Source organism: Sorghum bicolor, chromosome 1 (genome assembly GCF_000003195.3).
Source record: "Sorghum bicolor cultivar BTx623 chromosome 1, Sorghum_bicolor_NCBIv3, whole genome shotgun sequence".
In the NCBI taxonomy this organism is placed as follows: Eukaryota; Viridiplantae; Streptophyta; class Magnoliopsida; order Poales; family Poaceae; genus Sorghum; species Sorghum bicolor.
This window is the reverse complement of record NC_012870.2, coordinates 501,459-561,066: the sequence shown is the minus strand read 5'-3', so window position 1 is coordinate 561,066 and position 59,608 is coordinate 501,459. Positions and strand designations below refer to the sequence as shown.

Genomic DNA, 59,608 nt, shown 5'->3' with positions numbered 1-59,608 from the left:
TTTGCACTAAGCAATCCTCACCATGCATGCATTTTGGCCACTCTTCTTTTCGATCATCATATCCTCTTAGTGGTGCGTCTTTGGTGAAATAATGTTTGCTCTCTAAGGGGAACCTATCATAAAGTGTCTCCTCAAAGTCTTCAGGACCAAGAGAACCCTCCCACAAAAAGGGCGTTCCCTCCGTCCCTGCTTTCCCCTTCCCCTTCCCTCTAGACGACCCTCCCGACATTTCTTCTTGAACCTAACAACTTCTTGTGTGAGCTGAGTAGCAATACTTCCACCTCTGCGTATATATAGGCAGCCCAAGATTTAGTAGGCATTGTATGGTGGCATAAAAGTTGATGACAATGCCTATGTCATAGGACACTGGACACCCTAGATTCGAGTATTGAAAACCCTACTCGCCCAAGACATGATCGGTCACTGAAAAGGCTACATGAAAACCCCACTCGCCGATGACATGATACGTCACTGAAAAGGCTAAATGCTATGGGTGCACTGTACATATGACATGATAGGTCACTGAAAAGGCTACATGCTATGGCTACTCTAAATGTCTGAAAAGGCTAGATTCTTTTACTAGCACGTCAGATGGTACAGTTCGTGTAGAAAGAAGGTTTCACAGAAAAATTTTGCAAGAGTTTCCCTTGTTTCAGGACCATCCACAATTACAAACATAAATTTAGTCATCCACAAATATAATACATACAATTAGTCATTCAAAAAATCCAAGGCAACCACATTTTTGGTCATCAAAGGTCATCGACATAGTCCAGAATGTCTCTAAAGTCCATAATAGTTACATCAAAGTGTCCAACTCTCCAAGCTAACACAATAATCAGCTCTAGTGTAAATGTGCAGACATCCAAAATAACAAGTCCTTGCAGCCCAAAAACTATTAACATTTAATGCGCCTCACTCCTTCCTACTCTTACCCTTACCCTTGTAGCCAAGAGCACCGGTGCCTGGAGTGTATTTGCAAGGCGGTCGGCGTCGCCTCCTACCTGCAACCTGTGTAGCCTGAGTCGAAGGAGCGCCCTCAAGTTCGGAGTCTTCAAGCTCATCATAGGCATGGTTGCTAGACTCGTCGTCTTCATCCTCGTCTCCATTGCCTTGAAACGTGTCCACAGTTGCCCGGGACGAGCTTTGTCCCCTAGATCCTGTTGGCATATAAGTAATTTTATCATGAGGTGATTGAAATATTATAGTGTTCTAGTAAACAAAACATGTAACAACAAATACCTCCATGAGAAGAAGTACCCATAGGCCATGGCTCCCATTGTGTTGCCTCAGGCACGTGTACGTCCATCGCCGCACCGGTACCACAACCACAACGAGTTGCAGCACGCCGCAGCCTAGTTGCTAGCCTCTGTCATGAAATAATCCAATTAGAAATTAAGTATGTACTTGTATATATGCAGCCTTGCAGCACATGTATATATGCAGCCATGCAGCCATATACAAAGAGCTACAAAGTAATAGCGCTATGGCAATGTTTGTATTATTTTGCAAACTGTGGGCTGCAGCTTACATTTTAAAAAACAGGTTGCAGAATGTAATTTTAAAAAACAGGTTGATAGAAACCTACCTACAGTATATGCTTAAATAATACTATTCAAGGTTGGAAAGAAAAGCTGCTGTCAAAAGCCAGCAAAGAAGTGTTGATCTACATGAATTGACTCCAGGACCATAGATGGCTTTGGAAATTTGAGTTTCCACCCAGCCGGCCTGCTGTGGTGATAGATGTGGAACCAGCCATACCATTGCAGTAGCAAGTAAACCCAGGCAAAATGCATGTGTGGATGTTACTGGCGAAATGAGATTCTGGAGATTTCTTTTGCTGTCTTTGATTGACAACGGCGAGGTGACACATGCATCTGGTGTTGTTTGTAAGAAAACAATAACAAACTGTAGAAATATTCCCTGATAGTTGCCCATAAGGGAAAAAAACCATCACATAGCTCCTCCACTACGTTTGCGTGGAAGAAATCTGCTGAAAAGATCACTAATACATGCATTCCAGTTTCCCTATCTGTGTGCGTGGCGTGACAACAACATATAACAGACCTTATAGAAAGTAAAAATCCCATCTTTTCCTCATCTGGAACGTGGTTTCCACTGCTCTCTGGATTGCAAGGTCAATAGCTAAGTCCCAGGGTGTAATTTTGTATCTAAACATGGAATGAGTTTATAATTTTTTCCCTTTTCCAGTCACAATCTGAATTTTCTGGACTAAATATAGGGGTTCTTTGATGGGTCTAACATTTCAGTGGCATGTAAAAACATATAATGGTTAATATTTTTCCATGTATAATTAAAAATAAAATTCAACAAAATGGGACTTATAGTCATTAGTATGTTGCTGCTGAGCTTCTATAAACAAAAATTACTATGCTGCTGCTGACCTTCTATAAATATATATACCGGTATTTTTTAAATGTTAAAATTCTATGTTTGTGCACTTACTCGAAGAAAGTTGTCTGTGCGTTCGTCCAAGCCTGTCCTTGGAAACCTTTTAATCTCAAGTACAGATTTCTTCAGCGAGTTGCCCTACAAGTTTAGATAAAGGTCAATCAAAAATAGCAACTTCTAATTGTTATCTATGATTTACAACTAACATAAGCAAGACAAATCCACTAAGTTTATAAATATCAGTTATGATTTAGAGCTTTTTTAAATATACCAGAAATAGTTATAGTTTTATTTACCACTTGGTCAAGGATTGGTGCACACTCCACTTGTGTTCCTGCCCTCGTCGCAAGGTCGTAAGACGTTTGTTCATCATCGGAGGACGCAATGTCGGCGTAGTCTACTTGGGTCCATTGCACCTTCAGCTTGGTCCGTGTTGCCAGCCTATACCAATTAAGGTACGCTCTGAAGTTCTCATTTGTATGGGGCTGCTCGTTGTCATACAAGTTATCATGAAAGTTTTCCCATTGATCTATGTATTGACGGTGCAAGGTCTCAAAGTCCGTCTCCTTCTTTTGCTTCTGACGATCGATCCTACAAGGTAACAAAATTAATATGCAAACTGTTAGTGCAGCAACAAGATATCAAATTGGCGTATGATCATACAAGGTAAGCAAATTAATAAACTTACTTGTGCAATTCTATTGACGTCGAGAACGGCTCCACGGGCCACTGTTGCTGCAAACCAAATTGGCGTGCAACCCGGTGTGGTAGGTGCCACTCAACAGCATAAAAACAGATCAACGGACAACGCATCAGGTACAGGTCTTCGTCCATCTTGCACATGACGCTTAACCCAATGTATGCGTATTCTTCGTCATCATACGGCTCCCAAGTTACCTACCATAATTTTTTTAGTCAAATATTACTTACATCGTGAAAGAAAACAAATATGTTCAATGCAGGATACTAACCAGCCCCGGTGTCAGTGCATCGAGCTCATTCGCAAACTCAATGTAGGCGCGTTTATTCCGTGCAAAGGGACCCTGGACCTGGTCCCAAAGATAGGCATACGTCGGGCGACGACGAAGGCCATGTACTTCGAACCACTAACGAGGTTCCAAGACCGTGGGCCGACCAACCGGTAGACGAGACCACATCCAAAGCTGTAGCAAGTACACACATCCTCCTATGGAAGCGTTCTGGGAAGTACGGCGACACGCCTCACACAGCTGGCGGTATAAGAACCCCAGCACTGCAGAACCCCAGCTATAGCCCCCCGCCGTGTGCCAGTCGGTAAGACAGGGCAGGTACATCCATGATGCGGTGTCTCCGGTAGCATCGGGGAAGAGAACACATCCAAAAAGGTGCATCACCCATGCCCTGCAGTAGTTGGTTATAGTTTGGTCATCTGCATTCACTGGACACTGACCAAATTGATTCCTCAACCAACTGATGAGTACTCCAGAGGTCCGACTTTTTGGTGTCTCTGGAGGAAGCTCTCTTCCAAGGAACACCTCCACTCTAGCTCTCCAACCAGCAGCATTGCAGACGCCAACAACTGGGCGGCCACTTATACGAACACCAAGGAACTTCTGAGCATCTTGAAGAGTAATGGTCATTTCACCGCAAGGTAGGTGGAAGCTGTGAGTCTCTGGCCGCCATCTAGAAAAGAAGAAAGTAGGTTCTTAAATGGTAAACTTAAACATGGCTGGTTTGTATCAGAGAAGAGTGCAGGAATTTTGGTTAACTGGTTAACTCCTATAGTAAGAAATTCAAATTCCTTAGCTAATCTGAAATAAGACATGTGTGATACTATAGCAAACTATGACAATGTTTTTTTAATGCTCATAAAATGGATAAACATAGGAAAATGAGGGAACACTAACCAGCAAGCTATGCTAAATTGTCTCCCAAAAGGAATTCGATCAAGCATATTTATACAGTTCTGTTCAGCAAGCTAATTACACTTTTCTTGTTCCCTGTACTGTAGAATATGATAACAAGAATAAATTGTAATTTTGTTACCTGTCAACTAGAGCTGAGATCGCCGCTGGGTTGAAGGGTGGCAACCCACGGCGAACCTGGAACGATACAACGTCAAGTCCAGCCCTCTCAAGGAGAGGAGTGTACCTGTCGTCGTACCGCATGTCCTCAAACTTATCGTGGGTTCGAGGACGAAGAGGGTACAGTTCCTGCAAAGAATGGAACATATTAGGTTAATTCTGTAAGTGATGTATTTAGATTTATCCTCCAAAGAATGAAAAATGGGTATTCAAATATCAGTGGGCGATTATCTGTTATACAGTAGCATGCAGTAAGTAGCAAAACAAAACTATATGAAAGTTGTTACCTCCCCATCCGCGGTTAATCGCCCTCGGTGGCTTGCCTCGTACTGTGGCTCCAGTAGGTGGAACGGCTCCATCCTACAAAACCACATTGTACATAGTACAAGTTACTTCTCTATTAACAAATAAATATGTACTCCGTTGTAATATATATGCATGACAAACATTTTTATCACCTGGCTAAGGGGCCAATGGCATGTACGTGAATTATGCCCAAGTCTACCACATTTGCCACATTGGTTCTGTTCGGGGTCACTAAGAAAAGGAGTTGCTCTCCCTCGCCTGGTTTTACCGGAAACCTGATCCATGACCGTCTTGTGCCTTGTTCTCTTCCTACTGCCACGTTTGTCCCAACGAGTACTTGGATCCGCGATGTATTTTGGTCCAGTATAAGGTGGCCACTGACCCTCATCTAGGAAAGGCTCAAAACGGGGAGACCATGTATGAACAAGGCTTTCAACACTAAACTCATATGGTATCTGGCTCTCAAAGGCAAAGTTTCGATGCTGGGATGCTGCAATATAATGAGAGCAAGGAAAGTGGAATTGTCTGGTTCTCCCACATTTGCATGAAAAGTCAGTAAGAACCACAATATAACTCCTAGATGGCCTGATCTCACCATCCGACGTGGTACTACCCCTTTCTGTAATCTGGTACTTGCCGGTGTTGTGGTCAAAGGAGCAATCAACATCATGTGTGGCAGCCCTTTCCTTTGCCTTGTCAAGATGTTTCTTTGGTTTAGGTGCCCATTTCTGATTATTACTCTGTAGTGCCAATGCTTGAGCATGTCTATCGTTAAACCATGCAACTAGCCTATAAAATGTGAATGATACAATGGCATTGACAGGCATGGCACGTATACCCTTCAACACACTATTAAATGACTCGGCCATGTTGCTAGTTTGAAACTCATACCTCCATCCACCATCGTCGTAGGCTCTTGTCCATTTCTCTGGTTCTCTCATCAATCCACTAAGCCAATGCCTACCTTCTGTGTTAGTTGCTGTTTTTAGTTGCTCCAACTTCTCCTCGAAGAATGAAACCTCAAGCATGCGGGCAACCTCCTCGAATAAAGGAAAGTTGTCCTTCGTACCATCCTTCCGAAGCAAATTCTCGGCAAGGTGTCGAGTGCACCAACGGTGGTGCAAAGGTGCATACCCTGGAATCTGCTCCTGTACGACACTAAGTATGCCCTGGTGTCTATCAGATATGACACCAACCTCCCTATGAGGGCCAATCACATGTATCCGAACAAGCCGCATAAACCATCCCCAACTGTCTTTGTTCTCCCTCTCCACTAGTGCGAAAGCCAAAGGAACCAATGCATTGTCTGCGTCACAAGAAATGGCTACCAACAGTGTGCCCATGTACTTGCCAAGCAGAAAAGTACCATCAATGGATAAGACTGGACGACAATGCTTGAAGGCCTCGACGCACTGGGGAAAGCACCAGAATGCTCGGAAGAATATCTGCCTCCCGTTCTTCCATTCATTAGGCTTTGGGACATACTCGTAATGCATGCCTGGATTCGCTACTTTTATTGCATTGAACAATGCCGGTAACTGCTCGTACCCATCCTCCCAGTCCCCATATATCATCTTCCACGCCCGTTGTTTTGCCCTCAATGCCTTACCATACTTTATGTCATATTTAAATATTTTCTTAGCCATGTCCATAATTGTCCTCACCTTCAAATTGGGCTGACCTTTCAAAGTTGTGTACAACGTGCTCGCAATGAGGGTAGAGGTCAACTGTCGGTGCTTATGTTGTAGATCCATCTGGGCACAAGTGTGTGGACCAACAATTCTAGTGATCTTGAACTTCCCTGTGGCCTTCTGTTTGCAAGCACAGACCTTCCAATTACAATCTGACATCTCACACACCACCGTGTAACGACGCTCCACATATGAGTGCCTCACCTTGAAAGGTCTTTTCCGTCTCACAGAGTACTCCTGTAACCACCTCTTTAAGGAGGGCAAGTCTGTAAAGACCATGCCCTTCTGATTTCAACACTATCACCTGCCTCAAGAGTCTCTAGCAGCTCATCATCTCTTCCTTCTGCATAAGCATGCTGTGAATGGTTGAGGGAGCTGAATTCATGAACCAGTGGATCACGATCTGGACAAAAATGTCTTATGAGCTCCATTTCTTGTTCGCTCAAACCAAGAACAGGTCGGTCATCATCAGAATGAACGGCCCTGGCTGTGCCATAAGGCTCCTCATCATCCACAATTTGAACATCCACACTGTTAGAGGCTATAAACCCTGGGTTAATGTACGTTGATGGATGACCTAGACCACAACCTTCATTATCAGGATTGTCTCCTGCATTTACAACAAAAATATGCATAGCCTTGAGACAAAGGAAAGTAATGAAGAAAGAATAAGGACAGCCAAAGTGTCACTAAAGCACTTACTAGGATGATTCTGGGTCAAAGGGATCTCTTGAGGGGGAGGAGAACCATCATCAGTCCCACATGACACACGGACATGAGGACCTACACCAACCTCATTAGGTGCCGATTGAGCATCGGGCACCACAACCACATCTTCCACGTCCAACTCGCGATTTAGTAACGGAGCCTCAATGACTGGTGGATTCAACGGTTCTTGTGACAACCCATGTGGGGCTAAATGTGGCTTAGGGGGTGGATGCACATGAGGGGCCGGATTATTGGACAAGTTCCGAACAACCAAATCCAAACATTGAAACTCATTCTTCATTACAGTTCTAACATATTTTTCCCAATCAGCCTCTGATGAAATTTGTACCAACCGTCTAAAAATACGGCCCGATTTACCATAGTGCAGTACCCCATCCACTGAGATGTCATCCTGATTGCACTGAAGCTTGTTACGAGCACTTCCAACCAACTCAGAAAACAACGGCCGATCTTCAAACATGAGAGCCACTCTTTGCATTCCAACAAAACTAACGTTCCAAAACTCATCTTCCTCCACACTACCGCCGTAAAAAATATTGACTACGTTGTCCATCTAGGTGGTATGCAAAACACCAAAGTTATTACGGGTATAATACACTAAGATATAATTTACTAAAGCATAACTATCTAATTAAACAACTATGATGTCTAATATAGCAACATTTTTAAGTTGACGGGCCGAATAATTGGACTTGTCTACCTAGCTAAATAACCTACAAACATAACTAAAAAATAACATAACTAAATAACCATCTAAATTTGCTAACTACCTATATAAACTAGAACTACAATAAGTAAACTTTTAAAGAAAAATAATCCAAAATAATCTAGATTGCCTATCTAGAACTAAAATAAGTAAACTACAACTAAATTATCTAGATTGCCTATCTAAAATAATCTAGATACACTATCTAGATTGCCTATCTAAATTAAACTATATAAACTATATAAACTAGAACTACAATATGTAAACTAGAACTACATTGCCTATCTAGGTAGACTACTAATCCAAAATAATGGTAGAATTAAATAACTAGAACTAAATCAGCTATACAACTAAATTAGCAAAACACATTACATATATAATCTAGATCTACAATAAGTAAACTATTAAAGAAAAATTACCTGAGCACGTGGCCGACCACGCAGCCGAGCAGAGGTAGCCGACCGCGGAGAGGTGGCCGAGCCGGTCGCGGAGCGGCGCCGGGGTGCCCGCCAACCCACAGCCGGCTCCGAGCAGAGGCACGGCGCCTGCGGGCACGCGGGCACGTGCTCGGCCGCGTCGTGGAGCAGGCCCGCGCGTGGGCAAGGGCACCCACCGGCCGGTGGACGAAGTCGCGGCCGCCGGTGGAGAAGCTCGCGGCCGCCGGTGGAGCAAGCCGCGGCCGCCGGTGGAGGAAGGCGCGCTTCGTCGCGCCCGCCGGTGGAGGAAGCCGCGCTTCGTCGCGGCCGCCGGTGGAGAAGCTCACGGCAGCCGGTGGAGCAAGCAGCGGCTGCCGGTGGAGGAAGCCTCGTCCGCGCGGTCTCGGAGGCGCCTGGAGACAGAGAGGGAGGAGGAAGCCACGCCCGCGGTTTTAGGTGAAGCTCGGCGCCGAGATATGCCGAGGTCAGCGCCCGTGACTCTGGCGCCGAGGTCCGCGCCTAGATCTGTGGCGCTGAGACGTCTGCCCTCGAAGCCAGGGCCCTTGGCGCCGACCCCCTGGGTCCATAAATCAATTTAAATTTTCTAGGGGGCCAAATGTATAATTTTATCAAAAAAGGCGAAATTATAAAAAATTAGGCGACGGCGACGAGTTTGGGCTTCCCTGCTGGGCTTTTAACGAATCGTTTTGGGCCGAAACGGCTCGGCCCACTCTCTTTCTTTCCTTTTCATTTTCACATTTTTCTTTTTTTTATTAATCTCTTCCTTCCTCGGCACTCCTCGGCGCCGGCCGCGAAAAAGCGTCTCCTCTTCCTCTTGTTCCCCTCGCCGCCGCCGTCCTCGTCTCGCACCCGGCTGCTCCTCCCCGGCTGGCCGGCTCCCCCCACCGGGCCCGCCCTTGGCTTGAGTTGAGGTACTCGACCGTCAGTCAACTTCTGCAGCTTACCCCAGGCTTCGAGCGGGTTTTCATGGAGGCAGCAGCATAAACCCTCGTCGGCTCTTCCTCTCTCTCTGCCGCGCGGCAAGTCCCCCTCCGCTGCCTTCGCCATGGCTCGCAACAGGGTGCGTCCTCGTCTTACCTCCATTGCTTCAGCATACAATGTATTTCCTTGTTTCGACCAATCGCGCCTTCTAATAAATAAATAATAAATAACCACACATTTGGTTTCAAAAAAAAAAGCGCGATTTGTCCCTCGCCTATGCTAGGGTTTGATCAAGCGGGAAAAACATACTTATGTTTCTGAAGCCTTTAGAATCTGGTCCTGGAAGTCAAGTTCCCTGGTCGGTGATGTTTGTTTGCTTGGACTGTACGTTTCAGTTGCTCCGAGTTACTAGCTTGTCTGAATTTGTGTCATGAAAATATGTTCTGTTCGCACTGCGTACATGATTGATTCCCCACTGCTGTTGTGAGTTCAACTAGTGATTTCTAATTTAATGTGCAAATATTGACCGCCTCATGCTCTACAGGTCTGGATAACATACATGTTATATGATGTAAAGAGATGTGAAATTGTTCCTTCGTATCTATCCTAGCTTTATCAGTTTCTATGCACATTCTGCACAGGGGGAAATTGGATGAACAAATGAGCCCTTGTTCTCTTTTCGGGACATTTGTATAGCTTCTTTTTCAACTATGCATGAAATGGCCTTATCATTTCTTTTCTTAGGGATGCCTGTGCTTTTGCTAATTACCTAATTGTTTCTTAGGAAGTAGTGATTTTGCTGTTGGATGTTGGGCCTTCGATGCATGGGGTGCTGCAAGAGGTCAAGAACATATGCTCGACTCTTGTGCATAAGAAGGCAAGCACGTGTTCTTTCATGCATCATCGAGCTTCCTCAATTAATGTTATTTATCTATAGTTTTGCGAGTAAACCATCTCAGATTGATAGCTACTTCTGCAGCTAGTTTATAACAGGAGCGATGAAGTCGGTATTGTCCTCTTTGGAACTAAAGGTTAGTTATTTATAGTTGCATCGATTGTTTCTATTTGTACCTCAAATCATATTGATTTGTTCATTTTCTATCATTTTTTTGTAAGCTATTGGCTGAGCCTTTTTTTCTTGTTTGTTTGAAGAGGTTCGAATTGGTTGTCATCTTGTAAGCACTTTGTAACCATTCAGAACAAATTTAGATACGGTTTTTTTACATTCTCTGATTGGGAATATGGGAACCCTCCCTTTTCATTACAAAGAGAAGGCATGAAAGCAGTGTGTTTTGAGATAAATTTGATCAAACAGAACAAAACTGTGTTCAATGAAAAGCAGTAAAACTTGTTTGGGCACTTTAATCATGTGTTGAGACAATTACTTCAGTTTCATAGGAATCAACATGATATAGGGCGTGTTTGGGACCGCGGCATAGCCACCTCGCAGTGCGGTATCGGTACCGTGGCCTCCACCCCGCGGTACAGAAAACGCGAGCGATAGTTCAATCTTGCGGTGGCTGTGTCTGCGGCAGTGGAAACAATCATCGATTCTGGTGTGGTGTTTAGCGGGATTTTCTCGATTCTCGCGGTGGGATGACCGCAGATCCGATTTTAAGCGGTCCCAAACACGCCCATAGGAATTTCAAGGCGAACTCAACGCTCCAGAGATAACTACCATTAAATTAGTCAACTTCTTTGTGGTACCATATGCACTTTAATGCAAGGATTGTTTACGATAAATCTATCTTTCCTACTATATTTCATGATGTCAACGAATGCTTATATTATGAAACTGCTCGAAATTACATTGACTAAACGTTTGCTTAACAATGACAAAGGTTTGCACTTTTATTCTTTTGGCTATACATCTAGAATCAGTGGAGATTTTGGAACACTCTTCTTCTAGTTAGGCAACGATATTAAAAAATATATTGCTTGTACATCAGTCACGAACACTGTCAGCATTTTATCTCTATTGTTTCTGAAAGTTAAGACTTTATGGAGTACATTTCCCTGATCTTTTCAGGAACATGCAATGAGCTTGCAAAGGAGCTTGGGGGCTATAAGCATGTGACAGTCACACGTGATATTAAAGTTGTAGATGAAGGGGCGGCACAGGCTCTGCAAAACCTTCCATTAGGATCTGCCCCTGGTGATTGTATCCATGAAATAGCAGTAGGTTTGACTTTATCCTAATACTAACTGTTAGTCCCTTCGTCCCAAACTATAGGTCGTTTTGACTTTTCTAGGTACATAGATTTTACTATGCAGTATGCATCTAGATATTTGCTATGTCTAGATACATAGTTTTTACAGCCCTATAATTTGGAACTGGAGGGACTAAGTATCTGTGCTGCTACACTACATAAACTCCGTGTCTTTAGTTCCACTTTCTTAATATTCTTGATAATCTTAAATCATATGTAGACAGTTCGAATTAAAGTAGCATGTCTTAGGTTGTCCATCTTTGAGTGTTTGCATTTTCTGTAGTGCCGTTTGTTAGTTTTATTTACTGACATCACTGATTTAACTTTTTTTTGGTCCTTTATGTAGCGGTTCCTGCCTATTGATTGAAATACCAAACTGATTTCTTTCTAATGTGCTTCTTCTATATGTGTCCTGTAATTATTATGTATAGGACTATACATCTATGGTTTATTTAGTTTAAGTTTTCGTGATTTCGTTATAGCATTGTTTTGTTCTGATGGAATCTGACTAAATTCAGCATAGAAATTCCTTGACTAAAGCAAAGTTCTGGATTCTATTGTTGTTGGCTTGGATATGGTGATGAGGAAATTTGGTAATACCAAAGGGAAGCGGAGGCTCTGTTTAATCACCAGTGCACAGGATTTATTAAGAGATCCGCCCGAGGGGACTAAAGAAGAACAGGTGGACACCATTGCAGACATGTTGAAAAAACACAGTATCAAGTTGGAGTGCATTATCTTTAGAGAACCGGGAGTGCTCCGTAATGCTGTAATGGAAGAAAACGACCGATTATTGTATCAGTTCAGAAATAGATCAGTTGCAAAGGTAGTTCAGGTTGACAGCCCAACATCACTGTTGGGTGCTCTCAAGACAAGAAATGTGCTTCCAGTTACCGTCTTCAGGGGAGACCTGGAAGTGAACTCCAATTTTAAAATTAAGGTAGGCCCAGTTCGTATTTCAGTTATATGTGATGTTCCATCAGTTACAGAGGTTTATAATAATTTAAATCTTCTGCTTCAGTTTGCAAGGTTTTTTTGAGACTAATAGATTTGAGGTGATTGCGTTAGCATGTCCATATTACTCGCAGTCATGGCTGTTATGGATGCCCTTGTTAACAGGTGTGGGTCTATAAGAAAACAGCTGAGGAGAAATTCCCCACTTTGAAGAAGTATTCGGACAAGGCTCCTCCAAGTGATAAACTTGCCTCTCATGAAGTCAAAGTTGATTATGAGTACAAGAGCGTTGTCGAACCAGACAAAATTGTTCCACCAGACCAGAGGATTAAGGGGTATCTTTATGGTCCTCAAGTTATTCCTGTATCAAATGCTGAATGGGAGGCAGTCAAGTTCAAGCCAGAGAAAGGTGTGAAGCTTCTAGGATTTACAGATAGATCCAACGTACCACGGTATGCTTTAACCTTTAGCTTGGTTTCAGAGTCTCTAAATGTTTTTTTTCGGTGCTTGGTTTGTAGTTGTTGTTGTGCTTTCTGCATTATGATTAAATTCTGCTATCAGCTAATGATCTTGAAACCTCTCCTTTTCTTTTTGCTAGAGACGCCTCTTCTCTTACTACCACATGCATCATTGGTGATAGTTATTGTTTCGTATTGCTACAGTGTATGTTTATATAAATTGCAAGACCAAGTTCTTTTTCTCAGACACGCAAGAGAAGTGTGCATCATTTCATTAAGAGATAAAAGAGTAACTGCACAAAGGAGGTAGACCAGAACAGAACAGCCTTCCACAGCTGACATGACCTGTCACTGGGAGACACAAGGCCAAAGAAACTAGTTGGGTAGAGGCTACGCGACAAAGAGCACTCAACAGAAACTTAGGGAAAATTAACCCACAACAAGTGACCCAACCAGCAGCTCCTTCATATTATTTCTGTTTCTTCAAGGCCAATCATTTTAAAACCATGCGAACATAAACCTGTTGTGAGATACTGAGATGGCTGAATTGATCTATAAATTGAACATAGCCATACAGAGTGATCTGGCTTGACTGTAGACAAGAGGGAAGGAAGAACCTCTCCTCAGTCCTCACCCAGTCCTGCCTGCTTCAGTGAAGCTGAATTGTTAATGCTTTATTCAACAGATGAAACCTGTCTACTTAATTTTGTCCTTGGGTGCATATTGTAATATTTTTATGAAAAATTTGTTGTAACAATTCATCATGGTGCATTTTTGGTTGACAGCTTAGTAAACCCTTCTCTCACCCCCTGTAGAGTTAAGTTAGCTTTCTGCTGTTTTGAGTCTTGCCACCATGTTCTAATATTTTGACTATCATGGTAGATGTATACTTTTCATTATTTTTACTGAGGTCTTTCCTTTGCAATTTGGACTATCTGTAAAGTGTGTTTTAAATTATATTTGTAAAAAAGGCTGCACATAAAATATCTTTTTGATGTTCTGTAGTCTGTAACCTGCATGCTTTCATGTTCTGTAAAGTGTGCTTACAACTAATGGTTCCTTTTTTCTACTTCAACAGGCACCATTTTATGAAAGACGTATGCTTGTTTATACCTGAACCAGGCAACATTAAAGCAACTCTTGCAGTTTCTGCCATAGCAAGAGCAATGCATCAAATGAACAAGGCTGCTATTGTGCGATGTGTGTGGAGACAAGGTCAAGGGAATGTTGCTCTTGGTGTATTGACACCGAATATTTCAGCAGTGGACAATGTCGTAAGTATTATATTTATGCCGTTTACATTTGAAAGCTTTGATGAATGCTCAGTCAATTCTTTACTATACGCTGCAGCAAGATTCCTTTTACTTCAATGTACTCCCATTTGCTGAGGACATCAGAGAGTTTCAGTTTCGATCCTTTAGCAGCCTGCCATCATCATCTCAGCCCACTGAAGAACAACAAGAAGCTGCAGATAACCTAGTGAAGATGTTAGACCTAGCACCACCTGGAAGAGAGGTCCTCAAGCCTGAGTTTACACCAAACCCCATGTTGGAGGTACTATTTTTCATGGTAGAACATCATGTGCAATGCATACATGGTCCTATTTGTTATTCTATTTTCATGTATTCCCTACATTGTTGTGCCTTTAGTAAGGTAATTGACTTGGTGCTAAAATTCTGTGGATGTTCTTTTTAGTCCAACAAAAATCATGATATTATCAACAAGATGTGCAGTTGTGCACTGCTGTAGGCTTTTGACAAATACCATGTCCCTCTTAAAGTGGAAATAAATTTACATGTCAAGTGGTAAATATGATCGCTGTATTTGTGTCCCTTCTGCACCAATTGTCACCCCAAAGAAAAGTTCAACCAACATTAGAGAATTAATTAAGAACGTAGCAGTAGGACTTTATGGCACAAGAAGAGGTATGGGAGGATGGAGTGTTATATGTCGAACAAAATAACTTAAAGTTCAAAATTTATGCGATAACCAAACATTTCTGCAATACGGATCTAGTGCATGAGGTAGTGTGTGGGACTTGCACTGTTTGTTTTATTGATTATGGTACGTTGCCCTTTCAGAGATTTTACAGTTACCTTGATCTCAAGTCAAAGCAGCCAGATGCAAATGTACCACCACTTGATAGATCTCTAAGGAGGATAACTGAACCTGATCCTAATGTGGTTGGCCAACAAACACAATTAATACAGAATTTAGGCAAAGCTTTTGAGCTGAAGGAGAACCCCAAGGTTAGATGCAAATATTTGTTATATTGAAATTGGTCCAATTCTACCAAAAAAAGAAACATCATTTGACTTGTCTAATTGATTACAGAAAAAGAAAGCACGAGGACAGGACATATTGGCATATACCGGTGCAGGTGATCAAGCTAAATCTGTAGAAGAGCCTTCTGTAGAGAAGGACAGAGTTCTGGAAAATACACATCCACCTACAGAGAATGTTGGGGCGATCAGAGATTCGAATCCAGTTCACGATTTTGAGGCCATGCTGGCTAATAGATCTAGCTCAACTTGGGTTCAGAAGGCTATTGAAGATATGCAGAATTACACAGCAGCTTTGTTACAAAAGTCTCATGATGGGAGTAACTACCAAAAGGCACTTGAATGTTTTGCTGCTCTGCGGAAGGCCTGCATTATTGAACAGGTAAGCACTCGGGGGGTTTATTTTCATGAGCACATGATAGTTACATGAGCCAATGTCATATGGGTAGGTTGGGTCTGATTGGATCCATTAGTGCTAAAATAGTTAGCAGCTACAATTAGTAGCTATGGAACAAAACAGGCCTGCTAACTATTAGTTCATTAGCATGCTTGCTGGGTCTCCTTAAAATTTGGCAGTTGTCGTATCAAATTAGGTATTGCCAGTCTGTTTCTCTCTGTTTACACTGGGCGTCATTCGTGATCAGGAACCACAGGAATTCAACGAATTCCTAACAAAGATTTACGAGAGATTGAAGGAGGGTGATGCTGCCAAGTTCTTTCAACTTCTCTCCTCAAAAAATATTTCACTTATCAGCAAAGAGGAAGCGCCTGACAGGTTTGCAAAGCTTTCACTTATCTCCCTGTGTCCATCCAGATTGCAGTCTGCATGGCTTTCATTTTTCTTAACATCTCCCTTTGATCTTTTCTGTTGGTCTGCAGCGACGTGACTGAGGAGATGGCAAAAAGTTTCTACCTGAAACGAGAAAAGGCGTCTCAGTAGCAGCTGGAAGAAACTGGAAGCGCCTTGGGCTTTTGGGTTTGGAGATCACCGGACCGGGGTTGTGAAACTGTCCTAACTGTAGCTTAGCCTAGCCCGTTGCATGTGTATGGGCATGTTTTGAGGCTTTGTTCGTGGATGGAACTTGAACTAATACTCAAACTCTCTGGATTTAGCTGCACAATCTGTTGGTGTTGCCGTGTTGGTGCTTTATTATACTGTGTTTCGAGTAGATTCAGCTTGCCTTTTTGCGTTGTGGTGTGGTGGACTGGGCCGGTTGGGTAGGACAGGACCACGCGCCTTCAGATCTCATCACAAGGAAAAGAGTCAGGCCTTTCGGCCCACTTCCTTTGCTCTGAACAGTCAATCAGGTCGTGGTCCAGCCTCGCCGAATCAAACACTTCTGCGGTGCACAGGCGAATTCAATAGTTAGGGGGTTCATCCAAAAAATTCTGGGTTTTGGTTTATCATTTTGCATAATGAAGCCGAACACTATGCAAAATTTTTGGCAAAATGATTCTCATTCTCCATTTTGGATTTCAGCTTCAAGAGGGAAAAAAAAAACCCAAAAAAGCCTCAAGAGGTCATAGGGCAATAAATTCTGCATTTTGCATAGAACTAAATATAGCTCTGAAAATTTTGATATTTTACATTTCATCCTTTCAATGTAGTTGGCATTTTGTATTTTGTATTCCATACAGAACTAAACAGGCCCTTTATTCCAAGCTTCACCGAATCAAACGCTTTTGCGGTGCACAGGTGAATTCAACAATTAATTTCAAGTAAGGTAAAGACAAAACTCATAAGCTCCCTGGATTTGAAATGAAATTGTACATATATGGGTGAAAAACTTGAAATTCTTGACAACAAGTTTCAATACCTTTTTCAACTACATGAATGGGACACCGTCTCTCACAACTTCCATCTCTCAGCGACAGGGAAATAGGATGATTTCCCTGTTTTATTTATTATAACCCCCAAAGGCATACATAAAGAGAAAACTTGGTAATTCTGACTAAATAATTGCAGTGAACTATAGGCCTTCAGAAACCATCCGGACAGCAGTGCACGTGAGCTCGGTGCCTGCAAAACTAATCATAATCATACAAACACTGGCATCATCTTATGCATCCTTCTCCGAGATGAGCTTGTCGATGAGAGCAGCAGCGTCCTCCACCGTCTGGATCTCTTGAGCACTCGATTCATCCACGCTGATTTGGAATGCCTCCTCAAGCCCCATCACAATTTCAACCTACACCAAATTCCGAAATAGGATGCCACAGACAACAACAGACTGGGTATTAGTGTGCATTATTTCTGAGAAAATATATATACCAGCAAGCTATGGGAGTTATATATATACCGTGTCGAGTGAATCAGCTCCAATGTCTACAAATTTTGTCTCTCCTATTACAGTGGTGTCTTCGGGTAGAGCTAGCTGATTCTTCACTATTTCACAAACCTTGTCAACAGTTTCTTGTTTAGCCTATTCAAGAATTTAAAATCGATTGTTATGGATCGTCATGATCTACATCAAAGGAGTTCCAATGCATGATGCAGAAATATGCCGTAAGTATTTCGCTATATACCACTACTCCCTCCATTCCAAATTCTAAGACATTATGTCTTTTCTACCCCCTCCGTTTCAAGTTATAAAACGTTTTGGCATCTTTAGATGCATTGTTTTAACTATGTATTTAGACATAGTGTATTAGTGTGTGTCCAAATACATAGCAAAAGCTATGTATATATATAAAAAAGGGCAAAATATCTTATAATTTAAAATGGGGAGGATAGATACATAGGTTTTGCTATGCACTTGTCTAAATACATGGTAAAAACAATATAAGTTGTACAGATCAAGAGAGATCAGCAAGTCCATTGACACTTGCATCCTCTCCTCTGCTTAATTTCCTCTTTACACTGGTGAAGGTAGGTAGGAAGAAAGGGCAAAATGCTACCATGACTCATCAATGCTTAGCTGAGATCCTCAGTACCTATATGGTATGTGAAAGTCATGGCTGTGGCTTTGATCTTTAAAACAAAAATGCATTTCGTTCCAATAAAGCATTCGGAATATTCAGAACCTTGAAATAAAGTGGGTATGTTGTTTGACTGGAGTAGCATGAATAGTCCATATATATCAGAGGTCTAGGAAGAACATCATCAGCATTTCACAATGTTCAAGGCACATTTTAAGCATATTGGAGAAGTCCATCAGGACCATTGAATGCATATTATAAACCATCTAAAGAGCTTCCCAGTGAAGTGAAATTTGCACAGTTCAATGGATGGAACAACACAAAGACGCTTGCTACTGATAGGAGTAGTACGTACCGAACATGACACCTGAAAGCGCTTTGGAATCCGCCGCGCCCGAATTGATTGAAAGCTTGCTCTTTGCCTGGGGAAATTGAAAGATGCCGATACCCGAAACGACACTGCATCCATTCCCTACAGTGACAGGAAAGCAGAGCTCCGGCATCTCGAAATCAAAGATCCAAGCTTTGCACCAGCAGTAACTAAAGGAAAGGAACGCAGCGAAAACGACCCAGGAAAGACGATGCAGACCTGGACCCGGAGCGCCGGGGAGTAGGTTACGGTGGCCGATCCTGCGGCGACGGCGCTGACGGGAGCAGCCATGGCTGCAAGAAGGGATCAGCGGCCGGAACGAGCAAGAAGAATCAATCAGCTAGCTAGGCCTGCCTGCTACTCCACGAGCGACGAGTGAGTGCAAGAGAGAGGAAGAATGGGTGGGGGATGAGGCGCGGGCGCTTTGTTATTGCGGGGGAGGCGGCGGCGTTGCCTCGTCCTCGTGTCCATCGACGACCGTCGTCGATGGAATCAAGTACTCCGATGTTCCTGCGGCGACAGCGACAGCGACAGCGACTTGAGGGAGGGAGACGCCGACGCGGAGGAGTGTGCTATGCCGATGCGTCTTTGGGACGACCATTTGCCGCTCTGTCTGCATCTGTTTGGAGTATCATGGGAGATCTCTCGAGATGCAAACGAGGCCGGGCGGCTTTTCCTTTCTTGTCCAACCTTGTTCAAAGAAACTAAGTTTACTTTAATTAATAAAATAAAAATAAATAAAACCTACTTCTTCCATCCCAAATTATAACATTTCTATTATAACTTTCATTTGTACATTTAAATATACACTATGTCTAAATATATATTAAAAATATTGTATCTATAAAAACAAGTGTTTTATAATTTAAAATAGAAGGATTACAACAATGACGCACCAGCAACAAAAGCTAAAGCTTCCATATCATATGTTTACATGAACTCACTCCGCCCCGAAGTCACTCCACACGTCTTGTTTTTGAATAGTCAAACTTTTTTTAAAAAAAAGAGTAATCAATATATATAAGAATATGTTAGTATATGTATGACGTGTAATAAATATCATTATACTAATAATGAAAATATTTATAATAAATATATTAAAAGATACAAATGTTGATAATGTAGTCTATAAATCTAGTCAGGCTTAAAAGTTAGATTTCTAAAAAAAGACATGTCTTTGCAATGGAGAGAATGTTTTTTTTGAAAATTTTAAACTTTTATTGTAACCAAACAGGTTACACACAGGTTACAGAGATTGGGATCATGTTACCCCAATTGAAGTTTTTTATCACGTCCATGATCTTACATGTGGGAGAATGAGCAAGAGCCTGACAAGAGAATAGGCCTGAATTTGAGATGCTTGCGCGCCTAGCTCTGTTTGCCAAAGCATCAGCTATCTTATTTTTTTGTCTATCAATCTTGCTCACAGAGAAGGCTTTTGTTTTCTTGATGTCATGTATTTCTGCAATGATAGGACGTAGCGACCAATGTCCAGGATGCTCGCGTGGCGATCCAGCTTGCACAGTAGAAGCCACCACCTGATTATCAGTTAGCAAAGTTGTATTCCCAAGATCCAAAGCAGCAGCTAGCTTGGCACCAAGAAGGAGGGCTTGAGCTTTAGCCTCCAAGGGTTCCAAAGCTTGTGTAATCATAACCTGAAAAAAAGACATGTAGGAAAGACTTCTAACAGGTTTAGTGAGGATGAAAATTCCAATTCCCGTTTGAGTGCCTGTTCGATTTTGAGAATCGACTGAAGCGCCACAAAAAATTTTTGGGCCATCATGAACCTGCAAGGGAGTATACTGAGAAACATATGTAGTAGACAAAGTTGTAGTAGGATCCATCATAGGCTGAGACGTAATAGATTCTTGAAATGCAATATTGTAAGCTCCATCAATGGCCTTTGCCTCATGCAGTACTCTTTGAACCGACCAATTTAAGTTATTAAACCTATGATCATTCCGAGCTTTCCATAGACACCACATAATTGAAAAAACTATACCTGTAGTGGCTTGAGATGGCCTTTGCTGTAATATAGTAGCAATCTGAGAGTGAAGTCCATGACTTGCTTGGGGCAAGGCATCAGCTCTAAGACCAAGTGGTGAAGCGAACCAAACCGCCCGAGCAAAGCTGCAGTCAAAGAAAAGATATTTGTCGTCCTCAGATCTCCCACAACGGGAGCAATTCTCATCAATATTCGAAATAATCCTATGGGTCCTGCAAGCTGTCCCAAGGGCGAGCCTAAGAAGTCTCCATGCAAATGTTTTGACGCGAGGCTGAATTGTTTTATCTGCCCAAACCTGTTTAAGAATATGTAACACCTGTATAGGAATGTTATATGGTGGGTCTCTTGCCACCGCCTCAGTCGCTAGCATTTTGTAGGCGCTTTTTGTTGTGCATATGCCACTAGAAACTGGCTTCCAACACAAAATATCAGGTCCATCATCCATCACAAGAGGAATCTGCAAAAGAATCTGCAAAGTATCTTGACCAAAGAGCGTCATAATCTTATTCTCGTCCCATCTTTTAGTGTTTGGGAGCCAAAGATCGGAGACCTTATCAGGGATTTGATAATCAGATTGTTCAAGATTTAAGCAATCATGCATCTCTTTCCAAATGGAACACCAAGGTTGAGACCAAATAGAAGTATTGCCATTAACTAATTGGATAGTGACATTTTGCTCAAGGTGGTGTCTAATGCTCAGGATAGAGGACCAGAACATAGATTTCGGAAAATAGAAAGGAGCAGTCCAAAAGGAGCCATAAGGAAAGTATTTAGATTTGATGATTTTAGCCACAGTTGAATTAGGGTGATAGGCTAGCCTCCATGCAGTATTAATGAGCATACCTTTGTTAACTAATTCTAAATTTCTGATCCCTAAACCACCTTCATTTTTTGGCTTACAAATAGCTTCCCATGATCTGTAGTGGATTGGCTTTCTTTGTTGTTCTTTATGTACCCCTTGCCACCAAAAGGTCCTTATGATTGTTGTGAGCTTGGCCAAAAAATTCTTAGAAAACAATATATTAGCCATATAATAAATTGGAATCGAAGCAAAGACAGATTGAATCAAAGTTAAACGCCCAGCATGGCTCAAAGTGTTAGCCTTGGTGAGAGTGAGCCTTGTTTTGAATTTCTGATAAATAAAATCATAAACTTTGTTCTTGTTTCTATGGCTAACAAGCAAAGGATGTCCTAGGTGCATAGTTTCATGGTTGAAATCAGCAACAGGAAAAACACTCTTGATCTGAGTTCTAATAGAGTGACATACCTTTTTGCTAAAAAGAATAGATGATTTGGACCAGTTTGGAGTTTGACCTGACATCGCACAAAAGTTGTGAAGGATACCATTTATTTCCTGTATTTTCTGCATATCAGCTTTGCCACAAAGATGAGGTCGTCAGCAAAAAGAATAGAGTGGATAGGGGGCATCCTGGTCCCAACGTGACACCTGTAAGATTTGCATTATCCAACGCTTCCTGTAATCTTAAAGATAGTTCATTTATAGCAATGACAAATAAGTATGGTGATAAAGGGCATCCTTGTCTAATTCCTCTTGTGGCCTGGAAATTCCCATACGTTTCTCCATTGACATTGACTGAAAAGCTAGCGGAAGAGATGCAAGCGTGCACAAGTTTGATGAAGTGTCCATGGTATCCTTTACGACGCAAAGCATTAAGAATAAAGGACCACTCAATTCTATCAAAAGCTTTTGCTAAATCAATCTTTAACATGAAAGCTTGCTGATTAAAGGATTTTAGATTAAAAGAATGCACAATTTCTTGAGCAATAATAATGTTCTCTGTAATTCTCCTACCCTGAATGAAGGCATGCTGGGTTTGGTGGATGTAATTTGGTAGCTCTTCTTTCAGCCTATTTGCTAAAGATTTAGCAATGAGCCTGTAAATTACATTTGCGAGACTGATGGGTCTATAGTCAGTTACTAGATTTGCATGGGTCTTTTTAGGAATGAGTACAATTTTAGTGGCATTAAGGGAAGCAGGTAATTTACCATTAATGTAGAAGTTAGTGATCAATTTATGAATGTCGTTCTTGATCTAAGGCCAGGCAGCCCTATAAAAAGCAACATTGAATCCGTCTGGGCCAGGAGCAGCATTCAGCCTCATGGTCTTTAAAATCTGCAAACACTCATCAATACTTGGCACTGAGTTAGTAAAATCATTAGTCATGGTGCCATCAAAATTAAAATCAAAATCCACACTTGGAATGGAAGAAGTAAAAAGAGTAGTGAAATAATTTATAAATTCATTTGCAATATCCAAAGGGCTAGACAAAAAAATGTTTTGTTCTTTCTTGATGAAAATAATTCTGTTTTTATGTCGTCTCCTAGTACAAGCTTGTTGAAAAAATTTAGTGTTCCTGTCACCCTCGATTGCCCAATGTTTCTTTGATAATTGCCTGTAATGATCAGTAATTTTGTCTAAGATCATGTTATGTTGCTGAATTAAATTCTCTTCCTTAGCATGGTCCATAAGCTGAGGAGGGGCTTGCTGCAGAATAGAAAGATTATTTTCGATTTCACAGAGTTGTTGATTGAGAGGTTTTTTCTTTCTTACCCATTTTTTGATGGTGTTAGCTAAATCTCTTGTGCGCAAGTGAAAAGGCTTACCCTCCGCTTGGGTCCATGCTTGCAAAGCCGTCTCATGGAAATCATCTTCAGTTAGCCACCAATTCTGAAATTTAAATCTTCTTTTTGGCTTGGGACCGTTTGGGGTCATGATAGCCAAGATAGGAGCATGATCGCTGTATAACATAGGCAAATGGTAAACAGTGGTAGAAGGATAAGCTTGACACCATTCAGCATCACCGAGGCATCTGTCCAAACGCTCAAAAGTAGGATTAGTGGTAAAACGCTTATTTGTCCAAGTATAAGCAGGACCGTTGTATCCAAGATCCATTAGACCACATTGCTTAATAAGGGAACAGAAGTTATCAATCCGAGAAATAGAAGGAGGTGACTGCCCCCATTTTTCATTTGGATGCATGATATTGTTTAAGTCACCCATACATAAAGTTGGCTTACCTTGATTCAGCATAATAAAAGTTAAGACATCATTTCAGATGGATTTCGTTTTCTGATGATGGGGATCACCATATACACATGCTAGGTTAAAACTCAAAGCATTTGATTTTTGCATAACAGTAGCTAGAACATAATAATGGCTAGAAGACTGAATATCCACGTCTACATCATCACTCCACATGACCCAGAGACCCCCGGAGAGGCCTATAGCAGGAACAACAAAACTATTGCACATATGGAAATGATTTGTTAAGTCATTAGCAGTAACACGTGAATTTCTAGTCTCCGATATGAATGTTACCTGAGCACGGGTTGAAGATATGAGTCGGCCAAGATGTTGCATCTTCTGACTTCGGAGACTCCTGCCTGAACCTCTGCAATTCCAACTGAGTAAGCTCATATTCTTTGACTCTATTTTTCATAACGAGCAGTTACGCGATGTGCCGTGGCCTTCCAACACGCACGCGCCGCCGTCCAGCCTCAGCGACCTGGAGAGCTAGCGAACACGTCTGCAGCGTCCAGCCGAAGTGGCACAAGCAAACACGGTTACAACCAAGAGCCTCGCCAGCAGCAACACTGCGCTCGAACTTGCAGGTGGGAGAGGGAAGAGATGATGGATTCAGGGGATCTGATGAAGAGAGAAGAAAGGGATGCTCCTACACAGTAAGCAAACCAATCGAAACTAGGCTATGAGACGGAACCAGACAAAACCAACTGGATAGAACAATAGATCAGATAAGTAAACACACATTTGGAAACAAAAAAGATTAGAAATAGACAAGAACAACGAGATCAGAATAGAAAGGAAGAGCTACAGAAGTAGCTCAGAAGCCGAGTAAATAAAGCCAAAGGGGAGCACGACGGTTGAGAGATTAGCAGCAGTAAACGCAGAACAGAAACGAAGAAACAAAAAATCTGGAGAGGAAACACAGATATGCAAGAGATTTGGATGGATTTAGATGGAGATCGGAAGGGTTGGGAAGAGAAACAGTAAAACGGCTACAGGAGCCAGAGAGCCGGCATCCGCCCCGGAGAGAATGTTTGTTTAAGCACAATAGTATACATGAGTAATTTGGCCAGCTTATAACCTATGACGGAATTAGCACAATAGTATACATGAGTAATTTGGCCAGCTTATAACCTATGACGGAATTAAGGCCTTGTTTAGATACACTTAAAATTCCAAAACTTTACAATATTCTCCATCACATCGAATCTTTGGACAATGCATGAAACATTAAATATAGATAAAAAAAATAACTAATTATACAGTTTATCTGTAAATCACGAGACGAATCTTTTAAGTCTAGTTAGTCCATAATTGGACAATGTTTGTCAAATACAAACAAAAATGTTACAGTGTCAAACTTAAAAAAAATTACATCCAAACAAGGCTAAGATTTTAAAGTTGGGTGTCATGTTTTTTCTAAAAAAACCACTCAAGAACCACATAAAAAATGTATGGTGGCTATAAGACTGTTCACAGCGTAGCAATGTTCAAATCACATGACACAGAATATCGATGCCTACTCTCTTCAAAACCCACATCGTCAGCACCGATGCGCATGTACATGGATTCCGATGACAATACCATCCCTTTCTTTCTCGATGCTTGCCTGTATCTAGGATATAATCTTTTAACCTTCCAAGCAGTGAACCTACATGCCTCAGCTTATCTAATTGAAATAAACATCAGCAACCACAACGGTACTACCCGATGCCAGGTACTCTCTCCCTCTCTTCGTTGCCAGGTACTCTGAAAGCAACATTGTGACTAGTTTAAGCTAACGTATAAATTGTTCAAACCTAAGATGATCATAAAAGAAAAAATTGCAAAATATATAACTATAGATACAATTGAACTTTAATTTTGTACTCCTTTGTAGCTTCGAAGTTGTTGAAAGTTAAATCGTTAGTTTGAAAAAAGATTCACACTAAGTGGATCGAGGAGACCAACTAGAGAGCAATGTGAATAATCGTTTATAAAACTTAAGTGCTTAGGCTATCTGATTGAACAACAAAATAAACTAACGGTCTAGCCACGATTACACATCTCTATTTATGTCCACAAGCACCCTGCAAAAGATACTAAATTATATAACTAGGGTGTCAGAGATAGTGAGCTAACCTATATAGTCCACAAGGTCACACAAACCTAAAAAACTAAAACACAAAGGAGCTTCTAGGCATATTAGTGAGCAAAGGTAAACAACACGTACAAAAGCTACACTAATAAGCACTACACTAGCACAACCACTCGAGCTACACAAAGCACAAAGAGCAACAACACTAGAAAAAAAGGATATGCAAAAAAGCTATTGTTAGGGAGTCGCGAACCAAAAGTCATATGAGATGACATGGTGATTCTTGTCAGAGATTCGATGGCCTTCTAACCACTTACTCCAGTTGAGGCGAGTCCAAGGATGACACTCCTTCCGCTAGACTCCAAGCCCGAAAGCTCAGATCACCTTGACCACTAGCCTGTTGAGTCTTGAGCTAGACAATCAACTTGACACTCTTTGCCTCTCCTTCTACTAGATTTGCTCGCTGTGATCGCCTGCGGGGACAAGCACAAGGGCCCCGTACAAATCTTTCTCTAGAGCTTTCGTGTAATCTTCTCGTGGTGCTTTAACATAGCCATTGCCACCAAGCCATTTAGGATGTGATCCTCCACGTGTTTGCACTGTGATTAACTCTATGATATGATTCATGCAAAACGAATGTTAGTCACAAAGCACATGCACCCATCAAACGCCAAAATCCTAAATCTAGAACTAGGGCTAGTCTAGGCGTGTTTAATAGCACTCTTTTCCCCTAGCCCCATGCTCTTGTCTATGGCTTCACACATGAGCCTATATTGCCTTGGACCTTGCTACTTGCTTGGGTTGGTGAATGGTGATAACGACTTGACGGAGATAAGAAACATCAGAAAAGAGGGGATGTGTGAGCCATTAGAGAACTCCACATAAAACATCAGTTTCACTTAGCCAACAATGTCGATGTTTTTAGCTTCCTTGTTTAATAATAATATAGCTATCTTTTTGCTTACTGCTTGTATGTTCACCGCTTATGTGAGAAACTCTATATTTTTGTTAAACGTGCAATAAAACACCATCTTGCCTCTAGAGAGTCGGTGGAGGCAGAGGACATGAGAGAGAGAGAGAGAGAGAGGATGTGTGAACCACTGGGGGACTCTACCTAAAGTAATGGTTTCACTTAGCCAACCATTTGCTGATGTTTTTAGTTTCCTTGTTTAATTTAATAATAATTTATCTAGCTTTTCTTGCTTATGGCTTGCATATTCACCGCTTATGTGAGAAACTTTGTAATTTTTTATTAAAAAAGAATTTTGTGTGCTTTGTTAAATGCACAAAAACATCTATCTTGCCCCTAGCGTGTTGGTAGAGATAGGACACATCAGAGAGAGGGGGTGCGTGAGCCATTGGGGAACTCTCCGTATAAAATAGCGGTTTCACATAGCCAGTTGTTTGTTGATGCTTTTCGATGTCTTTGTTTAATAATAATTTGGCTAGTTTTCCTTGCTTGTTGCTTGCACGTCCACCGCTTATGTGAGAAATTTTGCATTCTTTTTTTGTTGACAAATGAATTATCTACTTTGCCGAATAGATAAAAAAACAATTGTCTTGCCTCTAGCGTGTCGGTGAAGATAGGAGACACATTTTTTGTGTTAACAAATGTTTCTTTTTGCGTGCTTTGCTAAACACACAAAGAAAACACCTGTCTTGCCTCTTGCTAGTAGCGAGTCAGTGGAGATGGAAGACATCTAAGGAAGGAGATGTGAAGCGGAACTCCACATAAAGTAGCGGCCTCATAGTAGTAGTGAGTCGGTGGAGATTAATGTGTGAACCATCCGAGGACTCCACATAAAAGTAGCTGCCTCTTGGTTGTAGCAAGAGTCGGTGGAGATACAGAAGAGACGTGTGAGCCATGGCCCATCGGCGGACTTCACATGAAGTAGCCGCCTCTTGGTAATAGCAAGTCGGTGGAGATAGAGAAGAGATACGTGAACCATTGGAGGACTCTACATAAAAGTAACGGCCTCTTGGTAGCGAGTCGGTGGAGATAGAGAAGAGATGCGTGAGCCATCGCCTATTGGAAGACTTCACATAAATTAGCGGCCTCTTGGTAGTAGCGGGTCGGTGGAGATAGAGAAGAGATGCGTGAGCGATCACCCATTTGCACGTTCACCGCTTATGTCGAGAAACTTATTTTTAAATAAATAAATAAATGAATTTGACGTGCTTTGTTAAAAGAAAAACACCTACCTGTCTTCCCCTATCGGTGAGAAGTGGCGTGAATAAATAGGCTGAGGCTGTGCATATTGCAGGCAGCAAAGCAAGGTGAGTGAAGGGAGAAGACGGCGTAGGCGTAGAAGATCCCTCGGGGTCGGGGGCGGAGGACTCGTTTTCAACCCTTGGAAGAGGAGAGAGGGAGGGAGGGAGGCGGGCCGAGACCGAGAGACGGACGGGCACGGCCAGGCCTTTGCTTCCCTTGTCTTGCTTGCCTACCTTCTTCCTCCCCTACTACTACTACAACTAGTTCTCTCGTGGAATCCCCTGCCCTTTTTTCCTTTCCTCTCCTCTCTCTCTCTCTCTCTCTCCTCCGTCTCGGCGTCGTCTTCATCTCCATCTCCGCCTTCCCCCTCGCCACGCCACGCCACGCCGCATTCGCATCTCCGGATCCCCATTCCCCGCCGCCGCCGCCGCCGCCTCACGCGCTCGCGACCCACCCGGCCTCCCGCTTCGATCTCGCCTCGATTCCCCGTGCCCGCCCCCCCCCACCCGATTCGTCCCTGTCACGCGCGCGCGCGCGGGTGGGAAGACAGCGATGGCTCGGGGCCGGGGCCTCTCGCCTCGCCGCGGGTGACCTCTCCTCACGCGGGGAGCCCTCCCGCGTGCCCCACGCGGAGGATCCCGTCGCGGCTGGTGCCCCACTTCCTCCTCTCCTGACGCCCTCTTCCCGTGAGCGCGCCCTCCGCTCCTAGGGTTTGCTCCCTCTCCTTCCTCACCACCCGATTTGATTTCGTCCCATCCGCGGCTAGGCTTCTCCTCCTCCTCCGCCATGTTCTCGCACGGCGCTGATTCCGCCCACGACGCCGGGGCCGTCGGCGTCAGCACCGGCGGGGCCACCGTCCCCACCCGCTTCGTTTGGCCCTACGGTGGGAAGAGGGTCTTCGTCTCAGGCTCCTTTACCAGGTTGACTTCTCATGTTTCTATTCCCCCACCGATTCTCGTTGCCTGCTCTCGCTCTAGCACTATGCATGCATCTACTTCTCTACTCGCAATTCCACCTGCTTGCTACTGCTATGTTAGTAGACTAGTTGTTATGTTACTAGAGTAGATGCTCTTGCTTGTGCACAACTAGTTTGATGGCTGCACCATCCATTGCCTCAAGTGTTGTTTACTTCCCAATCCAATGAATCTGGCCCAAGATTTCTTCCTGCAATTCATGAATAGATATAGATAGTTTTTTTATCCCTCTGCTCTGCCCCCTTACCGGGTGCAGTGTATCTGTGATCTATCTGATGTCATGCATCATAGGGAACTATAGCTTACTCAATCCAATGCAGCTTACCTTGAACAAGGGGGCTATATCAGTTATTTATCCTGATGTGGTGAAGGCAGAATTGTTTGGCTTTACTTCTCTCTTCCATTCGTTAACTCACAGCGCCCTCTGAATTGTCTGCACCTAACCGCTATGGCTTTTGTCGTAGGTGGTCGGAACATTTGCCGATGTCTCCTGTCGAAGGCTGCCCCACTGTATTTCAGGCTATTTGCAGCCTGTCTCCAGGGATTCACGAGGTCCCCCTTCTTTATCTCTGGCTACTTAACTGTTGTCGTTGTCGTGTTCCTTCTGTGATATTCTGCTTGGTTTATCATGACTTCATTCATGTTCTGGCGTTCTGTGTCATCATCTATGTTTGTAACTTTTCTCGCTGTAGTATTTTTCCTCAGTTAATACACTGCGATTATTGTACTCTTCCTTTTCATGGATTTTGCTTGTATTTTTCCGATACATTATCAGATTTGGGTGCAGTGTAAAGCTTTTCCATATGTTTTCATGTAAATATCTGTTGTTTTATTAATAAACTGTGCATGCCATGCATGTGACATTGCATCTTTTTAGAATAAGTCTTCGTAACTGCATTTGATAACCATGCAAACTTATCTTTCTGCTCTCTATTTTTTTATATAAAAAAAGATGTGCATGCCACCCTTGTGAGTTGTGACAAGTGTGTAAAAGCTTCCTGTTTTGTTATTGACTTATATGCAGTACAAGTTCTTTGTGGATGGGGAGTGGCGGCATGATGAGCGCCAACCTACTATATCTGGGGAGTTTGGAATAGTTAACACATTATACTTGACAAGGGAATTTAACCAACTAAACGCCTTATTAAGTCCAAGCACACCTGGAAGCAGGATGAACATGGATGTGGATAATGAAAATTTTCAACGTACGGTAAGGAAGTTCTATAATACTTGATCTGTTAGTTCTGTTTGTTTGGTTTATATTTTTCTAAAGCATTTTATGTTAGACATACATATCCTTCTTAGTGTTGTGATTTATATTTCCGTGGGTATAAATGATATCCTTTTCATCAGGTTACGTTGTCGGATGGTACCGTTCCGGAAGGTACTCCGAGAGTTTCAGAGGCTGCAATACAAATCTCTAGGTGCCGCGTTTCTGAATATCTGAATTTGCATACATGCTATGATTTACTCCCGGATTCGGGCAAGGTATGTAAGCCGTGCATTCCATGGTTTTATTTTCAGTTTTAAGTTTTCTAATAAAATGATTAATATATTTTGAATTTCAGGTTATTGCTCTGGACATTAATTTACCTGTGAAGCAATCTTTTCATATTCTGCATGAACAGGTATTGAGTCTTACCTGATCTGTTACTTCCATTATCTCCTGCTCGATACATGCATCTCAGCTCTATTATATCCTGCTCCATACATGCATCTTAGCCCTAGGAGATTGCTCCATGCAGGTTTGTCTGAAGGCAAACCAAACAGGCTCACAATGCTTAAGCTGCATGTTAGACTTGTTCTTACTTCATATATTGCTTTTGGTTAGCAATTTGTGATATGTAGATGTATTATTTGGTTCCACAGAATCTGATTGTCCACTGGAATTGAATGAAAATTCAAAATTACACTCGTAAAGTGCATATAGACGTACAACTATCTTTGCAATAGTATGTACAAGTCAATACCATGAACATGTTGCAAAACTAAGTGATTTTAATTATCGGTGTCTTTACTACATTCTGTTGCCATTTCTTGTTATGCATTCCAGCATTCTTATTATGGTTTATTATGACATCTTATCAACTTGCAGTGCTTTTTTAGTACCATTTACCATTTTGTGGCTTCCTTCATCAATATCTGTGTAATTTTGAATATGTTCATTTCATGGTTAAACTTGCAGGGGATTCCTGTAGCTCCTCTCTGGGACTCATTTAGAGGTCAATTTGTTGGTCTTCTGAGCCCATTGGATTTCATACTTATATTGCGGGAGGTAAGTTTTTTTTTCTTTGCTCTTTGCTATTAGTTTGCTTTAATTTCTTGTTACGTTGGTTTTCTTATGTCTTCTCTGCACTCAACTAGATGTGGAATTGGGGAATTGTATAGCAGAGAAGATTTCACAGAGCTTCTCTTAGAGGATTTTGGTAGTAGTCTCAGTTAGACATTGGTTGGACAATGAAAACATGTGATTTTGGCTACTTGAGTATGTGTTTCTCATTTTATGAGATGCTAGAATACTCATTTCTGTGTTGTGTCAACTGGTTGTCATACTGATGCTAGTTGAATGTTTATATATCTGGGCTATGTCAACTGGTTGTCATCATATTGATGCTAGTTGAATTTTTCTATATCCAAAATGACCAGTAGTAGTTCTAAAATATAGAATTAATATATTGAAAATTGTGGAATCATTATTAGGAGGATTTTGGAGAACAAAATTCAATGTACTCCTAGAACAGAGATATAAATGACTAGCATATTAAACGGTGTCACTGTTTTGTTGTGTGTTGTAAACGAAAGCACGATAGTATGTGATGGATATGGCGTATCTGTAAATAATTATATATGGTTGAGCTTTATGTGGGCTTATCTTGTTATTTTGGTTGAATTGTTTTATAAAATTATCTTTGGATGTTATTTTGGTTGAATTGTTTTATAAAATTATCATGCTTCTGCTGCAGCTAGAAACTCATGGCTCGAACTTGACAGAAGAGCAGCTTGAAACACATACGATATCTGCATGGAAAGAGGCTAAGCGGCAAACTTATGGAAGAAATGATGGTCAATGGCGACCACATCAGCATCTAGTGCATGTAAGTGGTGCCTTGTTTATGTTTGGAAAGTGAATATGAATCTCATACTGTTTGAATACAGTGTTTTTATGTTGAATTGATATTTATCATGAAATTGATGATTGAACCTTCGTACTATATCGGGATGAAACTATGATACTTTCTGAATTGCTGGAAGGTCACTGTTAACATTTATGATGTATGAGTGTATGATGTATGAGTGGCTGAGAGTACAGTTTGGCCTAGCTGCTTGGGTTCTATGCAGAATGGGTGTTGTGGCTCATTCATTTCAGGTGGAGGGGGTGGTACCGGTGTTGGCTAATAGCCAGATTGGCCCTGAGCAGTAGGTTTGCTGGAATCACCCGCTGCAGTTTGAGTGTAGAGCAGCTGGTGATGAGTAGGCATTAGTGAGTGTATGAAAGGAGCAGCAGTGCAGGAGATCAGGAGTAAGTGGTGCAGGATGGGTCCATTGATTAGGTAGGGTAAGAGGGCAGCAAATGGAGTAGATATGGGGTTGCTTCGGGTTGAGTGTTAAGGGGAGCAGTGGGCTGTGTAGGGCTAGAGTTCTTCCTTTTCTGAATTCCATAGTCTATGCTTGTTTGTATCAATGAGAATTACTGGACTCTTTAACATAATATGTGTTGCGAGTTCCATGGTTGTGAAATATGAGGATGTGAATTGCCTTTAAACTTTTAGTGCTTTTTTTTTTTCTCTTTTCCTTGTATTTGAAGCTCAGTTTTTTATCTTTTTATTTGCCAATTCTCTTATTCTCTTTCGTCTATTGTGTAGGCTACCCCTTATGAGTCTTTGAGGGACATTGCAGTAAAACTTTTGCAAAATGGCATTTCTACAGTGCCAGTTATTTATTCATCATCATCGGATGGATCATTCCCGCAGTTGTTGCATCTTGCATCCCTCTCTGGAATTTTGAAATGTAAGTTCTCCCCATGCGAAAACATGGAGCATTTTATGCAATGACGATGAGTAACTTGCTGCAAGGTATCTTAATACAGTTAACCTGTGTACTTTTCAGGTATTTGTAGATATTTCAAAAACTCGACTTGTAATTTGCCTATTCTGAACCAACCAGTGTGCTCCATTCCACTGGGTTCCTGGGTTCCGAAAATTGGTGATCCTAACAGTCGTCCATTGGCTATGTTGCGACCTAATGCATCACTTAGCTCTGCCCTTAACATGTTGGTTCAAGGTATGTTCTTTGATTGTTTTTCTGGAGTTGAAACTACAGTTTGGAAATGTAGTCATTGTTGCTCTTGCTTGCATTTCCCATGGCAGCTCTTGTTTATGTAACTAATTTCTTAAGCTTGTACTCACTGTTGTATGTAGCTGGAGTGAGCTCAGTACCAATTGTAGATGAAAATGACGCCCTGCTTGACACTTATTCTAGAAGGTACATCATTTTGACTTGCAATCTGCAGATGCCTGCTGTTTTTGGCTGTGTTTCTTATATTTTTCCCATGTATTTATCTATCCATTTCACCTTGCAGTGACATCACAGCCCTAGCAAAAGACAAGGTCTACACACATGTTCGGCTGGATGAGATGACCATTCATCAGGTATGCTACTAAATGCTACACACATCTCAATCTAAGTCTTTTGGTTGAAAGCCTGAAACAACTTGTTTGAGCTAGCTGACCTTGTTTAACTTAACTATATATATGGTGTTTTGGTTAGAGGAACTATTACGGAAGAGTTGGGAATTTGGAAATCAGAAATTAATGCATTATCTCGCTGCTATTTATGTCTGAATAAGTACACATTCTCTGTGAGCAGTTTGGAAGATAGCTTTGGGGGTGTTTAACTCTGTTTTTTCGGTAATAAGAGCCAATGCTGATAAGATTTAAGCAGGGTGGAAGTTGTATACCACAGAATAGGGAAAGGAAGATTAAGGACAAGAAAGTGGCCGTGCTGTGAAATTTGAAAACAGGGAATTATGTATATGTTTTGGTTTTGGCCTTGAAACTGTTGTGTTGTGATTTTCAGGCTTTGCAGCTTGGACAAGATGCCAATACACCTTTTGGATTTTTTAACGGTCAGAGATGCCAGATGTGCCTCCGATCTGATCCTTTGCTAAAGGTGATGGAGCGACTGGCTAATCCTGGTGAGTCCGCTGGAACCTAGAGGCTGCTGGTGTTAATGCCCTCTGAACCTGAACGTGAAGAATAATGTCTTGACACTTTTGGTATTTTGTTGCTAGGGGTGAGGCGGGTGTTCATTGTGGAAGCTGGGAGCAAACGAGTGGAGGGCATTATATCACTGAGTGATATTTTCAAGTTCTTGCTGAGCTTGTGAGAAGAGAGAAGAGGAGCATGGACATTTGTTTGTGACAAAGTGACTGGAGGGAGTTTTAACAGTAGCAAACAGCAGTGTATGTGAAGCAAGCCGCCATGCTAACTCTGGCACTCTCCCTCTCTTTGGCCTTTGGGCAAGTAAGACAGGATTGAAGGTGGCGGGCTTGTCTTTGCGGATAATGGCTGTCCGGGTTCATGGTCTGTAAAGTTCCTTTTTTTTTTGGTTTCAAGTTTTAACCATTTTGTGCCTCCCGTTGTTACCAAAATATCTGGTGATTTTTATTTATTGGATTGTTTCCTTGCGTTGCTTTGTCGCTGAGAGGACCGACCGCCGGAGCTCCCAAGGAGACAAACTCTTACATGCATTCTAGTTTTTAGGGATTGAACATGGCATTGCTTTCGCGGGGGCATTTACCATGTAGTGCTGGTGTCCATTAAAAGATAGACCGTTTGTGTTTGTTTTGCTGGTTCCATCAGAGCGATCAATCCTGATGCCTGGCTGGATGTTGTGTATTTAATTGATGCTAATAAATACTAGGCTGGTGTATCTTCGTCGCTGGTACGGTAGCATTCAGTCTTTGTGGTATGAAAACGAAGACATGAATCTAGAGGCGCCGTTGCTGTCGCTGCTGGATGAGGAGGAGAATGTGGACCGGGCGACTGGCACCGGGGGGATGCATCCGTTTCCACTATCCCTTACGCGGCGGGCGGGCGGGCTGGCCAGTTGGTAGCGGTAGTAAGGCCTTGTTTAGTTCCAAAATTTTTTGAAAAAATCGACACTGTAGCATTTTCGTTTTTATTTGACAAATATTATACAATCATGAACTAACTAGGCTTAAAAGATTCGTCTCGTCGATTTCGACCAAACTGTGCAATTAGTTTTTATTTTCGTCTATATTTAATACTCTATGTATGCGTTTAAAGATTCAATGTGACAGGAAATCTAAAAAATTTTGCAAAATTTTTCAGGAACTAAACAAGGCATAAGAAAAATCTGGAGTGTGAAGTGGATAGGACCAATCCACATCTCAGTCCGTTCGTCTCTTCTCTTCCCCCAATCCCCTTGCCTTTGCTTGCCCATTGTGATTCAAAGCAACCATGGCAACCGCAATGTCCCCCTCCCCCTCGGCCGCAATCGCTCGCCCCAGCCATCCTCGCTCCTGTGCTGCTGCTTCGGTGGCCCTCCGCTCGGGCTTCCTGGGCCGCGGGCTGGCCGCGGTGGTGCCGGTGGCCGTGGACGACCCCAGATGCCGTCTCCGCCGCCGCGTCTCCTTCTCCGTGCGCATGGCCTGGGACGGGCCCCTCTCGTCGGTGCGCCTCATCATGCAGGGCAGGAACGTGAAGCTGAGCGACAAGCTCAAGGAGCACATCGAGGACAAGGTGGGCCGGGCGGTGTCCAAGCACTGCCACCTGGTCCGGGAGGTGGACGTGCGCCTCTCCGCGCGCGGCGGCGAGCTCGGCCGCGGACCCAAGACGTCGCGCTGCGAGATCACGCTCTTCAGCAAGCGCCACGGCGTCCTGCGCGCCGAGGAGGACGCCGAGTCCACCTACGCCAGCATCGACCTCGCCGCCGCCATCATCAAGCGCAAGCTCCGCAAGATCAAGGAGAAGGAGACGGAGGTGCGGCGCGACGGCGACGGTGGTGCGGGAGGCGCCTGGGAAGAGGAGCTCCCGCTGCTCGACGACGACCTGGTGGAGGCCGACGAATTGGCTGCGGCCGTGGGCGCGGAGGACGAGCAGACTGTTGTCGCCAAGGTGGTGCGCACCAAGGTGTTCGAGATGCCGCCGCTGACGGTGGAGGAGGCGCTGGAGCAGCTGGACAACGTGGGCCACAACTTCTACTGCTTCAGGGACGAGGCAACGGGCCAGGTCAACATCCTCTACCGCAGGAAGGAAGGCGGCTACGGCCTCATCATCCCCAAGGAGGACGGCAACTTCGACAACAAGGACACCGTCGGCGTTGCGCAACCACCACCACCCGCCGCTCCGGAGCCGTCCTTGGCCGTGCACACCGCCGCCGACAACAACTGATGATCCTTTTCTTTTTTTTTTTGCTTGCTTGCTTGCTGCTACTGTAAAACAAACTCCACCTAGAACTCGTCGACATCTCATCTCCATCAGTTGCATGCATTGGCACATTGCTGTGTCTGTGTCTGTGTCTGTGTCACTCTGTCACACACATTACTCACATAGTATTGCTCAAGTTTAACTCTCCTTCATTTCGTACCATACCCCGTTCGTTGTACTGGTGGTATTAGTAGCAATTGACACTGCCTGCCTTGCGGAGTATAATACCAAGGGCCTGGCTCGTCACGAGGGACTCCTCTAGAGCTTTTAGTGAAAAGTTATAAATTATAGTTATAAATTATGACTTTATTAAAACAGCTTCGAAAAACGACTTCTTAAAAAAAATTGTTTAGCAGAGTTTCTCAGAAGAAGAGACAGAGGCAGAAAGAAACCCTGACGTGAGATTGGTGCCAATGGCTGTAGTAGTAGTGTTTCACAACATGCACACAACATCGTAAGTAGGAAAAAGTCTACTTTTCCTCACTCTAATTTTCACAAAAGTTCACTTTTCCTCCCTCAACTCCAAAACCGGACAAACCACCTTCTCTAACTTTTCAAACCGTGCATTTTACTTCTCTATAGCGGTTTCGAAGGCGGTTTTGCTATAGTGAATAGTGGTTTTGCTATGGTGACGATGGTTTTGTCTTTTTATTTAATTATTTCGGTTGAATCTTTAAAAAATCATAGTAAATCACAAAAAAAAATCAGAAAATAGAAAATCAATTTTTTTGACTCCACATAAGTAGATCTACATAGTAAAGATATAATATGGTATAATTTAGTACAAAGTTTTTGCTATAAAGGTTTTGTCCTTTTTTTAACTTATTTGGCTGAATCTTTGAAAAATCAGAGAGAAATAATAAAATAGAAAATCTAATTTTCTTAGACTACACATGAGTATATATACACAATGAACATATAATATATGTATGTTTTAGTCCGACAAAATAATTATATAAGCTGCAGCTATATATTATTTCAATTAATTATAGAAAAATATAGATCAAAAGCTACAACAAAAATATACTAAAACATACTACTATACTATATATTTACTGTGTAGATATGCTCATGTGGAGTCTAACAAAATTATATTTTATATTTTATGATTTTTATGTAACTATGATTTTTCAAATATTTAGCCAAAAATAAATAAAAAAGAAAAAGACAAAACCTTTGTAGCAAAAACTTTGTACTAAAGCATACCATATTATATGTTCATTGTGTAGATCTACTTATGCGAAGTCCAACAAAATTTATTTTTTTATTTTACGATTTTTCTGTGATTTAATATGATTTTTCAAAGATTTATCCAAAATAATTAAAAAAGAAAAATACAAAACCACTGTCACGGTAGCAAAACCACTATTCACTGTAGCAAAGCCACCTTCGAAACCACTTTAGGGAGGTAAAATGCATAGTTTCAAAAGTTGAGGAAGGTGATTTGTCCGGTTTTAGAATTGAGAGAGAAAAAGTGGACTTTCGTCAAAGTCGAGAGAGGAAAAGTAGATTTTTTCCTAAGGAGTAAGGATGGGAGAAAGTCTACTTTTCCTCTTCGAACTTTCAAAAAAAGTTCACTTTTCCTCTCTCAACTCCAAAACTGAACAAACTACCTCTCTCAATTTTTCAAACCGTACATTTTACCTCCCTGAAGTGGTTTCGAAGGCGGTTTCGCTACAATGACGGTGGTTGTCTTTTTCTTTTTTTAATGATTTCAGCTGAATTATTTGACAAATCATAGTAAATTATATAAAAAAATCAAAAATAGAAAATCTATTTTTTTGAACTCGACATAAGTAGATCTACATAGTAAACATATATAATATGGTATGCTTTAGTCCAAAGTTTTTGCTATAAAGGTTTTGTCCTTTTATTTTTTTATTTATTTGGCTGAATTTTTGAAAAATCATAGTAAATCATAGAGGAATAATAAAATAGAAAATCTAATTTTCTTAGACTCCACATGAGTATATATACACAATGAACATATAATATATGTATGTTTTAGTCTTAGAAAATAATTATATAAGCTCCAGCTATGAAATATTTCAATTAATTATAGAAAAACATAGATCTAAAGCTACAACAAAAAATTACATTAAAGCATACTATATTATATATTTATTGTGTAGTTATGCTCATGTGGAGTCTAACAAAAGTATATTTTATATTTTATGATTTTTCTGTAATTTACTATGATTTTTTCAATATTTAGTCGAAATAAATATAAAAGAAAAAGACAAAACCTTTATAGCATAAACTTTGTACTAAAATATACCATATTATATGTTCGTTGTGTAGATATACTTATGTGGAGTCCAACAAAATTAGATTTTTTATTTTATGATTTTGTTATGTTTTAATATGATTTTTTAAAGATTTAGCCAAAATAATTAAAAAAGAAAAAAACAAAATCATTGTCACAGTAGCAAAACCACTATTTACTATAGCAAAACCGCCTTCAAAACCGCTTTAGAAAGGTAAAATGCACGGTTTGAAAAGTTAAGGAAGGTGATTTATCCGGTTTTAGAGTTGAGGGAGGAAAAACGGAGAGTTGAGTGAGGAAAAGTAGACTTTTTCCATAAGGATGCAATCCGCTGTAGAAGCCCATGGGCCGTGCCCGTTGATCCATGGTCGGGTGCACACTTGGGTTCACGAGCAGACTTGTTGTTGGATCAGAACGGACCGGGCTGGGCTAGTATATACTCAACACCCCATACGTGGGTGGGTTTTTTTTTCTTTTTTTTCTTTTATAGTAATAAATAATAAATAATATTTTAATATTAACCTGATCTTAAAACCCTTAGTATCCATTGCGTGACCGTTTCTTCTTGTCCTGTCTCCCTTTCAACTACCCATGTATGGCGGATATATACTAACTAAAAAGAAACTAAAATAATTTAATTTCACTAGTTACATAAGAGTAACTAAAATAATTTTAGTTGGTTAAAATTTAGAAAAGGGAATTAAACAGGGCCATAGTAGGCATGCATTTCGTGGCAAAAGAAAAGAAGAAACAAGTATAAGTCGTGAAGAAGTTGAATTGTCGGCTAGCTTTGTGTTGTTGCCTTGCCGTACAGAGGACTTGGGCCTTGTTTAGTTCAAAAAAATTTTGCAAAATTTTTCATATTCTCCATCACATCAAATCTTACGGTACATGTATGAAGCATTAAATATAGATAAAAAAATAACTAATTATACAGTTTGCATGTAATTTGCGAGACGAATCTTTTGAGCCTACTTAGTCTATGATTGGACAATATTTGTCAAATACAAACAAAAGAGCTATACTGTTCACATTTTGTAAAAATTTTTTTGCAAGTAAACAAGGCCTTGTTATATGAAACGTATGTGGCAAAATCTTCTTCCGAGCAGCGAACACATGTTTATGTTTTCGCTACCGAATCTGCTAGTCATTGAGCAGTGTTTTTTTCTCACAATAAATCAGCGAACAATACTTTTAGTCATGGCTTATCAGCCAAGCGAACAAAATAACACAGCGTTTATCTTCTTCATTCTTGTATCAGATCATTCATATAATAAATAAATATAATTGCTGCTGATTTAATTACTAATTTGTTGGGAGTGTCGTCGTTGGCGATGGATGATGCGATGGGGAGGCGCGAGCGAGCATGCAACAATGCATCCATCGCCGTAGGTACGTGTCGTCGATCCATGCATGCATGTCGTCGTGGTTGGTGCGCGGCCAGCGGTCGACGACAATTTCATTGTGTTGGAATATTACACTAGCTAGCTAGCTTGGATAGATATATTAATTATGAGATAGATAGATATATGTCACAAGTCACAACAAGTCCCTCGCTCATGCATCACACGCGCGCACGCGAGCTGTGAGCCTCCCCGATATGATCGATTGATAGCAGATATATAGCATAGATCCTGCTGCCCACCACTAATAAAAGTTGCATATATATATATATATATATATAGGATCAGATCAGATCAGATCAGAGATGCATGCTGATGCCTCCTCTTGTTTTGGCTCCTAGCTAGCACTTGCTTTGGCGCCTGTTTCTTTCGCAGAGCGGACTGGATCGAGCAAAAAAGCCATATATGCTGCAACGATCGACACACAAGCAAGCAAGCTAGCTCTAGCTACCTCTGCAACCAACAACGAGCCGAGTGGCCGGCCTGGGCAGCATCATATCACTGACGCCTGCATTGCCGGCCGGCGATCTATCGGATCACCACCACCACCACGTACGACGACACGTCTCTCCGATCGATCGATATATCCGCCGTGCGGTGCGGCACCATGCATGCATGCATCATCATCACCTTTGTTTTGCTCCGGCCGGTCCATGGATCCCTAATATTAGTCCGCACTATATATAACTGAGGTGACACCGTGCGATCCGTCGATGCATGCACATATATCATATATCATCAAGGAGCACACGATATACGATAATGAATATATGTGTGCATACCTGTGTATATACGGATCGGATCCAGACAGACACGTACCAGCAAACATGTCCGTGTAGTGTGTCACATGAAAGACACATATAATTTTTTACATGGTTGGTTCTTGTCATTAATAACAAGGTAGCTATTTTCGAATTTAATTAGGCTTGGCCCTATCATTAAATCAAATAAAAAAAATCTCAAAACCCATAGCAAAGTATATGCATATTTTGCTGCAGGAAGGGCATCAGACTTGAATAGAGAATTGGTTTTTTTTTTTTGACAATGAAACAAATTTATTATCAGCAGCAAGATGCTGCTTGATGGGAGAGTAGCTCCCAGGGTACAGACTTCAGTGCCTCTCTGAGAGAACAGCTGTGTACATGTGTCTCATTGGTACAAGAAAATTGCACATTGTTAACAGTACTTGATGAGATTTGGAAAGCCTGACTAGCTAAACCTGTGCTGTGACATTTACTTCTCTATGAATCTTGAAGACCTTCCAACTAATTGTACCCCTCTACAACATTTAGGAAGTTCTGAGAAAAAGGTTTGATGTCCCAATGAGGTGGCGCTTCAAAACTTGCTCCATTGAAGAAGGCTAGGAGCTGATTATCAGTGAGAAAAGATATCTCTCTGATGCCAATCAGTGAGATTATCCTTGCAGCAAGGGCCATAGCCGCAGTTTCAGCCATAAGAACTGAATTGGCCTGCTCTGTTCTTGCTTTGATATAGCACTTGAGCTGTCGGATGGGATGAAGGAAAAAAAATCCTAGTCCCTCTGGTCTTGTAGCATTGGGAGTTGTATTAGGCGCAATTGAAGCATCCGAGTAGCATCTTGGACCTGCAATCAAACTTGGTAACCTGCAAATAGGAGCATCAGATGATGGACCCATTCGGTTCTGATTAGAGAGCACTGGTAGATCTTGTCCATTCCATTGAGAACCTGCACAAGAAAGATTATTTTGTCCTCCTATATATGGTGGCAGAACCACTGGTTGTAGCTTGATCAGCATCAATTACAGAAATCTTAATATCCACCTCCATCGCATGATGTACCTGCAAAATAGTCTAACTCTTTTTTTTTTGAAAACGTAAATTATTTATGGCTTTCCATAAATACCATAGGGTTGTCATGATCCTTTGGAATTGAAGCTCCGTAGTAGCCGACTTAATAATATTGGCAAGAATTTCCTGTACTCCATCCTGTTCAAAAGGTAACAAAGATGTACGCAGCTGAGTTTTGGAGGAGAACCAAACTGCTCTAGCAAACTGGCAATGAAAGAAAAGGTGAGCATCATTTTCAAGCATGTTTCATTTGTCACGATTTTTACTTATCTGCACAGAAAGATTTCCTGCACATGCACCAGCAGCAATAGCTCTTCTAATGACTCCCAAATAAAAGTCTTAATGTTAGGAGGAAGGAGTTTATGTTTCCAGGTTCTATTCAAAATAATCATGGCTTGATCACTGATACCTCTAGATCCTTGATAGTTTCTTTGTACCTGCATCTGAGAGTTAAGAAAGTTGAAAGCTTCTTTAACAGAGCAAACTCCCTTGGTAGCAGGTTTCCAGGTGATTACATCAGGATTAGTGGAATCAACAATTTGGGTATTGCAGATCTTTGCAGCAGCATGGTTATCAAAGATTTGAGAAATGAAATTGTGGTCCCAATAGTGAGTATTGTTGTCCCAAAGATCAGAGATGGTACTGGGCATATTAGGGACGATGACAGGAAGCTTTATATGATCATGGATTTCTTGCCAGATGGGACACCAGGGAGTGGACCAAATGCTAGAATGACCATTGTGAATTTGAATGATGCAGTTGTCTACAAGAATTTTCTTGACTTGAAGCACTGAGGACCAGAAGGTACATTTGGTGGGAGAGTTGCTCGCTAACCAAAAGCTTGTGTTGGCAAAATATTTAGCTTTAATAATGTAAGTGAGAAAAAGGTTTTTACCAGTAGCAATGTTCCATGCAACATGCATAATAAGACTTTGATTGACAGTGAGAAGATCCCTATACCTAGTCCATCTTCATTTTTTGGTCTGCAGATGTCCTTCTAGGACCTAAAATGAAAAAATATGGTAGAACTATCTTCCTTCACACCAGCTCACCAAAAATTACTGATGATAGTAGTGATATTTGAAATGAAGCTTTTAGAGAAAAGGATAGTTGACATATAGTAGATAGGTATAGAGGCAAGCACAGAATTGATATAAATAGGGCGGTCAACATGGTTAAGTTTATTGGCTTTAATGGTAGTCAACTTTGCTCTAAATTTTTTAAGAATGAACTCATAAGCTTTGGTCCTGTCATTGTGATTAAAAATGAGGGGATGACCAAGGTAAATAGAGTTTGGCGCCAGATCGGGGACAAAGGAAAATGGATTTGACCATCTCTTTGCTATGGGCATCAACACATCTACTAAAAGTGATGGATGACTTGGAAAAAATTGGTGTTTGACCAGAGGCCATACAAAAGGGTTGAAGAATGGAGCTGATATTGGTGGCCTCCTTGCGAGTAGGTTGTCCACAAATAATCAAATCATCTGCAAAAAAAGAGCATGGATATTGGGACTGTTTGGTCCCAAAGTAATACCTTTTATGTTGTGATTGCTGCAATGATGCTGCAAACAGGTAGAAAGCTCATTGATAGCAATAATAAGCAAATAATGTGAGAGATGACAGCCTTGTCTAATATCTCTTTGTGGATAAAACTCAGGACTTGGTTCACCATTGATGAGCACCGAAAGATTTGTAGTGGAAGTACAATTATAAATTAAACTGATGAAGCCTTGCCTTTTTAGAGCATTTATATTGAAATTCCATTCTATTCTGTCAAAAGCTTTAACAAGATCAAGTTTAAGAAAGAAAGCCTTTTGTTTCTAATTTTTAAGATTGAAACTGTGTATAATCTTCTGAGCTATTATAATGTTAGAAGCAATATGCCTGCCCTGAACAAAAGTAGTTTGGGAAGGATGAATAATATGGGGCAGGTGTCTAATTCTCTCCGACTAAGATTTAGCAATGATCTTATAAATAACATTACACAAACTTATAGCTAAGTCTAAAATCTTTTAGGGAACATTGATTTTAGGGATCAAGGCAATGTGAGTCTTATTAATTTCTGGAGGCATAGTAGTAGAATGATAAAATTTAGTGACTAATCTAAAACATCCTTACCTACCCAGGGCTATGCTGATTTGTAGAAGCCAGCACTAAGTCCATCTGGTCCTGGGGCTGCATTGGTCTCCATTTTCTTAACAATATTGTAGAGTTCCTGCATATTAATTAGGTATAGATCTAGGGTATGCATCTTCATTTATACCACCTGTTCGCTGTAAATCCTGACTCCAACCATGAAGTCTAATTCCTGCATCACCATTAGTTTGAGACCTGAAAATACTTTTAAAATAGACATTTGTAGTTAGAGCCAGCTGTTCTTGGGTGGTGGAGAAGGAGCCATCAGGTTCTGAAAGGTGGGTAATGGTATTTCTTTTGGCTCTTTTAATGATGGATTGGTGGAAGAAATTGGTATTTCTATCCCCCTTAACATACCAGTTCTTTTTATAGCACTGTTTATGGTAGGCTTCCTCGGCCAAGATGATACGGTGTTGGTATTGAAGATCTTTTTGGAGGCCAATGTTTTGCTGGTGGGGAGAGCACATTTGTAGGTGGTGAATTTGATCCTCAATGATCTGAAGCTGATTTGAGGTTTTGGGTTTGCTTTTGCGCCATCTCTAAAGATTTTTGGCAAGGTAATGGGTTTTGAGATGGAAAGGCTGGTGAGAGGATTTAATCCAACTTTGCTTAGCAGTTCTCTCATAATCAAATAGAGAATTGGTTAAAGTATATTTTAATATTTACGGTGTGAATTAGCCAATTCCATTGAAGTTGGATGTCCTATATCAAAATTATTAGGAGATGACTGTCTCTGTATGTGCACCTGTTATGTGTTAATCAAAGGTGGGAGACGAGCCACACTGGTGCAGCGACTCACGGCCAAGTCATGCTGTTTGAAGATTTTATTGCTCCAAATTTAAAACGAGAAAAGTTAGAGTGAGGAACCATATTAGACTGAGGGAATGAAGAAAATTGATGGACGAGGAAAAAAGTGAGAGCGCAAAGAAAGAAATTTACCACTTAATATTATTAGATATGCGTTTTAGTTGAGCTAAAAGCAGCTTTGGTTCCAACTGTACTATTTAATTTGTGCAATTGTTCATATAAGCTCCTTTTCTCTCTCCACCTGATCAAAATGATGAACTAGAAACTGGATGGTGAAACTAGTTTTCTTTTTCATCCACTATCTATTTTCGGTTTCTCGTGACAATTAATACAACAATAAGCTAAAATAAAATGGTTTGAAACTCTACCACCAAAAAGAGGACCTATAAGCTACTTTGAGGTACGGTGCTAGGACATCGAGATGCTTCTTGCCCCTCATCAGTTTGTTGATTAGTCTTCACAAATTAAAGGCAGTGAGCTTTATATATGCCTTTTATCACTACCTAGTATACTATAGTAGCTAGTTAGATTATATATACTAGCTGCGACATCTGTCGTACGCATGCATATCTCAGGGCATATGGACCAAGGCATAAGCCGGCAATATTAGGACTTGTTGGGACTACAGATAAATAGAGAGAGATGTGATATCACTTCACGTGCCAAAGATTCGTTCTGGCGCGTCTGTCCATGTCGTTTCTGTTTTGGGGAAAATATATGGGAATTAGGAGACGCCCGGCCGAGTTTGTTTTGGGTTGGATGCTAAAGTTGTTGTTGTTGTTGTTGTTGTTGTTGTTGTTGTTGTTGTTGTTTACAGTCTTGTTAATATAATTGATTCTAAGAGCTAAGTATAATAAGGTGAGTATATGATCGCATCACATTTATGTTTAGATTGAGGAGAAATTAAAGAAGATAAGCGGACTATAAGTTTACAACCAGATGATGAGACACAAAAAGCTTTAGGATGAACCGTAGATTAATAATGTAGTATGTACATATAGAGATTTGACTATCATATAAGTAGGATGCTAGATTAACTGTAGGTAACATGGCACTAGTACTCGATCTTAAAATCTATAACTCTTATAATCCTAAACCCCACTAAATATTTCTCTAAGCATGCAAGCTATCCACCTAAGCAATGCAATATCATATTGAGTTAAAATCTACTAAGTAAAACCTCAATAACTATTTATCTCAACATGCAATGTGCTACCATATATATACAATTAAAAATCCAATAGCACATATGACAACTGTAGTGTCCACGCTAGCAAGACAAATAAGTATAGTCCACATCATCGTACTACACAATCCATTAATCCACAATTCCCGCAGCAACACGCGGGTATGCTTCTAGTATAGTGAATTTTTGTTTGTCCTAAGTCAACCCACCTCACGTTCTATAAAGAAACATATTTAACTTCTACCACATCAAAAAGATAAGTTACAAAAAATACATTCCATAATGTTTTAAATGAAGCTTATGACCTTAAGAATATTATATATATGCTCCTCTCTCTAATCATGCCCATATCATTGATCAAATACCTGTTGCATGCAAATATGCGATAATGCAAGAGGGCAAATAAAGTAGTAGCTAATCCCATCCATTCCATCAAAAAGACAGACCGCTTTAATTTGTTCGATCGTGCTCCATGTGCTCCTGATTTAACGACAAAAAGCAAAATGATCTTCGATCAATTCATTCTCAGTATTGTCTGCTCCTGTCGTCAGTCGTCACCAGCGCTACTCCACCGACCTTGTCGCTCAAATATTAGGGCCTTGTTTAGTTCCGAAAATTTTTGCAAAATCGACACTGTAGCACTTTCGTTTGTATTTGATAAATATTGTCCAATCATGGACTAACTAGGCTCAAAAGATTCGTTTCGTCGATTTCGACCAAACTGTGCAATTAGTTTTTATTTTCGTCTATATTTAATACTTCATGAATGCGTTTAAAGATTTGATGTGACGGGAAATGTGAAAAATTTTGCAAAATTTTCTGGAAACTAAACAAGGCCTAGATTGAAAAGTCTATGATTCCTAAACAGGAGTAACAACGGCATCATTAGCATACGACTAGTCCAAATGCCAAGTGGGTCACGTCCAGGAGTCAATGGAGCCATAATATAATTTTTGTGTGTAAAAAAAAAAAAAAACCCCAAGCTCCTTCAGCCGTATCGCGGCGTCGGCGCATCATCCGCGCGGGCCAGAGAACCAAGGACGCTGGACGTCGGCCGCTGGGTCATCCGAGTAGGCGAGTAACCCGAGCAGCCGGACAAAGGCAACATCGCCACGGCATAGGGCAGATGACACTTTGCTAATTTTTGCAATTGCTGTTTTTTACGAAACAATTTGCAGTTCCTAGCTGTTGCAGGTCTCAGTCTTTTAGATTGATCTTATTTGTAAAAGAATCATGTACATGCATACTTTTATTTATTTATAAGTCATTTTTTTATTCCAATTCTTGAGTCATAAAGCAGCGGATACGGTGAATAAGCCAGACTGTAAGTTTCTTTTGTGCTATATTTTGAACTATTTGTATTTCTGTTAACTATTTATACTATGATTTGTCGTCATTTCTTGCTTAATTTTTGAATTTAATAAGGTTTATCATGTTTCTAATGCATGTGTTTTTTTACCGAATTAGATATGGTTTTACTGTATTATTACCGAATTGCATATTTTTTTGCGGCATACACTGTAGTAAAATCCTAGGTCCGCCACTGCCAAATGCATGCAAGCAACTGTGTGTCTATGATTCGTTGTTTGATTGATTTGATCCCCAGACACGACCAGATTGATATATGTACGACGCGACATGCGCAATGGCATGTAGTAATGGAAGTGTATCGAAGAAATGGTGGATTCATTTCATTTCTTTCCGAACGTTCTCATTCATACACACTCACATTTACAAATGCACGCACGTGCACACACGTTCTACTCCTAAAAGAACATTTGACAGACTGAGTCGCTAAATCTCAAGATTAATGAAGTGGCTATATGCACGTCATTATCAATAGACACATCGCCTCCTAGTGAAATAATAATGCGAACATTCATGCCAAATTGAGGAGTGGTGTTTTCCCACTGTGGGGCTAACCATCTGAATAAGGTTAACCATTTGAGCTACACTCAATTCACAAAAATGGTGTTTTCTTGCAAGGTCAACATGTTTAGTTCATTTCTTTCCCTAAAGGGCGAGTTGAGGTGTATATAATATCCACATATCATAGAACACATCATGTTCTATACTCATTTGTGGTAAGATCAAAAGCCTGTCCTCACAGGCGTGCTAGGTTCAATTACCATAGGTGCCTCTCCTAAGTAGCGTCTTCGATGATCCTACTATCACACCGGTGTGTCTATTTGAGATGTATCTCTTAGGCCCTCTCGCTCTTCTATGCTCATTCAAGTTGCCTCATCCAGCTCCACATTGTGTTTGATCCCATGCCACCGCCTCCTACGACACCATGGTTTCTTTCCACCCCGCCCCATATTGTGTGGGGCTCGTATACAGAGATGATTGGAATGGAAAAAATGCTACTGCTCTGTCTCCCATCCTCTCTATTGTTTTGAAAGCCATGAATGTTACTCCTCCAGCTCTCATCAATATGGACCCTTGGGCTCTTCATCCTCCTATCGACGACAAAGCAAGACCACCTTCTCTCTCTCTCCGTCTATTCTCTTCAAGGCATAGCATTACTGTGGTGTAATTAATGTCATGGGAATCCACAAGCTCATTAGAGTGCTAAGTAGAAATATGAATCATCACTAAGCACAAGTCAATGTTTTGGCCATTTGCCCCATCTATCCCCATTATCTTAAGCTTTTGGGTTGAATTGGTTGGTACATACAACTTAATATGGTATCAAAATTAGAGATCGTCTAGCATAATTAAATAAAAAAATTGTTGTTTCGCTCAATATCCTGCATCCTGTTCTAGAGCTCTTGCCATCTTGTTATTGCATCGTGAGTGGCGTATGTCCGTGTCATATGTTGTTTGCTCAGTGATAAAGATCATCAGTACAACTGGAAACCAAGGATTGAATAATCGTGATGAGACTTATTAGGGCACTCCAGAAACTACATGTAGTTTCTATACATATTAATTTCTATAAACACTATAGTCCCAATGGATAGTTTCTATAGAATATTTTTCTATCCAATCATATTCATTATCTCTCCATTCTCAGCCAATCATATCACTTCATGTCTTGGATTTTATGTCTAACTTAGACCCAGTTTCTATGGTTTTTGCTCTCTCTCTTCAATAACTTTCTTGCCATATCAGCAAAATGCCCTAGGTGGCACTATAATTAATGTTTATAGAAACCACGATGGTTTCTGCATTGGGAGTGTCCTTATCATCATATTAGTAGCACTAGCTAGCATAGACTTGTAAAAAGTTACGAGGAAGCTAATTAAAGACACACAACACACACGCGCTGAAGAAAACGACAATAATGTTAAGGACCAAAAAAAGGAGACAATAATAATACTGCATTCTGGTAGCAAGAAAATGCATGCAAGGACGACAATCATAAAGATCGGACGTGAAGCGGCGTGACCTTGTCGCAGGACACTGGTCACTGCACGGTATGTAACGTACTCCTAGTCCTAGATAGTGCATATATATATATATATATATATATATATATATATACCAATTGAATTGAATTATTCAGCCATGGATATGATATGGTCGCTAGCTAGCTTGTCGTCGTCGTCTCTCTGCATGCATGTGCCCATATCATGCATTGCATATATAGGCCCTGTTTAGTTCTCCACCTAAAATTTTTTCATCCATCCCATCAAATCTTTGGACACATGCATGGAACGTTAAATGTAGATAAAAAAATAAACTAATTACACAGTTTAGTTGAGAATCGCGAGACGAATCTTTTAAGCCTAGTTACTCCATGATTAGCCTTAAGTGCTACAGTAACCTACATATGCTAATGACAGATTAATTATGCTTAATAAATTTGTCTTGCAGTTTCCTGATGTAATTTGTTTTTTTATTAGTTTCTAAAAACCCCTCCCGACACATTTAATGTGACACCCAAAATTTTTTATCCCCAATCTAAACAGGCCCATAATAAGCAAGAATATAATGCATGCATGCAACTAGCACTAATAACTACTACTGTTAATTAATTAGCAGCTAGCTGCGCCTGCGCTGCGCATAGGATGGGATGGGCCAGTACGTCGCATGCAGGCCGCCCGGCCGGCCTGTACGTAGCATGGGTGTAGAGTAGAGGTACGTACGTACGTACGTCGTGTTGTCCGGAGATCATGAGAGAATATAATCTGGCCGTGCGTGCGTAGGAGTATATATACAGTACAGTATGTATGATGGATCGATGACGACAAGTTAAGGGCCGACCATCGATGGAGATTATTGCAGTGCAAGCACAAGCAACGACTAGTGGCCGGCCGAGACGTACTGTACGCACGTACTAGGAGTATATATGCACACGTACGGATGCACCTGCCGAAAGCAAGCAAAAAGCCTCTCATCTCCTACCTATGTGTCGAGTTCCCATACGCCCGCCAGGACTCCGCCGGTACGGTACGGTTTAATTTCCCACTCATATACGTACAACAAATTTGTTCCGTTGCAGTGCATGGATATGTTTTGGTAAATTTTGCCATGCGTTTCACTTGTGCTAATATTTTCATACCAATACTTTATGTGACATTTTCATACCAATCGTAGCTGAGCACACCGATAGCATGCATTTTTATTACTCTCGTTGTCTCCATCGCGCTCTCAAAAACATAATACGTTCTCGTAATTCAAGTTTGTACGCATGCACAATTTAATGGATAAAGGTTTTGACAACGACTAACTCCTTGCGACTCTAATGAAATATTATTAGGAATACATATTTTTTCTATATATAGATGCCACGTAGAAGTCAAAGGTCTTCAACAACTAGCTCATTGCATATTTTATGGATCCTAAAACCAAATAACTTGATATCTAACTCTGCTAATATATACATAATATGAAAAATAAAGTTATAACATATTTACATGTAAAGTTTTTTTGGCTTATAATAGAGGAAAATAGTATCAAGGTTGTAGTTTAATTTAATAGAGTAAGCAAAGCCACATTAACGAGATCGCACAAAGGAGCGCTTGTGGCCTCCATACACAAAGCTAAATCTATTTTGGTGGCCGCAGTCAGACCGCCAAAAGTTGGTCCACTTGTAGGCCTTTGACTCCGGCTGTGATTATAGAGCACTTTGTATGGAGCTATATCAAACGGACTCTTATATTAGTGATCATACAATAGATTATAGCTATTAAGTTTCCTAGTAAGGATAATAAATACATATAAACTATCAAATCCTATTTTTTTATTAAAGTTTGAGAGCTTTTTTTCTCCTGTTGTATAAACTTATTTGAAGATATAAATATTATGCATATTTTCTATAAATTAATTAAAGTTGAGAAGGTTTAACCTACATATATCCTATATAACATCTTCTTCTGGGGACGGAGAGTATAGTATCGTACTGAATATTTGAGTGCATGCATGCCGACTAGCTATATGCCGGAAAACGACGACGACCACCCATCGATCGATATCTCATATCATCAGCTGGCAGCATGCAGGTGCGTTATTGGCAGGTTGCAGGCACAACACGTACTGACACTGTTGCATGCATGCATGGTCTGCTGTAGCTACGTACGGACCTACGTGATATGATGGTACTTGTGCACTTTGGACCCAACCTCTCTCCACGCACTCATCATAGCTGACTGCTACCTACTATAGCTTTACACTATTCTCGTCACCATCAATATATGCTTTCGAGCACGTACACACACCTGTCGACCTGTGAGTGCACGCATGCGTTTTAGTACGTACATATATACATACATACGTACGACGACTATATCTATATCTATATTGTTTAACCATAAAGCTAATTCTCACTATAATTAAATTCTATCCATATCATTTTCATTACTATTCACATTATCTCACAAAAGTAGCTATATATGTCATCCTACAACTTCAAACCTCTTAATACAAGCTATTCAATGTCATCTTCACTAGGCATCATTACTACTTTCAATATAAAATACCAAAGACATCCATGTATTGCTATTTGTTTTTTCATTCATCATCTTACGATTTGATCTAATTGTATTAGTTTTTTTATTTGATTCTTTCATTGTCTTATCCATTGTTGATAAGAATAAGTGTAAAAGAACGTGTAGGTTTTAACTCATATATGCAACATTTTGATTTCTAAAAAAGTCTGCAGCAACACGTGAGTTATCATTCTAGTATCTTATAAAACCCTACTAGCCTTCTAGTTTAACATTCAAGTCATATCCACATCAACAATCCATTAATTAGCACGTGTACTAGATCCGTCAATGGTCCATGTTGCATAAAGATGAGGAACACTCATTATTTAAGGAGGACTGTAGAAGATGGGAGACATTTATGTCTGTTTTTGCGAAGTTTGGTTGGAACTTCACAAACCTTATTGGTGTTTAGTGCTTCCCTTTCTGTGCCAGGCTCACTAGATGGATTGAGCTCTGTTTTACTTTCTGTTTAGGTGTGTTCGCATGCGTCGACTTGTAGCATGACGCTCAACTATGTATCATCCACGGATGGTAGAGGCTGGAACTTGGTTCTCTTATCTAAAAAATATATTCATTCAAGATATCCACGTATCTAAGGTACAAATCCACTAATATAAATTTATTTGTTCATGTCAACATACCATGTGCTATCCGCTAAAATTCATTTATAATAATTTATCCTTCATGCAAGAAAATATAAATTGTCTAATTTTATTCCAAACCATCTGTGATCCCCACAACAACATGCGTGATATTATTCTAGTCGTGTTATATATGAGACCAAAGCTGATAAAGTTAAATCTACCCTTGGATGCATGTCTCCCATTCCCATGTTGCCCGCGCTCGATCATTGTCTACTTTGTTCTTGCCCATCTATCTCTACAGTTGCAGCAAAGTTATATCGTGCACTGGTAATTAATGTTTTGTTTGGCATAGCATAGCTTCAGTTAACAAGCAAAGCTATTTTTTCTTCACGAGTAACTTTACCGGTGGAGCAGAAGCTATTTTTGTGAATTATTTGGCAAAACAACTATGCATATGGAGCTTCTTTAAATATGCTTTCACAGAATCCCATGCAGGACACACTAGAGAGAATGGGAGCCCGAAGAAGCTACTATGCTATTTCAGCTCCATCATCCATCCATGCCTTGTGAAAGCACGTTTTAAGGAGCTCCTCAATCGAGTTATATTTTATTTTATCCTATTTGGCACAAAACAACCCGTAGAACTATGAAGCTATGCTAAACAAGACTTAAATAAGACATGAAAGGATCTAGATGGCTAGGGTGGTGAATAGCCAATAATTTTTTCTTCGAAGATAAAGACACTAGACAAAAGCAATTAGAACAAAACACAATCCTAATAGAAACTAGTTTGCATAGCCTAAAACACTACAAAGCAAGCCTCCTAAAAATTCTAGTAACAAGGTTTTCAACTAAACTAGAGCACACACAAGCTACTAAGGCAAGCTAAAACACTAGTGAGGCTAGGAAGTAAAGCAACTACATACAAGAACTACTCTATAGACTATTAGAGCTACAACTACAACTACACAAGCACAAATAGAAATGTAAATGTGAGTGTAGAGAGGGCAAACCAACAATGAGCAAGAGACACAAGATTGTCCATCCAAGGTTTGGTTGCTTTTTGGCAACCTATGTCCTTGTTGAGGCGAGTTTGATAATTGCTTTGCAAGCTAAGCAAGCCCTCAAACTTGACCCTGACATGAGCGCTCGTAGAAAGAAGCCAATCAATCTAGGCACACCACAAGCCTCTTGATTCCACTAGAGTTGTCCGTTGCTATCTCAAACAAGGTGAGCACAAAACCCCTCACAATCAATCTTGATCGGAGCCACCACCAAACAATCACCAACATGGTGCTCAATGATCCACCACTGCTCCACGCCATCTAGGTGGCGACAACCACCAAGAGTAACAAGAAATATGCACCCCAATGATATATGAACTAGTGTTACTAGATGCAAACTCTCTAAGCAAATACACTAGATCTCTCCTAGTCTCACTCTAGACCGAAACTCATGCAAGTGAGTAGGAATGACCCACAGGGCCCAAGCAAGTGTTCTTGAGCTCATTTAAGTTGTGTGTATCAGTTAGAATGAACAAGAGGTCCCAAACAGCTGAGCACAACCCTGTTTATAAGCCTCTCTAAAAAACTAGTCTTTTGGAGCTTGCTGGCGGGCTGTTTTTGGGGTCTCTAGAAAAATCTCGTCACCACTGGAAATGCCCCAATGGAGAAACTGTTTTGAAGATCAAACAGTCCAAATGAAATCTGATTTGACTATTATCCACAACATTCTTCGTGCTCATAGTGGCACCACTAGAGATTTTGGTGGCCTCTTAGAGACACAACCTCAGGAAACTAGCAGCTGGAAACAAAAGGCTAGTGTACCACACTCTTGATGCCTCTCCGATGAGCATCACTGAATAAATCATCATATGGGGTATGAACCTTATTATTCCCCAAGCTCAATCTCAACTCATTGAAAGCTTTAGTCCACTAGTAGCCACTCAATTGCCAAAACTAAACTTAGGGATTTCACTTTGGTCTCATCTTAATGAGCTCCATTGTTGCTCGATAAAATCTCTTTCCAATTATCTCATAAATTATCCAGTTCATTGGCTCTGTTATAAATTCTAAATCATCTTGTATAGAAGCAAGCAAGCAAAACAGGGGAGGCCCATGTCGTTGAAGACAAGACCATCGCCTGGAGAGGATGCATGAGGCGACGGCTGACCTTAGCTCCGGCGATCAAGACAAAGCTAAGGCCGTGGCTGCCCTCATCGAGCGTCTCGAAAGACAGCTTCTTGGACACAGATTACACAAGGGTGAGGGCAGAATTATCAGCACTTGTGGCATCTGTGGCAGCGATGTGCTCTAAGCCACGGGCAAAGCATGGGATGGAGTTTCCATCCTCCAAGTTCTGGCATGGAAATATGGATTTAGATGAATCAGATGAGGAAGTGGATGAGGAGATCATTGTTGAAGAAGAAGGGAACCCATCCACGCCAGATCCTGTTGCGGCACCTGTAGAGGTTTGGAGTCCATCAACTCCGGAGCTTATCTCAGTGGCGGCGGAGGTCGGCTTCTCTACACAGGATCTACTCCAAGCTGAACACGAACTCAACAAAGGTACTCTGGTAAGTGCTAAGAATTCTTCTGGATGTACGCCGCCGTTGGCAAAACATATCATATCTGTGCTGGTGCAACATCATGTGAAGCCTACTCCATGGCGAGGTCAGCTGCCGCCCCAAGAGTTTCTCCCCCACGGACTCTTGGAGATGCACTGGAGGTTGCTCGCAGAAGCAAATCCTCACCTTATAGGAGTGGCTCTCGTCTTTCATCAACACCGGCGTTGCTAGCCAGAGCTACCAGTTCGTCAGATTCTGGATCCCGAAATTACCGTCCGTCGTCGGTTTCGGCAACACGGATGGTGTGCCGAGAATTATGCTAGGAGATTCAAAATCAAATTTGGAACAAAGTCTAGGCCTAGACTTGGTATGTATTGGGCCTGAGAAGTGGTATCGGCCTGTGAAGGGTCTGATTGATCTCTTCTCACGCACTGGAACCAGAATACGGTACCCTAATTCTAGCCGCCAATCGTATACTCGCCCATCTTGTTCCTACGCCAATGTCGTGCGTTCGTTTCGGCCTCTAGCAACGGCTGGATGTGGCGGACATCCACTTGGTGCCCAACCGGCTTCAAACCAAAACTAGCAACCACACCATGCTCCACCGACAAATCACCAGCAGGCGACGTACTCTCAGGGCTACCACGGTGGCCAATCCCAATGTTATAATCATGGTTTTAACCCAGGGTTTAATCTGGGGTATGGTGGCCATGGTGGTGGCTTTCAAGCTGGTGGCTTCCAGTATGGCAGTTTTGGTGGCCGAGGATACAATCCGCACCGTGGAGGTTTTAGTGATGTGTAAGGTCCAAATGGCTAGAGGGGGGTGAATAGCCTATTTAAATTTTCTACAAACTTCAACTAGACGAGTTGATTAGTAAAACAAATGGCGAAGCTATTCTAGCACTAGCACAACTAAGCTATGCAAGCCACCTACACAAGTCTAGCAAGAAGGCTAAACACTAAGTCACAACAACAAGTAAAAGGTGCAAGAGAGTAAAAGAGTAGAGAGTGATTGTTATACCAACATTTTAGAGTAGATATATGACCAATCAAACAATCTCAATCACAAGAGAATCATCGGTAAGAGATGACACAAGATTTTTTAGCGAGGTTCACTTGCTTCCTGTCAAGCTAGTCCTCGTTGTGGCGATACACCCACTTGATGGATCACGAGCTAATTGGCAATCCAAAGCCAAACCCTCAGCGGGTGCCACACATCCACTCACAAGATGGGGATCCTCCAAGCCATGAGCAATCTACTAGAGTAGTCAATTGCGATCTCCCACGGGGAAGGCTCAAGAACCCCTCATAAATCACTTGGTGAGGCTCGAAACAATCTCCAATCACGAGCTCAACACCACCACTGCTCCAAGCCATCTAGGGTGTCGAGAAACACCCAAGAGTAACAAGAAATCCGTAGCAAACTTAAGAATCAAGTGTCACTAAATGCAACTCTCAAAGCTTCTTTTGCTTGAGGAGTCATCACTATCCCAAGTTGCAACACGGGCATCACCCTTCTTCTTGTTTGAGCCTTCCTTCTTCTCTTGCTTCTTCTTTTGCTTCTTTCTCTCCTTCTTGATAGCATCTTCATCATCACTATCATAGGGACACTTGGCGATGAGATGATCCTTGCTATGGCATCTAAAGCACCTCATGGAATGGTCATTCTTCTTGGAGGAGCTCTTCTTCCTTCTTGCCTGATAGCCCTTCTTCTTCATAAACTTGCCAAATCTTTTGACAAGAAGAGCCATCTCCTCATCTTCATCACTATCACAAGAGCTTGCTTCTTCTTCACTTGATGATTCTTGCTTGGCTTTGCTCTTGGATGTGGAGGCCCTGAATGCCACACTTTTCTTCTTCTCATCATCCTTCTTCTCACCATCCTTCTTCTTCTTCTTCTTGATCAACTCATACTTCTCATCATCTTCTCTATAGGCATCATCAGTCATCACCTCTTGAAAGACTTGTTGGGGAGTTGATTCACTAAGTGTTGTCTTGACTAGCACGGTGATCAATGTGTCAAATCTCTTGGGCAAGCTTCTCAAGAACTTCATAGAGAATTGACTATCTTTTACTTCTTCCCCAAGTGCCTTGAGTTCATTCACTATGACTTGCAACCGGTGAAACATCTCCGGCACACTTTCATCTTCTTGCATCTTGAAGCTTGAGAACTTTTCTTGGAGGATGTATGCTTTGGAAGTCTTGGTTACCTTGGTGCCCTCAAATGTTTCTTCTAGCTTTGCCCATGCATCATGAGCAATTTCAATGTTCTTGATTTGCTCAAAGGTCTTGTCATCAAGAGCTTCATGAAGAGCACTTATTACAATGTCATTGCATTGAAGCTTCTTCTCTTCAACCGGTGTTGGTGCATTCTCATTTGCAACCTCAAACTTTGTTTCGGTCACCTTCCAAACTTCTCTATTGATTGACTTAAGATGTGCGGTCATCTTGACCTTCTAATATGCATAATTGGTGCCATCAAAGAAAGGTACCTTCTTGGTGTTGTTGATATGCAAACTTAGAGCCATTTCTACACTGTAGGTTGTTAAGCCTCAAATAAACGGTGCCTCGGCTCTAATACCACTTGTAAGGTCCAAATGGCTAGAGGGGGGTAAAGAGCCTATTTAAATTTTCTACAAACTTCAACTAGACGAGTTGATTAGTAAAACAAATGGCGAAGCTATTCTAGCACTAGCACAACTAAGCTATGCAAGCCACCTACACAAGTCTAGCAAGAAGGCTAAACACTAAGTCACAACAACAAGTAAGAGGTGCAAGAGAGTAAAGGAGTAGAGAGTGATTGTTATACCAACATTGTAGAGTAGATTTTTTACCGAACACAAGAGAATCCTCGGCAAGAGATGACAAGAAAATCCTATCAAACAATCACAATCACAAGAGAATCCTCGACAAGAGATGACACAAGATTTTTTACCGAGGTTCACTTACTTTTCGGCAAGCTAGTCCTCGTTGTGGCGATACACCCACTTGATGGATCACGAGCTAATTGGCAATCCAAAGCCAAATCCTCAGCGGGTGCCGCACATCCACTCACAAGATAGGGATCCTCCAAGCCACGAGCAATCCACTAGAGTAGCCAATTGCGATCTCCCACGGGGAAGGCTCAAGAACCCCTCACAAATCACTTGGTGAGGCTCGAAACAGTCTCTAATCACGAGCTCAACACCACCACTGCTCCAAGCCGTCTAGAGCGTCGAGAAACGCCCAAGAGTAACAAGAAATCCGCAGCAAACTCAAGAATCAAGTGCCACTAAATGCAACTCTTAAAGCAATGCACTTGAATCTCACTCAATCTCACTAGGATTAGCAATCAAGCAAGGAGATGATTGGAGGGAGTGTTCTGTATCTCAAAGTATGCCTCAAGTAATCAAATGTGCAAGAGAGAGCCTCCCATAGCCGACCACCTTCTATTTATAAGCCCCCTCAACAAATAGAGCCGTTCGCTCTTTCATTGGGCTGAAATCGGGGCCACCGGACGCTACCAAGTGATCACCGGACGCTCGACCTCCTGCGTCCGGTGCTCTAGGGTTGGCTATATATCCTCCTTTGAATCTCACGCGTTAAACTTTAACAGTCACCTGCGGACCACCGGACGCGACCAAGTGAGCACCGAATGCTCAACCCCCTGCGTCCGTTGCTCTGGGATTGGCCACGTGTCCTCCTTTGAATCTCACGCATCAAACTCTAACAGTCACCTGCGGACCACCGGACGCGACCAAGTGAGCACCGGACGCGTCGAGTACTCACCGGACTCGTGCGCAGAGAGTTCTGCAAACCAGAATCTCACCGGACTCGGAGCACCGGACGGTCCGGTGCTCACCGGACTCGTGCACAGAGAGGGTTGCAAAATCTCCTCACACAGACGCACACCACTGGACGCACACAGAGCGTCTGATGCTCTTAGTCGGACACCCTCTGCTCAAGTCAGGCCACACAAGACGCAAGAACAGGGATCGCCCTGCGTCCGGTGCTCAACACTAGCAGGGTCAAACACTAACAGCACACTGGACGCTAGGGACAGCGTCTGGTGCCTCCGCGCTCTGCGTCCGGTGAGAAACACTCCCGTGACTTCTCTAAATTTCCCACCGGCGCAATAGAAAATATACACTTATTTTTCTCAAAAGCGCCGAATGCACACCCCTCTCAACCCTAGGAACTCCACCTCCTTTGCAAATATGCTAACAGCACCAAGTGTCCACCACTAAAGTGCATGTGTGTTAGCTTTTCACAAACTTTTTCATCAAAGGAGTTAAGTTAGCACTTTACTACATCCTAATGCATATGCTCAAGATATGGACCTAGTAGCACTTGATTCGAGAGATGACCGTGATTTCCCCTCTTGATAGTCGGCTATCTATCCTAAATCCGGTCAATCACTTCTCTACACAACTTAGATTGACAAAAGTAAAACCCTATATTTATACCTTTGCCTTGGTCACTTTACTCTTTGTCTATCACCATGATCTCCACTTCATGCTTCATCTCTTTGTGATCATGTGGCCACCTTTCCATGCCATCTTGCACCTTCATCACATATGTTGCTATGCCTAACTCAAATCACTTAAACATAAGGCATTAGAAACTTGGTGTCATTAATTACCAAAACCAAACTTGGGCTTTCATGATGGTCGTCGGGGAAGGAGAGGCCATGGA

The 59,608-nt window shown here is 41.5% G+C and overlaps 4 protein-coding genes across 4 annotated transcripts; 3 read left to right on the top strand and 1 right to left on the bottom strand.

Annotated features, from left to right (window-relative positions):
• LOC8059256 (ATP-dependent DNA helicase 2 subunit KU80) lies at positions 9,095-16,338 on the top strand. The gene is made up of 12 exons (XM_002466022.2): positions 9,095-9,404; positions 10,050-10,142; positions 10,245-10,296; positions 11,295-11,426; positions 12,021-12,415; positions 12,595-12,881; positions 13,966-14,161; positions 14,238-14,441; positions 14,969-15,136; positions 15,222-15,551; positions 15,814-15,944; positions 16,049-16,338. The coding sequence occupies exons 1-12, from the start codon at positions 9,390-9,392 to the stop codon at positions 16,107-16,109; spliced, it is 2,064 nt and encodes a 687-aa protein (XP_002466067.2). The 5' UTR covers positions 9,095-9,389; the 3' UTR covers positions 16,110-16,338.
• Positions 16,895-19,087, bottom strand: LOC8059255 (acyl carrier protein 3, chloroplastic). The gene is made up of 4 exons (XM_002463440.2): positions 18,678-19,087; positions 18,444-18,560; positions 17,470-17,592; positions 16,895-17,358 (listed from the first exon to the last, which is right to left on the bottom strand). The coding sequence occupies exons 1-4, from the start codon at positions 18,747-18,749 to the stop codon at positions 17,230-17,232; spliced, it is 441 nt and encodes a 146-aa protein (XP_002463485.1). The 5' UTR covers positions 18,750-19,087; the 3' UTR covers positions 16,895-17,229.
• Positions 27,986-34,618, top strand: LOC8061380 (sucrose nonfermenting 4-like protein). Its single transcript, XM_021449794.1, has 14 exons — positions 27,986-28,485; positions 28,566-28,719; positions 29,238-29,325; positions 29,798-29,983; positions 30,127-30,261; positions 30,342-30,401; positions 30,959-31,048; positions 31,737-31,868; positions 32,637-32,781; positions 32,881-33,054; positions 33,192-33,255; positions 33,353-33,422; positions 33,850-33,967; positions 34,064-34,618. Exons 2-14 carry the CDS (start codon positions 28,586-28,588, stop codon positions 34,156-34,158), a joined length of 1,491 nt encoding a protein of 496 aa, XP_021305469.1. The 5' UTR covers positions 27,986-28,485; positions 28,566-28,585; the 3' UTR covers positions 34,159-34,618.
• Positions 35,163-36,376, top strand: LOC8061379 (ribosome-binding factor PSRP1, chloroplastic). Its single transcript, XM_002466020.2, has one exon. The coding sequence runs from the start codon at positions 35,256-35,258 to the stop codon at positions 36,186-36,188; it is 933 nt and encodes a 310-aa protein (XP_002466065.1). The 5' UTR covers positions 35,163-35,255; the 3' UTR covers positions 36,189-36,376.

Bases quoted from the DNA above. Each gene is read 5' to 3' on its own strand.
- LOC8059256 (XM_002466022.2), top strand. The intron at 10,143-10,244 runs GCAAGCACGTGT...CTACTTCTGCAG, and splicing joins CGACTCTTGTGCATAAGAAG to CTAGTTTATAACAGGAGCGA. The intron at 15,945-16,048 runs GTTTGCAAAGCT...GTTGGTCTGCAG, and splicing joins AAAGAGGAAGCGCCTGACAG to CGACGTGACTGAGGAGATGG.
- LOC8059255 (XM_002463440.2), bottom strand. From the start codon at position 18,749: ATGGCTGCTCCCGTCAGCGCCGTCGCCGCAGGATCGGCCACCGTAACC. The intron at 18,561-18,677 runs GTCTGCATCGTC...CTGTCACTGTAG, and splicing joins CCCCGGCGCTCCGGGTCCAG to GGAATGGATGCAGTGTCGTT. The intron at 17,593-18,443 runs GTACGTACTACT...ATTCTTGAATAG, and splicing joins GCTTTCAGGTGTCATGTTCG to GCTAAACAAGAAACTGTTGA.
- LOC8061380 (XM_021449794.1), top strand. From the start codon at position 28,586: ATGTTCTCGCACGGCGCTGATTCCGCCCACGACGCCGGGGCCGTCGGC. The intron at 29,984-30,126 runs GTAAGGAAGTTC...CCTTTTCATCAG, and splicing joins ATGAAAATTTTCAACGTACG to GTTACGTTGTCGGATGGTAC. The intron at 33,055-33,191 runs GTATGTTCTTTG...TGTTGTATGTAG, and splicing joins CCTTAACATGTTGGTTCAAG to CTGGAGTGAGCTCAGTACCA.
- LOC8061379 (XM_002466020.2), top strand. From the start codon at position 35,256: ATGGCAACCGCAATGTCCCCCTCCCCCTCGGCCGCAATCGCTCGCCCC.